A 60,948-nucleotide genomic window follows, 5' to 3' on the forward strand; every position below is an offset into this window, starting at 1 on the left:
TTTACCTCCAAATGCACTTGATTTTCCTAAACAAGGAACATGCATTAGGAACCAGTCCAAAGGAGAACAGTCAAGATTTATGATGCTGTGTTGAAAAAGACAATAATAGGAAGAAAAAAACATTTTTAAAGTGACTCAATCTGCAGTCAGCCTGGCCAAAGAGCAAGACATCAGCATCTTACTGCTGCTGGTCAGCCTCTTTAGCCAGGCTTTGCTAACCTCTCCTGTCCCCAGGGAAAATACAACCAGTTTCAGCTGGGCAAAAGAGATGCTGCATAATCCAGTGGAGTCTTCATGGGACTGGAATTCAAGTAATCTGAGTTCTCTTCCTAGTTCTACCATTGGCTTGGGGTAAATTATCCCAATTTGTGTTGAAGCAGCACCTAAAGGCCACAGCCCCATTGTGTTAAGCACTGTACAGATAACCAAAAGACAGTCCCTGCCCCAGGAAGCTTAAATTATTCAACCGCTGTACTTCAGTTTCCCCATCTGTAAAATGGGGGGAGTTATACTTAACCAAAAGATTTCTTCAGCTCTAGTTAGGGCTTTGGATTTATGGTTTATCTGAAAACTGATATCCCCCTTGCAGCACACGGCACCAATACTGCCCTGAGGGTACATCTACACAGGGATGAAAGAGCCGTAGCACAGCCATGGCTGGCCCAGGTCAGCTGACTGGGGCTCATGGGGTTCACCTTGTGGGGCTAAAAATTTGCTGGGTAGCTGTTTGGTCTGAGGCTGGAGCCTGAGCTCTGGGACCCTCCGCCCTCGCAGGGTGCCAGCATTCGGGCTCCAGCCCAAGCCCAAATGTCTGCACAACCATTTTTCAGCCCAAGAGCCCAAGCCCAACAAGCCCGAGTCAGCTGACCCTGGCCAGCTGCGGGTTTTTTATCCCTGTGTAGACAAACCCGGAGGGAACAATGATTCCCAGGGAAGAGTGCCCATCTACTAAATCATTAAACACCTTCCTTGTTTTTTCTTGCACGGTCCCCTATCCAAGTAGTGACCTGGGCCAACCTTACCTTTCTGGAGAGATCAGATGAGAGCACAGACGAAGGTAATTGACTGCAAGCAGTTAACAGTCACATAAAATAACTGATGAAGGCTCAAGGTTCTTAAAAAATGTCTTTGAACCACACAGTTGCACCATGCAATGAAACTTTTGAGTTACTAACTTTTTATTAAAGAAATACAGAACTTTTGACAGTGCAAGCTATTTTCTTACTTAAGTATGAGAAGACAGGGTGACATAAATATACAAGATAAGGGGATACAGCACAGTTGATGAAGTAAACGCTATTGTTATTATAAATGTTATGGCTGCAAGTGTCTAAGGGGAAGTCAATGGGAATCATCTCCCATGGGCCCCTATGAAAAACTCTTTTACATCAATGATTTATTTTGTATCAGTTCATGCCACTTAGCCCATTTCTCCTCAGTCAGTTGTTAATCTCATACAGGCAGTAATTCCATTCATACCATTTCTCTTCATTCTTTCACTCTAGTCACTTGATGCAAGAGATATTTGAAGGCAACCCTGCTACTATGGTGTTAGAAAAATGTCCTGATTTTCTGAAATTAAACAATGCCACTTTTTAAAATGATTATCTGGGGAAGGAATGTCTGGAAAGAAACTTCTAGTGACCCAACAAAGAAAATATCCCAGAACAATGACCCTTTCAAAGGACAGACAGGTTCATTAAATACATATCCTGTTCATCAAAATCCATCTGCAGTGTTAATAAAATACAGGAGGCCTGTTAAAACTTACCCATTAAGAATGAGCTCTGCAAAAGGGGCTTTTGTTTAATACAATGTTGTTTTGCCTTTAACAGGTTTAGACGTGTGTGTGTGTGTGTGTGTGTGTGTGTGTGTGTGTGTGTGTGTGTGTGTGCTCCCGGGGGGAGAGGAGGGAGGGAGGTGGACAGAAAGGGAAAACACTCATTGTCTTTTTGTTTTCTTGAACTATTTTGTACAAGACCAATGTACATCAAAGGAGATAGGCCACTGTGGTATAGAAGACATTGATATTTCCCCTCAGATCTTTGAGAGCAAGAGGTGTGAAATGAGAAAGCGGGTTGGCAGTGGGAGACTGCCAAGTTCCTCTCCCTTCAATGGATATCAGCTCCGAGAGTGACAGGAACAAAACTAACTCGGATTATCCTCTGTCCTTAAGGTAAATATGTCAATGGTGATGACATTTGTTATTTACAGTAAGGAACATTTAATCAGCCCTGTGATAAAATAACTCCTGAACAAACATGCTATAATGTGGCACTAATGAAAAAAAAAAGGATATGTTCACAGTGCAGTATTTTGTGTGTTTCATTAAAAGGCAGGTTCTTGTTGGACTCCTCAGTCCAAACTCCCATTACTGTATGTTGGTGTTACCCTACGCAACATTTGCTCTTGTATAGCATTACTAGGCATTATATCCTTTGTAAGCTTCTCAGGCCCCAGAGGGTAACATGATCAATCATACACACTTTACAGAGGTCAATACAGTAACCATGCATCCGATGAAGTGAGCTGTAGCTCACGAAAGCTTATGCTCAAATAAATTTATTAGTCTCTAAGGTGCCACAAGTCCTCCTTTTCTTTTTGCGGATACAGACTAACACGGCTGCTACTCTGAAACCTGTGTAGGAATGTATTTCTTCAGTCATTTCACAAATTCTGACATCATTTTTATGGCTCTATCACTAATAATACCATCAAGGATAGAACTCAAATTAACCTGATATTTTACATAGATGTTATTCTTTTCATCAGCACCCTTAGTATTGTACTTAGATATTCGGGGCCAAATTCTTGGACCCATTTCAGTATGCTTTGTGCTGTGTTAATAGCAAGAAGTAGGCAGAAAGTTGCCCTAAAGGGACAGCAGAAGATTCCCTTGACACCCGTTCCCTACCTCTATATAAGGTGTATGTCAGGGCAGAAAGTGATCCCTTGCCAGTGCCGCAGTACCTGTGGGGCTCTTGTAGCCAGCCTAAGGGCTGTTCCCCCCCGCCCCCCCCCCGCAGCTCGCCCAGGATCAGAGGAGCAGAAAGGCTACTGTTCTCCTTTGTTGTTCTAAGTGTAAGTGTCCTCAGTTTCTAATACAATACTAAAGTTTTAATTTGGTAGCACGTTACGCCTCTTTTCCCTTTGCATATAGTGCTTGTGACAGATTGCAGATTTAAGGGATGATGGCTGGTCACTATGACACTAGATTGAGTTTCAGGAAATTTGGATTCAATTCCCAAGTTTGCCATGGGAATCTCTCCATTCCCCATCAGTAAAGTTTGGATAATAATACTTCCCTATCTAGCAGGAGTATTTTGAGGACAAATTAATTAATGACTGTGAAGATCTTAGACACCACAGTGATAAAGTCACATTAATTCATAGACAGATAAAACTCTAGAGACTGGAGAGAGCAGGTTCAAGACAAGCAACACACACTTCTTCCATCCCATCCCACTCATTAACACAGACCAGAAGACACCATTGCCAGAGACAAGAGGATAGCTCCTCTCCATGCCCATTCATTCCTTGGCCTCTGTACTGTGACTGTCAACAATGGTGCCAGTTGTGGACATGATCATTTTTGTGATGGGAAAACTTGTGCAATGTGAACAGTACTGAAGCCACCAGGACAGGCCACTGAATAGCTATCAGGTGGCAATGGTTTTTGGTCATCATCAGCCTGAGCTGGATTCACTGGGAGATTAAAAGACTCTTGTCATAGAGTAGCACGGGATTAAATCCTTGGCTGAGTCTTGCTGATCTGAGATAAGATACTGAGTGGATTCTATGATAAATAAAAGAGAGACTCTTTCCCATAACAACCAAATCTTGCATTACATATGTGAATATATATGTGTATAGGCACATAAGGATTCTCTTAAATGTGGATGGACTTGAGTAGGCATAAAAGTATTGTAGAACTGAATAGCCCAACCAGGGTTGTGTATTGACACTAGCGTCTTGGACGGGTACGTCCTCAGGGTGGCTAGCCCCTCCCGCTGCTTGCGCCACAATGGCTGCACTCTATTTTTAGCATGTTAGCTCAATCAGAGCTAGCATGGGTATGTCTCTTCGAGCTAGAATTTACACATTCCAGCTTTACTGTAGACATACCTTAAAAGAGGGACAGACTTTGTCACAGGCAACTAGGGCCCAATTCTGTCACCTCTTTTCACAATGATTACTTTACAAACAGTTCAACGGAAATCAGAGAAAACGTTCACAGAGGCACTACTCAGTATGAGTAAGCATGGCAGAACCTGGTTCTTAATTGAGTTTTTTATTAGCTTAATGACCCTTCAAGATTTACCTTTTCTGCACTGGTCAATTTAATTGACTTCTCCTTAACACTTTATTAAGGAGTCGGAGATGAAATAAAGGCTGGATTCATTTCCTTGCACTCAACTCAAAGTCATTATTTATAGCAATCAATTTTGTCCTTGTTCTTCTAGACACATGTTTCTGGTCAGGGAAGCACATATATAGTACACTGTCATGCTTTGATATTATCTCTTTTTTGCATTACACTTACCAGGTGGGCATGCTTTTCATTTTGTGTCATTAAAGCTTTTAATGGCCACAGGGCAATTTTTCTTTTCCTGCAGCTTTCCATGGCATTTTTTGTAAGACTTTAAGATTCTATTAGTGTCATTCTGTGAAAAATGTTCTACATGTTCCATTTTATTCTGCATTAGTCTATCAAATTTAGAATGGTAAGCCCTTTGTCTGCTGGTAGACTAGAACTGGCCAAGGCCAAAAGAGCAGAACTCAGTGTGGCCCAGAAGAGGTGGAGACTTCTTGTGCTCCCCTCCCTACACAGAATATGTGACTAGAGCAGGAAGAGAGCCCTATGTCCATCCTTATCTGGTGGTTGAGGAAGAGGACAGAGGTAGATGCTAAAGGTGGGGACAAATCTGACTGGGAGTTAAGGGCCCATTGAAATTGGAGTTAGGCGATGACACACCTTGAAGGATCTGGACCTAGGAGTCTAATGCTGATGTGAAGGAAGTGAAAGTAGTTGTGTGGGAACTGAAGATGGGATAGGGGATTGGACATTTGAGTAGGGAAATAGGGGGATTGTAAGGCTGGCTGGGGAGAGCAGGGTTTGTTACTGATGCTGCTAAAGGAGCTGCAATCTGCAACTGAGTGGATGGTTTGCAGCTGGTGAGGTAGAAGAGAGGTTGAGCAGGAAGGGCTGTGTATGAAGAGTGGCATCGGAAAGGTAATGGGAGGTGCGAAACCTGGGAAGCTGAGACTGTCGAAAGTGCCTGAAAGTAAAGAAGGTTGGTCAGCTGACAAGTTATTTACTCCAAGGAGGAACAAAAGTCAGTTACTCAGGCCAACATCTGCAGCAGCAACACAGCATCCTCCTCTCCAGAAGCCCATAGTGTCCATCATGCCCCCTTCACCTTAGACCAGGGGTTCTCAAACTGGGGGTCGGGACCCCTCAGGGGTCGTGAGGTTATTACGTGGGGGGTCGCGAGCTGTCAGCCTTCGCCCCAAACCCCGCTTTGCCTCCAGCATTTATAATGGTGTTAAATATATACAGTGTTTTTAATTTATAAAGGGGCGGAGGGGGTGTCACACTTAGAGGCATGCCATGTGAAAGGGTCACCAGTACAAAAGTTTGAGAACCACTGCCCTAGACCCACCCACTTTCCTCTCTCCACCCCACAAGGCAGAAGATGAGCGAAGTAGCCTTCCCTTTGTTCCTCAGTAGGAACAGCATGCTACCCAGAAGGGGGATATGCACACCATTGCTTGGAGACGTCCCACACAACAGAGCGTGCCAGAAGTATCGCCGTTGCTGTGTAAAATGTCAGCGACTATGCAAATTCCCAGCAGAGGGCCAGTGAGCATAACAGAGATGAGTTATGTGATAATACGGCGGCCTTTTTATTCAAAATATCCATTAATAATAGATTAGCAACCTGATTAGTGAAATCACTTAGGCCAAGACAACTGTGTTTGGATAAGCAGGAGTTAATAGACAGATATTCAGCGGAATGGGAAGACACAAGGAGCATTCCAAAGAAAAAGAGACTGAGATAGATGAGGAGTTGGGTAATCAGGATTCCACTGTACTAATATTTACATAGCACATGTCAACCAAATCATCCTAGGTGCTTTACAAATACAGGTTAAGTGATTTTAAACACCTGAGATTAAAGATTACCATGGGATTTCCCTGCATGTAGGATCAGGTTTGTTTTCCTTGGAGGGGTGCTAAGCCCTTTTCAAGAGAATTTTTTATTTTATTATCCTTTGTTTTAAAATAAAAATTGTATTGTACAAAAATGTGGTAAAAACCTAGGGCCAAATATCACATTCATTTACACCTTGCACAACTATATTGACTTCCATAGGTTTGCACAGAGTGGAAGCCAGTATAGAACTTTCCCCATTATATATACAACATATAGGGCCAAATTCTGGCATACTTTGCATGCTCCAGAATAGCAATGCACACAGATCTGTACTGTTGCAACAGTGCATGACAGAAGTGCCCCAAACTGCCCAGTTCTGGCTTTGCTGAAAACCTCTTGGGAGCCAGCTGTGATTGGGCATCTCCAAAATGCCAAAGGGTATGGTTTGTATATTATGGTTTGTATGCTATGCCTATGTGCATGTGCAGGTGTATATGTAGGAAGCCTAACCAAGTCACAACTCCTGCATGAAGCCTCCATGCAATTCAATGCTATTCAGAGAGTTTGAAATTCAACCCTGTGCAGAAGGCCAGCACAAGGCTTACATATCACTTAAAGCCACTTAAGCCCTCGAGGGTTTAAATGGGACTTAAGTGGTGCATAGGCCTTGAAGGCTTACATGGGATTTAAGTGGCCCACAGGCCATATGTTGGCATAAGGGTCAATTTCACATTCAGAGAACAGACTGTGTACAGGACTTTTTTTTTCAAACTCTTCACAGCTAGATAAAATACAGTTGAATATGAAGGAGCTGATTTTGCAGCTTGTAAACATGCTAGGGAAGGATGATGCCTGTTTACAGTGCTGAACAAGAATATGGCTCACAGAACAGCATCTAATACATACTATGCTAATACAACGTTAAACTACTAGATACTATAGCAGTGCCACTCAGTAGCTAAGGGCGTATCATCTTTCACACATAACCAATTCTGAAGGCTTCCTAGTCGGATTCAAAAAATCTCTAGCCTGAATTTAGCAAACAAGGTTTCAAACTAAAAGGGAATTTTTTTGTAATTTAAGAAAATATGGTTGAGATTGTGCTTTGAAGGGGCACTTTTTTTTAAAAAAAGGTCTATTTTCTAACAGAGCTCCCTTTAAATTGTTTGTTTGGTGGTGCTGGGTTTTTTTTTAATCCCTTTAAAATGCAGTGAGGGCCAGTTGAAGTTTATAGGAATTTTTGGGGGAAAGGAGAAACTAACTAATTGACTATACAGGGAAACAGTTGATTGTTTTGCAACTTGATTGTGCTGTCAGTTGCATAAAGCAAACAAACTGGAAAAATTGAGAAATAATTGTTTTGCTAACTTCTTTCAGTTCTGCATTACAAGGGACCGTCGGTGACTATAGTAGGTGCAAAATTTTCAGACAGAAATTTGATTTCCAAGTTGGCCGTGTGGATGTGTGCATTGCTCCAAATGACAGCTCTCAGTCATTGTGCAGGAGGCATCTGGAACTGTCCGAGCATGGGGAAGAAACTGTGCAATGCCATATGTAACCATATATTTGTCCTCCTCCCCTAGGATACTCTTTCTACCACAGGATTCTGCCCAAGGCCATCACTCTACTACCTTCTGCTCAAGAATGTTACTTCCATCTGGAGCTACTCATGCTGCTTGACCTGATTTCCCACTTCTATCATTGCTCAGCCCGCAACATTCATCCCAACAAACAGTTACTCAATCTATCTGCCTCAAACTCCATCTCCACCTGTTCGTCTAACTAAGCAAAACTCAGTACTGATAAGGGATTTTAGACCCAAGATGTTCTGTTTCAACACATATCTACCACAGTCACCAGCTCCTTAAGCCACGCTAATTTCCCACCTCTGTTATGTCACAGCGACTGTACTTCCCTTAATCTTTCCCCTTTGCAGGTGCACAGCAAGTATTAAATAGTAAAATGGCAGAAAGCAACCCTCCCCATGCCATTTTCAGTTCGAGCATAGTTTGTCTCTTTTTGATGTGCTGAGGCTGACGTGCTGTAGGGAAAAAAATGCCAAGGTCTTTGTGGTTCCTCAGAATGGAATCTGTGATTGTACATGGCTGGTTTATGTACATCCTACATTTGCAACATGGATTTATTTAGCAAATCCACAGGAACACATAGACTTATTTTCTTTTTATATTTCGGGGACACTCATCTGAATAAAATACTGGGATCCTAGGGAGTGTCCCTTGGAGCTGTGTGTGCAACACCCAATGTGGGCAGTGTCAATTACTCATAAACATCGGGGGGCAAAATCTGGTCTCAAGTCAACATTTTCCCCAGTATTGACATGAATTTAGAGCTCCCACAAACAGTCAGAGATAATCTTGAACCAACACCCTTTATCCAAAGACTTTTGAAAATTTGGCAAGTTTGCATCCAAATCTGGATCAGAACTTTCCAGTTCATGCCCTGTCTCTGTAATCAGTTGAACCAAAAGCCCACATCCACACAGCATCAAACCTGGCAGAAATTCTGATCTTAGCTCAGATTCAAAGTCTGGGGCTTGAGCCCATCTCTACCGATGACTGCAGCCCTGCCATTCTCTGCCTTTGTGTGTGCAGCTGGAATTTTTTCAACAGCACCAAGTACTATAAATAAAAGATAACCCACTTGCCAAGCACAGCATGTAAAAAGCATAACAAATTAATCTTTTCTTGCTTTTTACCTTGCAGCATTGACCTGAATGAAAATGTTAGCTCTTCTTTCAGTAAGAGAAGTTGTTCAAGAAGAAAAAAAGAAAAGAGCTAAGATCATTAATTATCATTAATAATTTCTACCCAGCTGATTTTTTCAAAAGGAAATAATAGACTGTGAAATAATAAGCTGCACAAATAATAATAAACTGCAGTCCAGAAATTCCGTCGTTATAAGATTTGCCTCCCAAGGGGCCTGTAAATGAATATATTACTTGCTATTTAAAGGTAGCTTTATACTTCTTGACAAAAGAATACCCCTGAAGAAAACAATTTATAGTGAAATCTGTCTGATACCACCAGCATAATACATAATACATAATACTACCAGCCTGCTAGAGGTGGTCTTAAATTTAAGGCCAAACAAAATTATACTAGAACCTTGGTGATGCTTAACAGATGGAGTTGCCTATTGGAGATGGTCAAGGGCAGGTTTTAGTTTGGTTTTAATGTTTGTATTGTATTGGGCTAATTTTCTTTTCCAATATACGTTCAAGAACCTGTATATAATTATTCATGCTAAAAATAACTCTTCGCCTCTGATTGCAGTTTTGTTTTTGAACATTATACCTTCATTACATGGAAGCACCCAGCTGTTTCCAAGTCAGTGGGTTTTAGAGACAGTTGTAAAAAGATTGTCTTCCTTATTCACCTTGTCTCTCTCTTCTGCATGAAGACACTGTTCCTTTCTTGTGGCTGAAAATGTAGGACGAGATCTCCACTCGGCAGAAAGTCATGAGAGGGTGGACAGCTATGGAAGACTTCCCAGATCTGCTGCACCTGGAAAATAAAGCACAGATGCATACGCTGAATCTCAAGAAGACTTGTAAAATTCTACTGCCCTGGTTAGGTTACTTCTTTGATGGGTGAGTAAAAGATGGGTTTATTTTTCATTATCATCATTATGGTAAAGGTTGAGCAAGTAAATGTGTTGCCTGGGCTGGAAAATTTTTATGGCAATTACTATTTATTATGTATAGGGCAGTAGTTTCCAAAGGCGTCAATCAGGATCAGGCCCTATTTTATTTGGAACTGTACAAAAATAAGGGAAGTTTACAGTTTGAGATTGCAAGTCTGAGCTAATGCGCATCCATTAAACCCTACTTGTGCCTGAAAAGGTACAACCCAAACCATTTTGAAATAGCCCCTTCCCCTAGGTTCCTCCCTGCTGTTCATGTTTCCATAAAAGTAAAACAGGGGAAAATTTGGAAGCAGAGACAAGGAGAGAGCATAAGCCAGCTGCCCTAATTGTGGTAGCTAAAACCTGGGGAAAACTATTTAATAAAGGAGGGCTGAATCAAATATGAATGGTAAAAACAGGAACTTTACATTTTGGGGGGCATTTTTTACCGGCCTGGTTGAGCCAGCTCTTGCACGTTTTTTTCCAAAGCTTCTAACTTCTAACCCTAACATTTTTAAAACACAAAACAATAATAGCCAGAGCCGTGACTTGGTATGGAAAGTTTAATAGCAAACAGGCAGCTAAGAAGATCTCTCGACTCTCAGTTGCAGTACAATTTAACTTAGGCTTATGTAACACTAACAGAGCATAATGTTTTTGTTTGGTACTACCCTGTATTCTTCCAAATATATGTTCAAATTGAGCCCTCTTGTGTTTGCTAGAGTTCATTACAACACCTTTAATGAAATTAGAAAGCCATTTTATTGACCCATAATGTAGAGTCATAGATTTTTAAGTCCAGAAGTGACCATTACGATCATCTACTCTGATCTCCTCTTCTTATGTAACACAGATCATAGATTTTCATCCAGTAATTTCTGCATCAAGCTCATAACTTCTGACTGAGTTTAGCATATCTTTCAGAAAGGTATCCAGTCTTGATCTAAATACTCAAGTGATGGAGAATCCACTATAACTAAGGCTAAGATTTAGTCTTGGGTATTTTCAGTAAAGGTCATGGGCAATAAACAAAGATTCACAGCCCATGACCTGTCCATGACTTTTACTTTAAATACCCTGACTAAATCTTAGCTGCTCCTGGGGCCCTGAAGTGCCACTGCTCTGAGGGGTCCTGGGGACCAACAGCTTTCCCCTAGTCTGGAGGCAGGGGCTGACTGCCCCTGGCTGCCCACTGCTCTGAGGCCCCTGGGGACCGCTGCTCTGGGGCAGCCCCCAGGACTGCTGCTGTTCCGGCGGCCCCTGGGGCCAGCCGCACCGGCAGCTGCAGCTGTGGAAGTCACGGAGGTCCTGGAAAGTCATGGAATCCATGACTTTCGTGATCTCTATGACAGATTCACAGCCTTAACTATAGCTCTAGGTTAGTTGTCCAAATGGTTAATTACCTTCACTGTAAAAAAATGTGTGACTTTATTTCCAGTCTGAATTTGTGTAGCTTCAACTTCCAGCCACTGGTAAGAACCATTATGCCTTTGTCTGCTAAATTAAAGGAGCCTCTAGTGTCAGAAATCTTCTCCCTGTGAAATTACTTATTCTGCGGGCTTATCAGGCACAAAGGTGCTCTAGGGCAATTATAAACTGGGCCCTATGTGCTTTCTACACTGACATTTCCATGCAATATATTTTCTTTCCTACAACCCTAAGATGGGAATTCCAAAAGTGCCGGCGTGACTTAGGAACACAAGTTCCACTGAATGCCAGTTGTGCTTCTAAATCATGTAGGTGTTTTTGAAAATCATATCCATGATGTACAGCATAATGATTTACTAAGTCATATGACTAACATGTAAGGAAATGTTTTCATTCTTAGGGGGGGATTTCATCCACACAAGTCCTCATTGACTTTGTTGGGAACTACATGGCTATATCACTGCATGCTGCTTTGACAATATGGGGGTTTTGTGACAATTCAGATATGGCATTGCCCAGACACCATGACAATCGGAGTGGCATAAGAATATACATAAATCAGTACTGGAATGGTTATCCAGCATCAGTGGCTAGTAACTCTGAGGATGTGATGCTCTGGGAACATTAACCACTAGAACACACTGATGTCACTCAGAAATCCAGGTCTCATAACATCTTCACTAACCCAAGTAATCATGTAATATAACCACAAATAAATTGTAGTGTGGAAATAAACACAATACTTGTAGTTGGAACACACAGTACGCCTGCCTGCTTTCATACAAAATGTACATGGCTACTTCGTATCACATGCCATAGAGCCTAAACACGAAGCCATGCACTAAAGATCTTAATGGGATATCCTAAACACGAAGAGGTACAATACAGAAGAGTTTGCTGCTAAAGGCTGGGCCCACTGGGGAGGTGCCATGCTAATCTTGGGGCGCATGGAGCACAGGAGAGGACTAGTGGAAGTAACTGGTGTGAACACAAATTTGCCACACCACTCAGCCCCCAGTGTCAGCCTGCTCCTGCCGTTGCAGGTAAAGCAGAGGGCATCTCCTGAAAAAAACCTATCTTTGCTCCCAGCTCCTGCTGTAGCTCCTAGTCCAACCAGCATGGGAGAAGTCCATATGTTCAGCTCTCCAGCCCATGCTTCTTCTTCTATTCCCCGTGGCTCTCGGCTCATCTGTACGAACATGTACAGATCAGCCCACTGGAGGCACCAGGCGAACCCCACCTCTTTATTCCAAGCAGGGTGTAGGAGAGCGAGAGAATGTGGGGAAGCAGACACAAACCAAGAAAAAGACCAGTACAAATAGAAAGGGGGGTGAGGGAGGAAGCAAGGAGCAGAAAAAAACAATATGAAAAGGACTGAAGAGAGAGAGAGAAATGCACAGACAAAAGGAATGATGGCAGTCCCTGTGCTTAGCCATGCTGTGAGGGGGAATGTGTGGAGGGCATTCACCGATCCATCACAAGACTCCACCCCAAAAAATGCTCTATGTTGCTTTTCCTCCTCCCTATGCACATCTGTAACTCCTGTTAACATTAATGGGAAGGATGCCCATGTATTTAGGAGAATTAGACCTGTAAGTGTAGTGATTTTCGTTGTTATTTTGGGGTGCGAAGAGGGTTGTAAATGCTTTGAACGTTAAAAGAAATAATCTAGGGGAATCAAGAGGCCATTTATTCCTGTAATATACAACATTTTAAGTGGGTGAAACTAGTGGTCTAATCACAAATCAAGAACATCCTTTTCGATGTCTCCAGGAAAGAAAGAAAATAAAATTTTGGAGAAACAACTTCAGTCCATCCAGTTTGATATTTTGCTATCAGGGCTTTCAGATCAGAGCATGAAATTAAGTGGGATGACAATGTATTTAACACAGTGCCTGTTCTTCTGATCACTGTGATCAGCTGTGATGTGCTTAAATTCAGTGCCGCAGTGCAGAGATTACCAAGTCTAACTACTTATCTGAGGTATGGATGTCCCAAAAACAGCTGAGTTGATCTGCCAGATTATTCTCACACACTATTTAACATTTTCCGTTACTGAGACACCCCACCCCCTCCTTTCCATGCAGACTTGTCATCAGTCATGTGTCCCATATACTAAACTGTACAATAGTAAAGCCAAGCAACTTATTTAATCAAAATAAGACAAACAGAAAGGAAAGGAGGATTATTTGAATATCTGTCACTGTAAATATTAGTTTTATGAGGCTCATGTAAAATATAAAACTTCCACTAAACCAAAAGAAAAAAATTGGTTAAATAGATACTATAGGAAAGGAAATGTAGCATGTTTGCTAAAGCTTTATCTGTAGTTCAAAAGGTATTCGCAGAGATGACACTACTTATTATTCTGAAAGATTCAAGCAGGTTATTCTATTTTAACTGCTGGTAATCAGGTCTAATGAGCTGCTTATGATATACTGGTAGTTTATCACTATCGTGTCAGAAAGGCTAAATTCCTGACAACCCAGCCTTCAAATTCTTGAATGTTAATAAATTCCAGCAACTTGGTAGACAAAAATGTCCTCTGTGATCAAGAATACGCTCATAAGACACAAGAGCCCAAGCTGTAAGTACTTAGTATCCACACACTTTAAATGTTCATATTGGCAGCTGGTGCAAACTCAATAAATTTCCTGGACCATCCGGGCACTCCTGAGCTAGGTCACTTAATCTTCCATTTAAAATAGTCCCCCAGTATGAAAGCCAGCAAAAGACCATGGAAATTAGCTCTGCGCCTGTTGATTCAGTAAGAAATTGGCTTGCCAATTGAAATCTTCTATTTCTTTTTCTCCTTGTTTGATCTGATGCCAAGTTGTTCCATCTTTTGGTCACAAACCTTTTGTAACAGCAGCACTATTCTGTGCCACACTCGGTAATAGGGCAGAAGCTAGGTTTTAGATGACCCAAAGAGGGTATCCCCTATTCAGTTGTCCTCAGCACTGTCAGTGGAGAGTGGCAAACTACCTCATTTGAGCAACTATTATTATTATTTATTATTTTATGTTTGTATTGTGGTAATGCCTAGAGGCCCCAGCTGAGATTGTGCTCCATTGTGCTGAGCACTGTAGAAACACAATATAAAAGACAATCCCAGCCCTGAAGAGTTTACAATCTAAATAGGCAAGATAGACAAAGGAAGTTGTATTATCCCAAATGTACAGATAGGGAACTGAGGCACAAAGCAATTCACTAATTTGACTCACATGGAAAGTCTGTGGCAAGACTTAGAATTAAACCCAGAGCTCCTGAGTCCCAGTTAGTGCTTTAATTACAAAACCACCCCCTGGGGATTCTTTTTGGAGAGGTAAGAGGATATGCCTTGGTAGGAAAGTGGCACAGAAAACCTAAGGTATCTTATCTGCCTGGATTTTTTAAAATTTTCCTCCAGATAAAGATTATTAATAAAGATCTTTTAATCTAACAATATATTAAGCTAGAGATGGGCCCAACTCAAGTGTAGTTAAAATATGAATGTCTTTATAGCAGCTATTCTTTCATATGAAGGAACCACTGTTTTCTGAGTTTTAAGAAAACATTAAACATTATAAGAAAACATTAAAAGAATAAGAAAACATTATAAGAAAACATTAAAATCATTTCAGTGGATTATGGAGGAGTGTGCTGCTCACAGGTGACTGGAAAAAATGTATTTTGTACGAGTCCTGAAACACCTTCATTGCCTTCAGTTAGATGCTTATATTTGATATGCAGACATGTACTATTGTAGAGGACAAAAGCTTCATTAATTGTGGAACCATGTTATCAAATCCTTTCCCATACTTCACTATCTTACAGTACATATGAGAGTGTGGGTCAACAAGCTATAATGCTGATGAAATCTGCAAGATCTATTTCCTTTGTCTCTGATGTTGGGACTTAGAGCAATGCAGCCCAGCCTTGAGTCAACCTCGCTGTCCACTACATTGATACTGATTTAGTCTTGCCTTGCAAAGCCTACAAAAGCATACCCACAGGGACGACCATTCCAAAATAAATGTGTTTTTTTTCCCCTGAAAGTTGTAGAAATACAGTAAATTCCGAAGACAGCTGCCACATTGTTTGTGACCATTGTAATGTGCATAATTTGAGCTGTTGTGCACACATCCTGCAACTATGCAGTAATGATGTTTTATGTATGCAGCAGCTTAGGGAATGATTGCATTAAGTCACTGAATTTTAAGCATTTTAAATCCATTGCAGTTTCTGAAGTGCCCAGTGTGCAGAGAGAAATAGGCCTGTTTGTCACTCACCTAATACAAGAGGTCATGAAGTGGAACTCATGCTGTTATGTTAAGATGCCTGACTAAAAATAAATGAGTTTTGAATTTGTATTATGCTCAGGAGTTAAATGTTCCATCTCAGTGGATTGCAGTGGAGACTGTAAATGGTACACTTGAGCAATTTGAACAGTTAACAAGTGAAATAAGCACAATGAAGTTGTTGATAAAGGCACAGATACTATAAAGCAGAAATAGTAAAACACTTTCTTCATCATCCAAAATCATGGAGTCAGACGAGGGTTTGTAGCTAGGACCTTCTTGCCTCAGAAGCAAACAGCTAAGATGAGAAAACAACTACACAGAGCCTTGTTGAACAAATTATGCTGAAGAACACCAGTGGAACCAGTGCTTACAAATTTAAAGCTAAAAACAGAATCTGTGATCATTCCTCTGACAATCTGCATATAAAGACTCTGATTGATTTTGGTGGAGTTTATATAGGCCGTTGGAGAGGAAACTTAGACTTGTTTCCTCATGGCTATGGAGCAGCCATTGGCATCTGGAAGAGCCATCATTGCCCAGTTTGCCAACCTGTGGGAACAGATAGTCCGGATTCCTAATTTGGCAAAAACTTTCTTTTTCCTGTATCTGTTCCAGGATCCACTTCAAGCACTATTCATTTTGAGGACCCTGTGACATATTGAGGATTATGTCTGTGTCAACTTGTGAATTCTATTTTGGTTTTGTGAATGCCATGTTATATTTAAACTCCATTTTCAATGTAACTTTTAGTGCGGCTTTGAGCATTGTTGTAGCAGGAACTTGACACCTAATGGAGAAACTATGTCTGGGAAGCTGTGACAGAGCCATCAAGAGCAAATGGTTCTACCCCAATGGAGAATGGGTTTGATACCAGCAGTGCCATTGACTTTGAATAATTCTCTGCTCAGAACTCCAGGGAGCAGGGGGTGATGGTACCTAGAAACTCCACAGTGGAAGCACATGGGCAGAAAAGGCAATAGAGGCAGGGGTGGCAGAAGCTTCCTAAAAACGGGGGTGGGGGGCCCACAGCGCCCGAGTTGTGGCTCTGCTCCTTTCCCCCAAGGCCCCACTCTTGCACTGTACCTTCCCCTGAAGCCCCACTCCCACGCTGCCTCTTCCCCTCAAGACCCCACCCCCTGATGTCTCCTCTTCCCCCTCCCCCGTCGCTTGTCCTTACTGCCAGTAAAAAGTTGGGGGACTATGGGCCCTCTGGTCCCTCCGTTCTGCCGCCCCGGTCAGAGGCCATTTAAAAAGAGGCACACGCTCTAAGCCGAAAGTATGTTTCACAACCTGAAATGCCACTATAAGCTCTCTATGTAGCTGCTGTAAACTTATGCTTGAGAGCTCTCCTCTTGACTTAATTAATCCACTCACGGTGAGCGGCAGCAGCTGCATCAGTGGGAGCTCTCCCACTGACATAGTGTTGTCCACACTGGTGCTTCAATTGGCATAAATTATGCCACTCAGGGAGGTGGCTAATTTACACCTCTGAGTAACATAATTTATGTCAACTTAAGTTGTAGTGTAGCCATAGCCTGAGTCAGCTGACATGGGCCAGCCACAGGTGTTTTATTGAAGTGTAGACATATGCTGAGAGACCCAGAGGTAGGAACAATGATCGGTCACTACCCAGACCTAATGGAGCTAAGGAGTACATGGTGGGATTCAGTGGTTAGATCCAATTATGATAGACTGGTGTCCAGTCAGAGAGTGGGATTCAATCAGTTTGTGACACGCATATCCAGGGGGAAAGAGAGTTAGGCAGGGAACAAGTTTTACTGGTGTACTAGCAATAACGTTCTACAACTAACAAGATCTAACAGAAGGTCTAATTGTATCTACATTAACTTAAATGGAATGTGTCAGACTATAGTTTGTTATTCCCTATACTATTACAATACATGTATATTTTCAGAGAACCTGGCCATTTTTAAGCAAGTTAATAATATACAGCTTATCATCAGAGGTTGTGAGAAGAGCATTCCCAGATGTAAAATCCATTGAAGAGCAACAGCTCCATCTCATAGCTTCTGGGTCTATACAATAAAAGTTACCCAGGAATACCCCGTTTCATTAACTACTATCCTTGGAAATCTTTAGCCTGGTCATTCCAGTAATGCATCACCACACAGTGCATATAAGTAATTTCATTTGGAATTGATCAGCTTTTTATAACCAAAGAACAGAACAGTGTTGGAAAACTAAAAAAAGTGGGGTTGGGTGCTTCACAAATATTTCGGGTTATTTTCTGCCTACAAAACAGCAGCTCTGTGATTTCTCATTTCCATTAATTCACTTCCTTACAAACACAAACATTTGTTGAAAGGCACAGTAACTAGCAGTAATTAGGATAGGTCATACTGTAAGGACCAAATTCTGTCCTGACTGCCACAGACAGGGAAAGGAGACATTTCTTGGGTCATTCTCTGCTACAGGAATCTTGCCATCCAGAACCCACTATACGCCTAGATGCTACCAGCTTATGCTTGTAAGAAGCTCCTAACCTTTGAGGATGTTGTGTGCAGGATGACCCACTAGCTTACAACCCTTAATATAACAACCATCACTACTGTCAGTGGATTCTGACTCTTATAATACTTCTGGGTATTAACTGACCCTTATCATGTGATGGGACATTTTGAATCCTGACCTACTCTTTGTTTTGTTTCTATATAGTTTTCTCTCCTGTTTTCCTCTAGGCTCCAGAGACAGCAATGATCCAGGTGCAGGTCTGGAGAGTGCCATCTCTCTGGGCCTTTAATCGTGGCTCCATCCATTTTATTTACTTTACTCTGGCATGTGTCTGACTTAGGGGAAAGAGTTGGGGTAGGGGAAGGGTGGAGAAGAATAAAGGGGGATGAGTATCTGTGGAGCACTGTCAAGAAGTAAATACTTTATTGGGGCCTAGATGGACAGCAGGTAGCCTTGCTATATATCTGCTAACTTATTTTAGATTTTCAGAGCTGAGGAGGACATGGTCAGGCAACATCTGGCTTGCTAAGGTCACCCCAGTGCAGCAAGGACACTGTGGGGCAGTGTGCGTGAGAAAGAGACATGGCCACTGACTCCCAACTACATTGTTTGGGGGTTTGATTGGGTTTTTTTGGTCTTGTTTTCCAGGCAAAAGCCCTGTGGAAATTAAACACACAATAAGGAAGGGGGAAAAGTTATGTTTTATAAATGACAACAGGATAGGTTTTGACATTAGTTTTGTGTCCTTCTCTGCTACGCAAGGCTTCTGGGGAAGGGGTAGGTACCACCCTGGCAGCTGAGCTCCTCTGCCTGCCCTGAAAGGGAAGATGAGGGGCCAAGCAGAGCCAGCACAAACCAAGACTCCTCTTGGATTCCCTGTAGTTGGCTTTTCCAGCATCAGCTGTTCCTTAGACTGGTCAGAGGTTATCCTGCAGTGCAGCCAGGAGCACCCTGGGAGGCCCCCGGGCAGAAGTGGGACATGAGAGGGGCTGGCCAAAGGAAACGGAGTGCCACTTACCCAGCAGGTCTGGGAGCCCTGCCTGGGTGACAACAGCTGTGGAAGAGGGAGCCAAGGGCGGGATGAGGCCAGCCACGGTGGAGGCCATAAGAGACAAGGGGGGTATGGGGAGAGCTGTGAAGCCCCAGGTGAGTTGGGCAGACCAGAGAGCCACAGCACTAGCACTGCCCCTGAAGCCCCTGCCGCAGGCCCAGCTAGCAGCGACCAGGCAAAGGGCCCCCTGACTCTGCCCGCGGGGCGACGAGGAGGTCTCGACACAGCCTCGCAGGGCCCTTGCGGCACCACGTGAGCCGCGCGCCCTCACGCCTGTGTGCCGAGACTGCGCACGCGCTTAATCTCCTGTTCTGACCCGGCGCGGCGGCCGGGCGTCCGCCCCAAACCAGTAGCCCCTCCCCTAATGGTAGACTCCGTCTACTCCCCGCGCAGGCGCGTGGCATCAGGCCCCGCCCCCTATGTCTACTAATGAGCCCTACGGCTTTCCGTAGCTCGTCTCTGCTTCCCTGACGGAGGTGGTGGTTTCTGTCGGGTGCAGACGGGCCCGGCCCGGCGAGATGGCGGCGCAGAAGATCAACGAGGCGCTGGAGCACATCGCCAAGGCGGAGAAATAGTGAGCGCGGCGCGGGAGGCCGGGCTGTCCCTGCCCGGGGTCCCGAGCAGGCCGCGGGCCGGGCTGGAGAGTGGCTGCGCCGCTCGCTACTGGGAGAGGGGTCGTGGGGGGCCGGGTCTCGGGCGTTCGCGGAGCAGCCGCTTCCGCCGGGTTCCCCGTGGCTCCAGCCCGTCATCGGCCCCAGCCTCCCCCCACCCACCCCGCGGCCGCGCGCCTTGGGAGCTCGGCCCCGCGCACCTTCGCGGAGAGAACTACAGCTCCCAGAGTGCCGTGCGCGGGTCGGGAGCCGCGGGGCGGCGGTTAGAGGGACTGGGGGGGGGGGGCTCCAACGCGAGGAGGGCTGGAGGCCACGTCTCCCCCCTTACCCCCCGCGGGCCTGCCCCCGGGAGCCTGGCGGCGCGCGGGGTGGCCCGCCGGGAAGGTGCGGCGCGGGCACTCGCCTGGGGCCTGCTCGTCCACCACTAACTCCCCGTGCGACCTTGCTCAAGTCGCTTGGCTTCTCTGTGCCTTAGCTCCCCGCCCGTAACACGGGGTGCTGTGAGAAAGCCCCATTAACAGTGGGGCGTGTGGTCACAGAAATACCTTGCGTGGATAGCGGGGCCCTGAGCTCTCAGAGCCCCCCTAATCCTATATGGGGGCAGTGACAGGCTCCTCTGCTAGAATGACTGGGGGTTGGTCCTTCCCCACTCTGAACTCTAGGGCACAGATGTGGGGACCCGCATGAAAGACCCCCTAAGCTTATTTCTACCAGTGTAGGTTAAAAACTCCCCAGGCACACATTCTCCCTTGTTCCTTGGGTTTAACTAACGCTGCCACCACCAAATGATTGAACAAAGAACCAGGGAAAACGACCACTTGGAGTTCCTCTTCCCCCAGCAATCCCTCCCCACCCCAGCCCTTACACCCACTTTCCTGAGGAGGCTTGAGAATAATATCCTAACCATTTGGTTACAAAGTGATCAAAGATCCAAACCCCTGGGTCTTTGAACAATGGAAAAAATCAGTCAGGTTCTTAAAAGAAGGATTTTATTTAAAGGAAAGGTAAAAGAATCACCTCTGTAAAATCAGGATGGTAAATACTTTACAGGGTATTCAGATTCAAAACACAGAGGATTCCCCTCTGGGCAAAACCTTAAATTTACAGAAAACGGGAATAAACCTCCCTCTTAGCACAGGGAAAATTCACAAGCAAAACAAAAGAGAAACTAATCTGCCTTGCGTGGCTTACCTGGTTGCAGTATTGGAGACTTGGATTAGGATGGGTTGGAGAAGATGGATTTCTGTCTGGCCCCTCTCAGTCCCAAGAGAGAACACCCACACAAAGAACACGAAAAAAACCTTTCCCCCGACCAGATTTGAAAGTATCTTCTTTCCCCATTGGTCCTGTTGATCAGGTACTAACCCGGCTATCTGAGCTTCTTAACCCCTTACAGGTAAGGAGGAATTCTAGGCTACCCTTCGCTGTATGTTTGACAGGGGCAGTGACAGGCCCCTCAGCTAGAATGATTGGGAGTAGGGGAAGCCTCTTCCACTCCTCTAGAGTCTGAGACAGATACTAGGAGGCTGATGGAGAGAAAAGGGAAGTGGAGTGGTGCTTCGGAGGCAGGTGAATGGGAGAACTATGATGAAGAAGAAATGCAACAGAAATAAAAACTGAAAAGAGATGAGGTGGGAAACTTGTGACTGGCTTTTGTTCAAGCAACTTCACTGAAGCTGTGCTCACACCAAACTTATTTTGAAAGCAAAGCATTTACATATAGCTACTTTTGTTCTTTGTTGAAAGAGGACGATGGCACCAGAAGGCTACCACCCAAGATTGGTACTGTTGTGTTGAGGACAGTATAAATGCATTAGATGTAATCATTGCTCCAAAGAGGTTATGATTTAAGTAGCCAAGAGAGACAAACACTGTAGACCCATAGTTTTCAACTTGTGGTCTCTGGACCTCTTGGCGGGTGGGGGGGTCTGCAGACTGTGTCTAAGATTTCCAAAGGGCTCCGAACCTCCATTTGAAACTTCTTAGGGGTATGCAAACGAAAAAGGGTTGAAAATCACTGCTATAGACAGACAATATAAACTGCCAGAAATACAACACATGATAGTTAACTTTTAATTCCAAAACCTTCATCCTGAAACAAGTTGTTCCACTATTGCTTAAAAAAAAAAGTACTTTCCTTCCAAATCCCCCTCTCAGCAGAAATAATTTGAGGCTTATCCTGAAAAGAGAGGGAGAAATTACAGAACTCCAAAGGGGCCAAACATCTGTTCCTGGTCTGATCCGGATGGAGCAGTGAGGCCCAAATTGTTGGTCCTTACTTACCATAGTTTCTGGCAGTTCTTTGCCATTTCTCTGTATCTCACATGGATGGGTGAGGGTGATTTTAGTGAAGTCTCGAAGGGGGTAGGAGGCAGTGGCCCCTTGCTAGCCTGCCCCCTCTTCCTCCCGCATTGCCGCCACTTGAAACAAAACCATATATGTTGACAGCGGGAAGAAGAGTTTCTCGTTTCAACCATTTATTCATTATTGATGGACTTTTGATTTTTGCATTTCAGCCTGAAAACTGGATTCTTAAAGTGGAAACCAGACTATGATAGTGCAGCTACTGAATATGGAAAGGCAGGTATGTATGACTCTATGTGGGAATGCATTTTATAGGTTTAAATAATCCAGTAATTTAATCTTAGATAATATTTTGGATGTCATCATTTTAAGATGTCTGTAAATCTGTAGATGGTTGTGAGGGCAGGGAGTAAAATAAAGAACCAAATCTTCTAATTTTACTATGAAATACATTGCTCTTATGTGTTTCGAATATTTATTTGAAATGATTAGAACTAATAATATGTAAACTGAATCTCAGTGCAAATCACAATTTTAAATATCTTGCTTGCAAAATATGGTTGAACACAGAGTTAAGTGGACTTTTGGATAAAATAGTTAGGCATAGTTAGATTCCTTTCTTTTTCTTTTCTTTTTTTTTTTTCTGTTTGTAAATAGGGGCTTGACGTGTGTGTGTGTGCGCGCGCGTGCGAGCATGTCCACTCTGCATGGGAATCCCTGTTGTCTTCAGTGGGAGCTCCATGCAAGGAGTGGTAAAAGAATTGGACTTGAGTGAGGAAGGGAAACTCCTAATGCTGTATAGAGGCAAATAGTGGAAACCTCTGCAGAACCCTAATTTGTTTGACAGACTTGACAGAGAGAGAACGTGTGTATGCAAAGTTTGTCTGTTGGATACTTTGAAGGTGCATGCTATTTAAAGGGCAAATATTTCTCTCTCTCTTCCTGCTTAGTTGAGGTTGATGAGGATGAGGGGAAAAATCTATCAGATTCCTCAAGGTTAATGCTTTGCTGTTGGCTCTCTGATGTACCCTGCTCTATTTCTTAAAAATCTTTTGGAATCCTTGGACACAGATGGTGCTCTTAGAATCCAGTTGTGTTTATATGGTGTAACTTTCCATTGGTATGCATGCAGGTGATACTCAAATCTGTCTTGGCCTTCCTATTGCAGTGCCATCCTGGGTTTGCCTGATTGCTGTCTTGGATACCACTGAACTTTGTCAAATTAAATCTCTTTTTGCACTATTCCTCCTTCTCCCCTGTCCCTCCTGCCTTCTCTCTCTCTCTGACTTTCCCCCCACCCCCACTTCTCTTCCCTTGAGCTCTTTGGGGACTCTTGTCAGTGGTCTTATAACACCATCTTCAAATAACATTTTGGTGCTCACCAATGCTTCAGATTTATTTTTGACAGCTATCTCATAGAATCATAGAATATCAGGGTTGGAAGGGACCTCAGGAGGTCATCTAGTCCAACCCCCTGCTCAAAGCAGGGTCAATCCCCAATTGCCCCAGATCCCTAAATGGCCCCCTCCAAGGATTGAACTCGCAACCCTGGGTTTAGCAGGCCAGTGCTCAAACCATTGAGCTATCCTTCCCCCCGCCTCAGTGTTCTGTCTTGAGTTTTGTTTTGTTGAATTTAAATCTCTCAATATTGAGACTCTTTTTTTCAGTAAGATACTGAGCAGAAATTCTACTGAATGCTTTTGACATCTTAGTCTTGAGGATTTCTGCTCCTTATTTGCAAGTATCCCGGAAAGTGTCTCGCTAATATGAAATGTAGCAGCCCAATTCTGTTTGATTCATTTTTGTCTAATCACGTTATCCGCCTTCCAAAATCTATTTCTTCCACTAATAGCATCTGCAGCATATCTTTCTAGCCTATTACACTTTATATTCCCAGTCACTCACCAGATATTAAATTCTTGGTTTTGTTTTGGTAAGTCATCAATAGCAACTGCGGGGGAAAAAAAGATGTGTGTGCATGCGCTCTCCAGTAGTGGAGTTGAGCTGAGTCTGCTTTGATTTTTTTTAAAATCCTGATTAAATAAGTACACATTTGCTGGTTAGTTAAGTTTCTTTATATTGTAATGTGCCCAGAACTAATTATGAAGGCTGGTATTTATTGCAGGTACACTTTGTTGTTGACAGGGATCTTGATTTAGAAGGAAAACTGCAACTAGGCATCACTTCTAATGTGTTAGAACCTTAAAATAAAGTTATTTGGCATCATTTCTGGTTAGTGAATGGAAAGGATACTGAAGTACGGATATTCAGCTGAGAAGAGAGGCTGACTATAGTGAAAATCCAATTAGCTTACATTGTATAGAGGAAGAAAATACTAATAATTTAAGAATGATTCTTATGAGCCTTGATATAAGGTATAATAATAAATTGAGAAAGAATGTAAATACTTTCATTATGGGGCATATTTTTAAAGCTATGGGGCATAAAGGTGTAGATAGGCGCGTAGTTGGATTTTTCAGAAGTATCTAGGCAGCTGACTCCCGTTTGAAAATCCCACTACATGCCCATCTGTATTTTTAGGTGTCTAAATATCTTTTAAAAATCTGGCTTTGTGTGTCTTGAACAATAGATGAAAGAAGGAAAATGGCAAAACATAAACACTTTTTTTTTTCTTCAATTCTTCTTTGTAGGTGTTGCTTTTAAGAATGCCAAACAGTTTGAGCAGGCAAAGGACGCCTATTTGAGGGAAGCTGAAGCACATGCAAATAATAGAGCGTATCTTTTCACTGATGGTTAGTTCAGTATTCAAGGAATCGAATACCTGTTTAGCAATCAGAACTGGACTGAGGGGAGGGGGTAGTGTGGAAAGATGTAAGAGACAAAAACAGACTAAATATTAAAAGGTTTCTTAGCTAACTTCCAAAATTCATTTTAAAGAATGTTTCCTTGAGGGCTTGAATTCTATCTGGTGAATGAAAAATAAGAAGCCCTATGGAGCAGGAACGGTCGTCTTATTTTGTTCGGCCAGTCCCTAGCACAGTGGGACCCTGGTCTATGATTGAGGTGCCCAGGTACCACTCAGCACATATTATTATTATTATTATTATTATTAACAGATTCTAGCGTTTGCTTTCTGTTCCTGGATTTAGCGTTTGCTTTCTGTTCCTTAGATTTCCTTGAGATTTTTACTTTTTGAGGGGGTTTTTTGTTTGATGGTGGGTTTTTTAAAAAATTATTTATTTATTTTGCTGCAAGTAGGTGACTTAAATGGGATCTCCTTGTTTGTAACATGGCTTTTAAATTGAAGACATTTCCCTTAGGGAATGTGTGCTAGTTTTTTTTTTTTTTTTAGTTAATCGTTTGCATGGTTTTTGCCATGTGGTGCCTAGAAATGAATGGTACACATTAAACATACTGCTAAAAGATTAGCTAACATTACACTATCTAACACAATGTAGTAACCAAAGCTCTTTTTAAATAAATGTATGTAATCTAGTTTCGTCAGCTCTTTCATAGTTGGATATGTTGAATTTTATTTTGCCCTAATGTTTATTTAAAACAAAAAACAAAAAAACTAGCATGCACACGTATCAGATTAGTTTTGCCTCCATATAAATGTTATCTTTGGTACTAGTATTTGGATAAAAGTTCAGTTTGCTTAATCCTTCAGTAAATTATTTTTGATATATAATTACCTGTCAGGTTTTATGGCTTGTATCCTTAACTTTGGCTCTGTTACATCCAGTCTCTTCCATGCTGCCAAGTAAGTTTAAATTCCTCAGTTAATTTGATGCATTTCCCAATATGCTATGTGTATCTAAAGATGGGACTATTTAAAAAATGCATACATTGGGGCTAAGTCTGCTTTCATTTAATGGCAAAGTTTCCATTATTTTCACTGGTTCATGATCAGACTTCTTAGTGGCTTCATCCTGGAAAGCTTTTGAGACTCTGCAAATCCCATTGAAGTAAATGGATATTAAGACTTTTTAGCACCTATCAGGATTAGTTCCAATATCTCTTGGATTGTTCATCAATAGGATATTACTCAGGATCTGCTTATTTCATTTGAGTTTTTGCTTACTGCATGTATGATTAAGGTAATAAATAATTTTTCTCTTCACATACTTGAAATTTCTTCAATGTCTCTAATCACCAGAATGGTGCTCTATAATATTAGCTGTTCTTAATTCTATTAGTAGAGGTTTTTTGTTTTTTTTTTTAAGTTTTTCATGCCACTGTGGTCTAGTCTGTGTAGTGGAAACACAATCAGACCTTTCCTACCCTCCCATTCCTCCAACTCATGGCAAATAGTGAAAAGATTGTCTGATTAGTTTGAAGCACTGGTGCAAAATTTGCCACACACAGTACATGCTATAGAAGCAGGAAGGTATCTTTGGTCTGGGCTGGGAAACATTATGCTTTTTCAGGGCTCCAAATATGGTCAAAAGCACTTGATCCATAGAAGACAACACTGTCACGGTCTCAGGGATACTGTTTATCCCCTCTTTGTGGTTCGCTCCAGACTCTGGTAGGCCATCATTCTTCCAACCCTTCAGCAGGATTGGAGCCCCATTGGATAAAAGCGTGTCTATTTGCTAGATCAAAAGAAAGTCCTGATATAAACACAGCTATTTATTTGTTTCTCAGTGTCTGGAAAACCCAGTTTGAATCAGTATATGCAAACTACCACTGAGGGTGGTATGTCTTTAGAGTTACTTACAGTATTAGCAACTGGCCTTAATCATTGTCCACTGTTTTTAGTTCGTGAAGTGTTACGACAGCTGCTCCTCCATGGAGTTGAATACAATCATACGTACTTTATTCATGAACGTAATAAAGTGGTCCCCAAAGATGCAGCATGAGGTTGCAATATCTGTCACTAGCGCACAAGTTAGAAACTGTCTTTGTAAATAAAAGCCACGTACAGTGTTTGAAATGTATGTGTCGTTATGATTCACCATTAGCTGATGTATAGTAGCTCTTGCTACACAGCAAGACATGTCATTTCAACTCACTGAAATAACACTGTGAGTAAACCTAACTTTTTTCTTTGCAGAGCTTATGAACAAGCTGGCATGATGTTAAAGGTATTTACTGGTCACTTTATTTATGTGTTTGTTTCAAAACAATAAGAAGTCTCCCCTGGACAGTTGTATTTTAAAATATATGCAGTTTTCAGCTTGCAGCATTAGCGTTAAAGTGGTGCTAGCACTTCCAGTGTTGACCTTTTATTTTTTTCCCCCCCAATAATTTTAAATGATGCAACCTTCTTTCCTGGTTGAAACTTGATAAATCAAAATCGGGAGATGGGAGATTGAGTTTAGTATGTATGTAATTACATTTCTCTTTTCTTAATAATCTAATGTACTTCATAGTCGCAGCTTATTTTTGGGGTTCAGGTAAATAATAGTGTGTCCTGTTGTCACTTACCGGAGATACTCCCTCAAAGGGACAGGAAATTAGATTTGAACTTGAGATTTCTTCCTTCTGCTCTTATGAGAGGGGAAGGGGAGTTCACCTGTGTAGAATAATCAGGGGACACTACTGTCTCCTTCCAATGCTCCACAGAATCAGAGGGCTATCCATGTGTAGATCCTGTACTTCTGTATTGGCTCTGTGTGCCTCTAGAGTTGTTCTTCTATGAAATTTTCCCAATAGAAAAATGGCTAATGATGACAAGGTCTTTGTTCACTTCTGAATTCCTGGGAGTTGGCAGGTTGATGATGTTGCAAAGAGCAACCAGTCACATGTTCTCTCGTTGTGGCATCTGACTTCTGCAGAGGTAGTTCTACTAAGTTGAGGGGGAGGGAGGAGTCGTTACCTATTTTATAGTTCTGCTCCAGCTCCACAGACTTTCTACGCTGTATACAACAGGCCAAAAATATGAGAAATCAAAGAGTTCTTGTAAATGTTTGAGAGTTTTTCCTGTAGGAGGCATAGGCATGTGTTTGGATTAATATATTATTTCTGTAAGAAGCAGCAAAATAGCATTTCAGCACCGGACCCAGAAGTGCCTGGAAGCTATGGTGTAACAAGACAACTTCACACTCCATCTATCAAATGCTCATTTCAAGGCAGATGCAATAAAGAACATACATCAATAAAAATCTCTTTACGTAGGCCAAACTCATTAGCTTTTGCTAGCTTTGGTATGGGACAGCCTATATGGTACATAATATTTTACTTCATGCCATTTGGGAATTGCCATAAGGTAGAATTACTTTGCAGTAAACACACTAAGGCGGCATTAACTTCTTTGGCTATCCCTCAATGCGAGGATATCTGCCAAGGGGGTTCATTGGTGGGTTTTTAAGTGGCTGAAGAGCCCAATTTGTGCCCTGCAGATTTTCCCACAGAAGTGACAGGTGTAATCTTGGAGAAGACATAGTTGTTGGCTGGACTGTTGTGCCCTTTCTTTCCTCCTTTGTCACATCTCTGTCTCATGAGCATGTCTGCTCTCCTCAAAGTGAGCTCTGGCTTGGTGTATGGTGTGGCGCCATGTGTTCTGTTCCGTGCCAAATCCTCCCAGTTTGTTGGATTGATGCCTCCCTTTTTAAGGTGTACTTTCAGGATGTCTTTGAGGACACTTTCGCTGTCCTCCGCGAGCCCTTCTTCCCTGCCTTAACTGAGAGAAGAGTACAGTACTTGCTTCAGGAGGCAAGAGTCAGGCATACTTATACAGTGGCCAGCCCAGCAGATTTGGTGTTTCATGACCTGCCCTTCTATACAGCTCATGTTGGCTGCAGAGAGAATGCTGATGTTAGTGCGTCCATTTTCCCAGCTGATCATGAGAATCCTCCTGAGGCAGTGCTGCTGGAACCACTCCAGCCACTTGAAATGTTGTCTATAGGTTACCCAGGTCTCACACCCATAGAGAAAGGTGAGGATGAAAACTGCCTTGTAAACCAAGATCTTGGTGCCTGTTTGTGGATCTCTATAATTGAAGACTCATTTGAGTAGTCTTCCAAAGGATGTGCTGGCACAGCGGATCCTGTGTTCAGTTTGTGTCAATGCTGGCTGTTTGGGAGAGGTGGTTGCCAAGGTATGGAAAATGGTCCACATTTTCCAGGGGTTCTCCACTGATGGTGATTTGTGGAGTACAAAGAGTAGTTTGTGCAGGTAAGGGCTGGTAAAGTACCTTGGTTTTCCCGATGTTGAGAGAGAGAGAGACACACCGACCTAGGCTGTGAGAGGCATCTGCAAAAAGATTTAGGGTACTTTGCAGGTCGGCCTGTGTGTGCAAGAAAGACACAGTCATCTGCATAGTGAAGGTCAGTGATGCCAATTCTCAATCTCGGACGTCTCCAAACAAAATCTAAGATCAGGAGGAGTTAACCATCCATATGATACTCAATCCCGATTCGATCAGGAAGGCGGTCACGGATGAGAATCAGGATCACGGCAAGGTAAATGGTTAAGTGTGTTTGGAGCAGTGACACAGCCCTGCTTGACACCAGTGCGAATGCTGAATGGTTCGGTCTCTGAGCCGTTGCACAGAATGGTGGCAGTCATTCCATCGTGATGATGGCAATGAATTTCTGTGGACAGCCAAACCTACACAGCACCTTCCATAGGGCATCACGATTGATAGAGTCAGAGGCCTTGGTTAGATCGATGAATGCCATGAACAATTCCTGGTGGTGTTCTCTTTACTTTTCCTGAATATGTTGTGCCACGAAGATCATGTCAGTTGTGCCTCTGGATGGCCTGAAGCCACACTGTGATTTGGGAAGGAGTTCCTTGGCAAGGGAGCAAAGGTGTTTTAGTAGCATCAGGGCAAGGATCTTCCCTGCGATGGAGAGGAGGGCAATACCTCTGTAGTTCTTCTGCAAAGATTTATCCCCTTTCTTGAATATTGTAACAATGTTGGCATTCTTAAAGTCAGGTGGAATTTCTTCGCAGGTCCAGATTTTGTTGAGGAGTTGGCAAAGTTTGTGCTGGAGCATTGTTCCACCAGTTTTAAAAGCCTCCGCTGGGATACCGTCTGGGCCTGGTGCCTTGTGATTTTTTTGGCTGGGTGATGGCACGCTGGACTTCCTCAGAAGTCGGGGGATCACCAAGGTGTGCCATTGCTGAGCGTTGTGGAATAGACTCGATGGTGTCTTCAGAGACTCTGGATTCGTGGTTTAGTAGGCTATCCAAGTGCTCCTTCCAGCATTGTTTAATGGCTGCATTGGCTCCACCCTCAAGGACAATCTTGGAACGTAAGGGGGTTGGACGTTTGGAGCTTGACCCATATGTAGCTTTTGTTGCTTGAAAGAAGCTTCTTGTGTCATCTTGACCTATGAAACCCTGGATCTCAGAGGCCTTCTCTTGCCACCACTTATTTTTGATGTCACACAGTCTCCTTTGGACTTCGGCCTTGAGCAGATGGTAAGCCTCATGTTTTCGTTGGCTAGAAGAATCATTTTGCCGGTGACAGAACGCAGTTCTTTTCTGGTGAATTAATGCTAGGATTTCCTTGTTGTTTTTCATCAAACCAGTCTTGGTGCTGATGAGTGGAATATCCTATAGTTTCATCACATGCACTGTGATTCGTATTTTTAACATACAAAGACATTGTTAACAGACCACCATCATATAACTCGTGATCCTTCAGTAAGCTGACGTATTATAGTTCTTGGTGACAACTCCCATACCTTAGCCCTTCTGTTTTAGCTCAACATAAATCTTGTAGTCAACAGGAATTAGTTTTCTAATCACATTTGCCACAATCCTGTTAGTGATTTTGCATGCAATAATGACTTGATAGCTTTGCATTTTATTGAATGGGTTTAACCAACAGTTGAAAACATCATTTAGGGGATAGAAAATCAATTTATAGTAAAATAAGCTAATTAACCACCATAAGCCAGTTTTTAGGGAACTGAAAGCGAACTTGTAATCCAGATGTTGATCAGTTAAACAGACTTTCAGAGAATCATTATTTCAGGGTTCAAATCAAGTACAATTTGTTTGGAGGGCACATCATCGGAAGTGGACATATATACAGACTTTTTGTAGTAAAGTTTGGCTACCAGGGAACTGATTTATTTATTCCAAAATTGAAACGTGACAAAGGGAAACAGGACTGGCTGCTTTGGTTTTGTAGCTCCACTGCGTGAGTGCTCATTCAGTGTATTCCATCATGTGGCTAATGCAAAGAACAAAATCAGCCAACTTTTCTGATTTATCAGAGGCAGGTGGAGGGAAAAGTAGGATGAGATGCTTGTTTGCGCTGTGGATGTTGTAGTTTACGTTGTAGGGAGCTGAACTCTACAAATGTAATGCTATGCAATACAGAATACTTCCATTTGGTCTGTTGTATATTAGCATAGTTCCTGACACTGTTGTTCTCCCCAACTTTTTCTTACAGGAGATGCAAAAACTTCCTGAAGCAGTTCAGCTAATTGAGAAGGCCAGTACGATGTACCTGGAGAATGGAACACCTGACACAGCAGCTATTGCACTGGAACGGGCTGGAAAGTAAGCCTGCAGTATTGGTAGCTAGGACAAGTCCCAAAACATTGGTGCCGCCTTTTTATAGACTGTTGTGTGAATCCTGTACTAGGAGAAAACTTTACTATCTGAGCTGAATAATAATAATTCTGGCTTGTATTTATTTCAGGCTAATAGAAAGTATGAACCCAGAAAAGGCTGTACAACTCTATCAGCAGACAGCATCAGTGTTCGAAGTAAGTACTACCATTTTAATTTGAACAGCAAAGGAAATAAAGGCTGGTAAGGAAATAAAGATTGAGTACAAGGAAGACGTGTTCAAGGTCAGTCAGCCTAAAATAGCTCTGCACACAGATAGCTGTAATGTGAGGTTGAGTTTTGAGCTCTGTCTTGTTCTTTATCACAGCAGTGAGTGAATAATGTTGCACAGGAAGTCACTCAGCTCCTATTGGGATATTTAATGTAAAGGTGCAGAGTCCAGCATTGCTCCTTCCCTACCAATACTCCATCCCCCACTGTATAGGATCTGAATTTAATCTCCTATACAGCTTCCTCCCACTTCTTGGGCAGTCCAGCGGGAGGGAGCTCTGCAGCAGTTCTGTGACATTGGAAAGATGTTACACAGCAGAATGCTGATTAAAAGTAGTAAGGCCATGGGAGAACCCCACACTGACCTGAGCTCATACCTTATGTTTGTGTTTCATTTACAAAAAGGAGAGAAGTTACACAGAATTAAAGCCACAAATGTGTAAAACATTTTGTTTTTGTTCTGCACCTTTAGAATGAAGAACGTTTACGGCAGGCTGTAGAATTGCTAGGGAAGGCCTCAAGACTTTTAGTCAGAGGACGCAGGTATAACTTTTTATGTTCTGAATCTATGTTTTCCTCTAAATATAATTGAAATCTTTACTGCTGAGTTTCACTGAATTTACATACTGCCTCTTCAAAAGTCACTATCTGGAAACAGAAGATTATGTTGGTGCCTGTCAGACTAAGATCCAGTTTAAGTTTCTCTGGCTATACCTGAGTGCAGAAAAACTCATCTGTTTTTTTCTTGTTTTTGTTTTTTGGCGCTATAAAATGTTTAGTATTCCTCTAATAATTCAGTGAAGACGAATTACGAATGATTGAGAACCTGGTGTGGCTCATCTCTAAAGTTCTTCATCAGTGTGAATTATTCCCCACAACACTGGGTAGTAAGCACTTTAGATTTCTTCATGTGTAAATTGTGTAGAATATTAAGTAGGGGAATTAAGTGACTTATCCAACCAAAGCAACCCATATGCGGGTGTCTGATCCTGAATCAAGGGGGAAGCATTTGACTTTGAATCCTCAGGCTGACCTGTTTTTCTAATTCTGTTGGTTAGTAGTACCAAATTGTACCGTGATTTAGCATAAACATACATAACTACAACCAACAGCTTACTATAAGGCTGTCTTTGAGTCTGTGTTCCTAATTAAATTTTGTCAAGCCTTGAGTGTGTGCTGTAATTGTGAGCAACAATGATAATATAAAAGGAAAACCCTTTTATTACATGGGTGGAAGGACTGTCAGCTGAGATGTGTACACTAATGTTTTTGAGATAGCTTGATTGTCATACTGATTTATAGAGGCCACATTGTGTCTGATGTCACTTGGGGTTTGGAACATCAAGTAACTTGCATATAATTAAACAGAAAATCAGTTTGTTGTGTTTTCATCATCAATCACAATAGCAGACTTAAACATAATTTGTGTGAGCAGATCAGGGAGGTCCTACTGTACTTCTGTGGATGTCATTGATGATTCTGCGTCAGAAGAGTAGTAGTCTAAAATATCCATATTCTTTGACTGTTTTGTGAGTTTCAGTGAAAGAAAATCTTTGGTAGGGAAATGGAATTATGATTGCCAAGAATTGTGAGATATATTGAATCAGTTAGCTGCCATGTGAAGTCCTTAGTAGTTATAGTAACTAGAAACTTTCATCCAAAATAGCTTGATTAATTCGAGTATGAAGTTGATTTATAGCTGACAAATGTAATCTGAACCTCTATTAGAGAGGCTAATGAAATTTTAAATCCTGTGCTTCTTGATTACATGCCTTTTCCAAAACCAAGCAATTCTTTTATGCTTAAAAATGTAAAATAGTAGACCATGAAGGTGGAGTTCCTAAGTTCTCTTAAATGGCATGGTTTTTACATCCATGTTATAAAACACTAGCAAGTACTCTGATAAATTTTAAATGTATGCAAAACTTTAAAAATGCCTCTCCAGGGTACTAGGCAGGGTTATTGTCCTTTTTTTGCAACCTGAAATCACCTTCTTTTTTTGTCTGAAAAGACCCACTTTTGTACTTTATTAAAAACATTTGTGTTCACATTGCAAGTATATTTATTTCTCAGGCATAAAAAGGATGGAAAACTTAGACAGTCCTGCTAACGTTTGAGTTTCACTCATTTTATATGTAGATTATGATGGGCGTGTATGTACGTGTGGTTTAAAATCTGTACTGCAGGTATGGGGGGAGAGTCTTTTAAAAAAAAAAAAAAAAATAGTGCCAAACCTTCTCACATAAATTGATGTTTCAGTAGCTGACATTTTGTCCCTTCCAGTGCCAAACCAGTGCTCCAGCTTGATGCTGATACTGTGCTGCTAAAGGTGTCACCTTTTGGATGAGGTGTATCATGAAGGTCCTGACCATGTTTGTCCTCCTTAAATATCCAGTGTGAACTCTTGGGTCATTAGCTTTGATGTACTTCCTACCTAAACTGACTCTGCAGTTTCAGTTGGATACAGTGTTTACTTCCTGTACAAACGCTATAGTGTTGTGACTTGTAAAATAGTTGCTGTATTTCAACACTATGTGTATGTACGACTGCTTGGCTGGAAATATTAGCTCTCTGTGGACTTCCACTGCCTGAAATGATCCTTGCTCAACATAACTGATCACCAAGATATTTGCAAGTAAATATTCCATTTCCTTTCTGTTTTGCATTATTTGGATTTACACCTGTAGGGTGCTGAACATCCTAGTGGGATCCAGCAAGAATTTAAACACCAGTTTAGACCAGAGCTCAGCTCTGTACAGGAATGAGCCCTGTCTGCGTTTCTTATGCAGTTTTGGGTACTCACAATTCATCACCATGAGTGTTTTTATTTAAAAAAGTAATGTGCACTGGATTGTGACTTCCTTCCGTGAGTTGGGTTGACTTCAAAGATTACAGCTTTTGTTTTCACATAGGTCTGGGACCTGGCAATGACAGGGACAGAAATGCTAGAAAAGTATAGGACGTACATGTGTCGGTGCTCTGATTAGCATAAAATTAAACTTTACTGGCATGTGGCATGGATTGCTTTCAAACTGAAGCACTGATTTCTGGATTTCACTTTAGTATTTTTATCTGGTAACTCAAAAATAACAGGATTTCTGAAAGATGTGTATTTTTTTTAACCTTTGCAATGTTACACTGATTCCATCAAGATTGAAGACCAAATGAAAACTTTAAGACTCGATAGTTTTTAGTGTTTAGATTACTTTGATTCTTCATGCCAGTGGATTTAAACAAACAGTGTTTTGGGTTTTTTTGTTCAGTCTGGAGGGAAAAAAAATTGATTAGACACAAATATGAATTCTTTTAATAGGCTTCATGTGGACTACTGAAATGTCTTTACAGCTCCTGTGCCGCCTTTACCACCTACAGACATTAAAATGTGCACATCATAAGGCTCTAATCACTGGTTTCTCACAGTTCCTTCTATGTTTGTTCTTGTTTCTAGATTAGATGAGGCTGCATTGTCTATTCAGAAGGAAAAAAATATTTATAAAGAAGTTGAAAATTATCCAACATGTTATAAGGTAAAAGACCTGAGTGAATGTTTCTTTCCTGTTTATAAAATAGAAATGCGCAAAGGGAAATTGATAGGCTTGTGTGTCTGCAGCACCTCTAACTGAATGGCACTGTATGCCTTGCAATCCAGGATAAACTTCTTCTTACTGGATGAGCACCTCCTGGATGGCTAGCCCCTCCTTTCACCCACCTCCTTAACTATCTTGTATCAGCATAATAGTCTTGAAAATGTTGCAAATAGTTGTTGCGGATCATCAGAATGGTTTTTATAGCTTTCTGATCTCCTTGAAAATGCTAAAAGATAAAATATCTGTGTAGGTGAACCTGCAAATACAGTTAAATTAAATAATTCTTTGGGCTATGTGGAATGGGAGATATGTTAATTTATTTTCTAAATGTGTGCTGATGGCGGGAAGTGGGGCTAGATATTTTGAATGCATTAACTTTTTGGGCAAATGATAAGCATATCTAGTCAGAAAATCCTAACATAAGCAAAAAATTGGTTTGTGGTTTCAAAATTCTTGTTAGAATAATTTTGTCTTTCAGTTCTAAATTTGTAAACCTAGGTTCAGATAATCTAAGGTTACAACAGAATTGGTCCACTTTGATCTCTTCCTCGACACTACTTTTAAAAAAGATGGGACAGATCCACAGCCGGTGTAGATCAGTATTTTCAGAGCCCATCACTTTTTTCATTTGTGAATGTGGAGCAGGGAACGGTGTAGAGCAATTGTGCCATTGGTTGTAGTGTTCTTTTTACCTATCCTGAGCAAGCAACAGGACTTTTGATATTGAATTCATAATAGAAGTTAAATATCTTGCATTTGGTTACTAAAGAGTGATCAGTCATTTCATTTATTTTAGAAAACTATTGCTCAAGTCTTAGTTCATCTTCATAGACATGACTATGTTGCTGCAGAAAGATGTGTCAGGGAAAGTTACAGGTAAGGCATATATTTGCCTCATTGTTTTCAAACTTAAATTTTGGTTATGTTGAAGATAGATATGAATTCATCTTTATTAAAGAGCCATGTGGCAAGTCTGTATTTCCACAGGTTTGAATCCTGTACTCTGTTGGTTTGGTTTATGGTACAACAGTGTCTTTTGGAAGACTACCATTTGAAAAACATTTGTTGTTTTCAAATGGTCAGTTGTAGTTATTAATATACTATTAGTTTAATAGTAAGACATACATACCTTAAAATAAACAATGAAAATATTTATATTGATTTTACTTTTTGCTTAAAAATTAAACAGCTAGAAGAATTTTGTTCAGTTCACTACTCTCCCCTTTTCTGTTCCTTCTTCCCAGATTATCTGTTTGCTTAGCTTTAATAAAAGCTGAATAAACAATACAGGGTTGTTGCTCTTGGCGTTCTTTCACTAAAAATATTTAATCGTTTTAAGTGCTGCCTCATTTTAGTATCTGTCTCTTTCATACACTGAACAGAGATGGATTAGCTCTTGTAACTATGTTCAGTACTGATAAGGGACTTTTTGATTGTTGCCAATTGAATTTACTGCTTTTATTTTGTGTTACCATTTTCTTGCCACTTTGTAGCTTAAGACCAGATATCGTACATTTTTTTTTTAAATTCTAAAGATAATTAAAAATGGATCATTTTAACCTAAGTCTTTACCTTGCCTAGTCTCAAACACTTATGATTCCATACATGCACTGTAAAAGGAAAATATTATGACTAGTTAACAGAAACTCATGAGATTTAAGGCACTTCTGTCATCTGGGACCATGCAGACAACTAGTCCCAAGCAGAGAACTAAACATTTTTTAAAAAATTGATGATCTGTTTATAATTTGCATGGTTAGATGATCATATAGTAAAAAATACATTTTCACGCCATTAGGCATTTTTGTTCAGCCTGGGTTTTGAGACTTATTTAAGCAATACCATAAATTTTTATAAACACAAGCCTTACAGCTGCCTGTCCCTCTGCTCTTACTCAGTAACATGTAAACATAAACAAATTGTTGAGTGCTATGAGTGGACAAGTTTTAAATGTTTTAAATAAACTTTTTGTTTCCTTTAGTATACCGGGATTCAATGGAAGTGAAGACTGTGCAGCACTAGAACAGCTTCTAGAAGGCTATGACAACCAGGACCAGGATCAAGTTTCTAATGTCTGTAACTCACCACTCTTCAAGTACATGGACAATGACGTAAGTTAGCATTTCATGTGGGTTTTCATAAACCTTTTTTCCTGGTAAGAAAGAGAACTGGTTTGGAGTTACCGTGTGTTTTGTCCTGGATTTGCTCTCCCCACCCTCCAGCTTCTCATATTTTCCACTTTACTGCTCACCACTTGTAAATTTCCGCATTCCTCTGATCTTCCCTTTTATCTGGAAGGGTCAGATGAATGAGCAACTTACGGCATTCGTAAGTCTGTCTGAAAAATTGGCTGGAATATTGTTGAATAGCATCTGAGTTCAGTTCCCTTCTGTCCCCAACATGGGCTGAAAACTCTGCAGTCAGTGCTTCAGCTCAGAAATACAGTACTGTTTGTACAAGTCCATTTTAGCTAGAAATCCATGCTAAGCACCTTCAGCTTTTATTGATATCAAGAGGAGTTGCAAGCACTGCTCAGTTCTCAAGAGTGGTCCTGTAATTTTACAGCGACTTACCATGGTCATTTGCTATTTTAAAGAAAGATGTCTTTTTTTCCTTTCAAGAAAATACTTGCTATTTTAAAAAAAAAACCACCTGCATATTTGCAAATTGTAAAAAGACAGGCAGTAATAGAAACTTCTGATCATCCTAGTTTAGGTTTTCTAACAATATTTATTTTTCACCTAATATAACTTTAAAATCTGAAAAGATGATGCCATCTTGATTGAAAAAGCTTCTGTAAAAGACCACTTATGTGGTGGTGGTTAGATAAAATATGCAGTGCTGCACATTTAAAAAACTGCATTGATGAGACTTGCTTATCTTAAACTTCTAGTCAATTGTACTGTGCAACATGGCAATGATTATTCTATAAAGGAGCAGAATTCATAGTACGTGTTTAATCACTTTAACACAGAGAATAGTGCGTGCATTAGGTCTCTCTTTTTTTATGCTATTGGAACAGAATGTTACAAAATAATGGATTGTTGCCATTTTGAGTGCAGTCAATAGACTGAGGCAAATCGTGCTCACCTTATTTAGGCATGTAGTCCCATTTACTTCATTGTGATTCTTTCTAGAGAAAGGCAAGTAGGATTTAGCCCTATGACAATGTTGACACTAAACCTGTCATCATCTTGTTGTTTGTTGTTGTCAGTATGCCAAGCTAGCTCTTAGTTTGGCGGTCCCAGGAGGAGGAACTAAGAAGAAATCACCAGTTACTACACTGGACAAAGCAGGAGGACCGGCCGCAGTTGGCTCCCATGCTGAGGAGGAAGATGATGAATATTCTGGTGGACTATGCTAGTTGTAAACATGTTTAATGTTAAATATCAGAAATATTGCTGTTTGTGGATGTTGAGCATATCCAAAGGTACCAGAATTACCAGCGCTTCATTGCACTCATGATATCGGAATGCTAATATTGACTTGACAGCTTTTGGGTACTATTACAAAAAAGCATGATAACCCACCACTTGTTGAAGCATTTCTGGATTCCATTGCGTACATGGTAGGAACTTCCTGAGTCACTGCCTTCCTCTGATTGAAATATCTGAATAATATTGTGTCTTCTCTAAAGCACATAGGTTAAAAGAAACTAAATCAGATTGGGGAGAAGTATTGAAACAACTAGAGTTTCAAATCATTGGATTCTGGAATATTTTGACTGGCTCTTCTGGTTCTCTGTAACATGTTTGTAATTTCTTTCCACTTTGGCAGTTTTAAAGGTTATTCATCTTGGTGTAGTTTTTTGCACATTGAGTATCTGAATAAAGAAGACAAACTCCAGATATTTATACAAGTTTAAGCCTGTGGGGTGTGGACCATTCCATTTATTCTGAAAACATTTTTCTACATTTTTCTGTAGAGGGATTTGTTTTAAATGCCTTATTTTTATAAGCATTATCCAGGAGTGTAAAAGGGTGTGGAAAATAACTAGGACAACTGATATGAAGCCATCTTGCAAGTTTCTTCAGATACCTATGGGAAAATAATGGGGCTCTCTTTCACCTAAAGAAACAATATTCTCAGGAGATCTTTGGTGATACGTTTGCATGCAGATTGAGATGCTGTTTGTAATGTATATATTGCAAAGGAGAAAGGAGCCAACAATAATCAATTGAAAAGACTGCAGATAGATGTATTGTTTGCCGAATATAAAACCCTTGCAGAAAAAGAAATCAGCAAAAATCTAAGTGAAATGTAACATCTTGGAAATAGGTCAAAACACAGTTCTTCAAAAATTTGAGTTAATTTAAATTTGGAATCAGCAGTACTCTTCTACAATTACTTAAAGCATAATGTAGCCAGTAAGTGGTCTGTTTAGCATTTTGTAGCTTTGGCCCAAAGTTCCCATTAATAACCCATCAAAGTTATTTGAAAAACTTAAGTGTAAATCATCACAAAAATCTAGTGCATATTCTTCAGGATCAAACTAAATTTGACTACTCCAGTTTGACTATTCCATGCCTAATAGGTGACCATAGACTTCAATTCTGCAGAAATTTCTACGGAAGAACCCATGAAGGACTACTATAGGATGAAGTCATTCAGAATCTGACGGGGGTAGGGGGAGGATTCATGATATACATGATGCACCATGACTCCTAAATTGCAGTGAGCATTAGACCAGAAGCAAGGTATAAATGCTAATACTGTGGCTTCTACCATGTTAAGGCATCAAATCATTTCAGAAATTTTGAGAATTCTTGAAACAATTCTGTTAAATGTACAAGTGTGAAAAAGCTCTTTTGAGTCGATGATATCTGATTTAGGAATGTTGTGAAAGAATGTGCAAACTTTGAATATGTACCACATTGGTCAGGCAAGGCTAGTATGACATACACTGTTGATAGAAGCTCCCATTGTTGAGTCTTTTATTCTATGTTATGCTAGGATAGATGTTTTAAAAACTGGTTCTGTGTGCCCAAATTGTGTAGTAATGGACTGAAGCTTGGATCTGAAATGCGAAGTTGTTTGAAAATACCCTTTTAGTGCTGAGCTTTCCTCGTGTGTGTGGTTTTCTTTTTGTTTTGTTTTGTTTTTTAAATTGTCACGTTATACTAGGGACATGGATGTTGGAAGTTTGCTTGCACACCTTGACTTCTATAAAATTTGGCAAGTGTGAGTGTTTTACTTTTCTATCAAGACTGGTGAGAAGGCTTTGAAGATCTGTGACTTGTCCTTTGAACGGTACTAACCAATATAACTCTTGGAATAGCTTACTCTAATGAACTCAATAACTTCTGACTCCTTGAGTGCTCATGGACATACATTATGCTCTAAAAGAGGGGCTCTTGTAGGATATGATTGATGTTTCCAGTACTTTTGTGTGAGGAGATCTTTAGTGACTACACTGGGAATTTAAGACTACCTGTTACACACAACCTGGGATATCTGAGGAAAGGGAGTGTGACATGCATAAGTGAAGAAAATTAGTGTACTTGTATATGTTAGTAAGACGAAAGTAGTGCAGTTTTTGTTTAAACTACCCCAGTGATAAAACACTAACATGTTGTGTAAGATAAGGCTACAAGTCTATGCATTCACTTCTGAAACAAAGCACTTTTGTAGCATCTGTTTTTTGTGTTGTCCAAAACAATTTTAGACACTAACCACTGATTTTTTCAAAGTATTATGGTGAGGTTTTAGCTTGACAATTCCTTCCATGTTGATAGAGGTTTCCCAATTAAAATTCATGTACTGATTAAGGAAAGTTAAGGGCAAAAATTCATTGTACTATGCTAGCAAAGCTCATTAAAATGAAAGGGACTTGTATGCATCAAAGAGAATAAAAATTTAATATTTGATTGCAATGTTGCTTTCAAGACTGAAATATGAAAAGATGTCTATGGTTGAAAACTAGATAGGGGAGAATAGATTATATAAAATAGACTATTTTTAGGTAAAAGTGTAATAGGAATGTTACTGCCTTTAGTAAATGTGTAATTGTAAACAGATGTGTCTATATTACATATTTAATGTTTGTTTCTACTTTCCAAAACAATTGGTACTTTTTTGTAACTTATCACTTAAATAATAAGTTAAAGTGAAAATATACTGTTTTGCAGTAAGAGAAATTATTTCCAAAAATGATGCCAACTATTTAAAAACAAAAGTAAGTTTGTATGAAGATGTTGAAATATTATCCATTGTATGTGAAGTCAGATAATATATAAATTACCTTTTAATATGACTGAATTTGTATGCCCAAATACAGTGTAAAGTGTTCATATAATGTGAAACTGTGCTTTATCCATACCTTTTCCAAACCTGTGAGGTGTATTAGAGTATGAAGCGTATTTGTAACAGCTCTGCAGATGCTGCCTCTTTCAGAAGAGGTTCTATGTTTCACCAATATAAAAATAAAACTTGAAATTACAAACTTATGCTAGCTTTTCCTCTGGTGGTGATCAGCTGGACTTCCAATTTCAGCATGAATTCCTTTGTTGGATAATCGCAAGAATCCATTTCTTCTAAATAATACACAATTGCGGCAAGTGTCATAATGCTGCATGAAAGATGGTAGAAGAACTAGAGCACATTAAATACTGTACATAAATCATTTAGAATATCTGAATCCACAAGTAGAGTTTACAAATTAATATTCTGTTGACTTCATTTGCCAGATCTGTATTGGACATCGATAGTTCTGTCATTCTACAAAATTACATTTCATTTGTGTTCTAAAAATGTGAAGGAGGATTTTTTTTATAGCTTTTAAAATAATGCTCTTGGAAAAAATACACTGTTTTAGCCTAGGGGAAGAATCGATTTTTAAAAAGTATTTTGTACTGTATTAGTAAAAACCAAATCCAGTTATTCTTCACATGATTGAGTATGGCTAATTTTTTTAGATACATCTGGCCAATGCTTTCTTTGCTATCCCTTTACATCAGGACAAAAATTACATATTTGCTTTTACCTTTCAGATACAACTCTGCATTAAATAATTAAGATGAGTTTCATTTTAATTCCTGCCTCTCTGCCTGCTCTCCCTTCGGGTGGCTGTCCTTCATATCTTGCTTCCCTTTCTCAAGAGCCCCTCAGTGCTGTGTTTTTAGTTCCCTTCTACCTCTACATTTTATCCTTGTGTGATTCCATCTGCTCCCATGAATTTAAGCTATCTTTTCCACACTGACTCATAGATTCCAAAGCCAGAAGAGACCATTGTGATATATAGGTTGAAGTAGAGAAGTGTATCTCCATCTCTCACTGTCTCAATCTAGATGGCTCACTGTCCTAGAAGTTGTGGAGGCCTCTGCTCAGAAAACCAACTTTTGATGCTGGCAGTCTTAATTATAGATCTGTTTTTTAGCCTCCTGCTTTTATTTAATTTTGAAAGATTATTGAAAAGGTAGTGGCTTGGCAACTCTTGCCATTTTTTAAGTCTTCAGGCATCCTTAATCCTGGTCACCCCGGTTATAGGCATGGCTATGGGGTAAAAACTGCACTGGTATAATTGCTGTCATCCTGGCAATGGACAGACTCTTCTGAATGAAATTCTGGCCCCCTTGAAGACATGGAATTTTGCTCTTGACTTCAGTGGGGCAAGGAATTCACCCTTAGTTCTTTCAGATCTGTCAGCAGCCTTTGATACCACTGCATGAGGCTCTGACCCACCTGCACATCCTAGCAAGGGTGGATAGCAGTCAACTTTCTATGAAGCCATGTAGGGCAATTGTGAGTAATTGCTTCTCTGTCTGAAGAGTTTTCTTGGCGCAGGGTACCACAGGGTCTGTCTTGGTGTTTTTTGTTATACATACATTGATCACAGGGCTAATGGCTCTGGGAGTGTTCGTGAGGAAGCACGGGCTCTGATGTAGTCTCTGCTGCTGATAACCTGTTCAACTATGGTAATGTTGTTGGCAAACTTTCATCTGCGAGAGATGGTGGGAATTGCAGCCTATGATGTAGACGGTTTGCAGTGTCTCATGACTGAATAGGCCAATCTGAGATTTGCATGATCTTTGCTAATTATTGCAAATTTATGTATCTTGGTTGGGAGCTGCTTGCTTCCTTTTCTTTTCAAGCTGTAGGAGTCCACTCCTGTCATGGACTTTGATCCCTGATGGAGACGATGGCACCACTTGTTACGATCACTTGCCAAGATTTCCCATTAGTCAGGATCAACTCCAAATTCCTTCATATCTCACTTGTGTGTCTTTATAGCAAAGCTTGGGACGTCCTGATGTTCTTGTTAACCGGGGAGCTATCAGAGGGAACATATCCTTGGGTATGCATCTGTCTTCCAACCCACTCAGATGGCCCAGCCAGCGCAGTCGTCTTTGCTTGAGCAGGGTTGTCACACTTGGTAAATTTTCCCTTTGAAGAACCTCTACGTTGATGACGTCATCTTGCCATTTGGTGTTTAGTATGCGTCGTAAACAACGTAGGTGGAAACTGTTCAACTTTTTCTCATGATGAGCATAAGTTGTCCATGTTTCCCCACCATACATGAGAATTCTGAGGACGCAAGCTTGGGTACACTAGCATTTTGGTCTTGATGGTAAGCTTTGAGTTGTTTCATGCTCTTTTAGTTAGTCTGCTAAAGGTGGTGGCAACCTCTCCAATGTGAACATTTAGCTCTTCATCCAGTGAGAGGTTGGTGGTCACTGTAGAACCTAAATAGCTGAACTTTTGGACTACTAGCTGGTTTGCTTTTGAGGTAATTGAAGGATCTTGTGGAATCCCCGTCCTAATACAGCCGTTTTCTCTTGATGCTGATGGTGAGAGCAAATGCCTGACAGGTACTTGAAAGGCGGTCCATGAGTTCTTGTAATAGATCTTCATTGTGGGCTATAAGGGCAGCATCATCAGTGAATAGAAGTTCCCTGATTAGCACCTTTTTGGCTTTTGGTCTTTCACTTAAGTCAGGACAGATTGAAGAGTTTTCACATCTGATTTTGTGTGGAGATACACTCCATCTTTCATGTCCTTAATCGCACAGTCCAAGAGTATGAGAAGAAGATTCCAGAGAGTGTAGGGGCAAGAACACATCCTTGCGTCACTCCACTTTTCATCTCAAAGCTGTCTGAAGTGGACCTGTCAACCTGGACAGTTGCTCTCATGTTGTTGTGGAATTAACATATAAGACTAACAGGTTTGGTGGACATGCTATCTTTTCTAGTATTGCAAATAGACCTGCTCTGCTGACTGTGTCGAATGCTTTGGTTAGGTCCACAAAGGTGATGTAGAATGGTCAGTATTGCTCTCTGCATTTTTCTTGGAGTGGACACAGAGGAAAATATGTCTACAGTTGATCTTCTAGCCCTGAATCCACACTGTGATTCAGGGTAGACATGATTCGCCAGCTGTTGTAGGCGCACTAAGATGACTTTTGCGAAAGCTTTTCGCGCTACGCTTAGTAGCAAGATACCCCTGTAGTTGTTGCAGTTGCCTTTTCGCCTTTATTTTTATACAAAGTGATGTTTGCACCATGCATCTCTTGTGGTACCTCCCCCTGGCTTCCAGCATTTAAGTAGCAGCTGAGGAAGATATGGTAACAGGCTGTCTTTCTTGCATTTGAGGATTTCCGCTGGGATGCCATCTTTTCCAGGAGCCTTGCCATTTGTTAGCAAATCAATGGCCTTGCTTAGCTCTTCTACAGTGGGCTCCACATCTAGCTCTGGCATGACCTATAGAGTTGGTATTTGGTCCAGTGATTCGTTGGTGGTGGTTCTTTCTTGTGCATATAGCTCTGAATAGTGTTCAACCCAAGAAGACAACTGCCTGCTTTTATCTGTAATGATTTCACCGCTGTGTGATTTTGAGAGGGGTAACTTTGTTGGCCGTGGGACCTAGAGCTTTCGTCAGGCTGTCATAAGTGACTGAGGTTTCCTGTGTCTGAAGCTCTCTCTATCTCTTCACAGAGCTTGATCCAGTAATGATTTGCACAGCGTGTGCTTGCTCACTGTATCTTGGGGTTTTTTTGCATGCCGAAGTCTCACTTTGGTGCTCTCTGTTGGCTTCTTGTGTTCCAGATAGGCTGTGTTCTTAATGTTGATGAACCGGAACGATTACTTCTCGTTTTCTTCAAACCAGTCCTCTGCTGCTGATAACCTGCTCAACTGTGGTAATGAGGACTGTGTAAGTATCTAGATAGAGGTATAGCTCACCTGGCTGGAGCAGTGGAAAGAATAAGCTAGTGTCTAGACAGACTTGTGTTGCAAGGGCTAGTTGGATGTGCCTTAGTCCCAGTGGGACTGAGAACGTTGGTGTCTTGGGAGAACGAACCTGAACAGTTGAAGATGTCCACTGTTGTAACACAGGTACGCGCTCCTATCTGCTTTGGAGGTTTGAAGGATGTGTCCATGGTTAAAAAGGAACTGAGGGCAATTGTGTGGGAGGCTCTGGTACTCATGCACACGCTCCTCTATAGGCGAATTGCTTTGAAATAGTTTCTTGTTGCTATGTGTGGCACAGGGTACACTGTTTTAGTGTGGATCTGTGGAGGCAACATATTCAACGAATAAAACTTACTTTGGTAAATAACCATTTCTAATTTAGTCAGCCTAACTGCTTTAAATCCCTGAATATGTATTTGTCCTTCTGTAACTATCTGACAAAGCGGAACAGGCTAATTTTTTTAAGATAAAATCTAACAGTAATACTTAGTAATCTTAAGAATTACAAGTAAGCACTACAAGTAAGAATATTCAAAGCGGTATGCAGAAAAGTGTCTTGGTCTCATTCCAACGTGGCTTACTAATGTAAGGTCGGAGCCTCAAATCTAGAGGTGAGCTTAAACAACCGTATGTGCTGCATTGATTGGAACAAATGGGCAGTCGGGTTGAATTTCTTTTTTCTTAGTGTCAAAATGATTTTGCAGCTTTTTCTATGAACAAGGGACTCACTAGACATTCTGACTTCAGTGTGAATGGGAGTGCACACTGCTATTTAGGTTCCTTCTTATTTGTATTTTTTATTTAGTAAATCAGCACTCACTGGACCCTATTAAAACATTCAGCAGTGATTTATTCACTCAGGAGCTAGTTATCCCTATAAACTTTACATGCACAAATCAGATATGAGTTTCACCTTTTTAGAAGATTCTGCATTTGGCTCTTAACCTTTTTTTTTTTTTCCTGCTAGCAAATGGTGCTGATTTTCATCCTCCTGAAATGCATACAATTCCTGTTTAATTTTCCAGTAAAAAAGATAATATATTAATCATGTGTCAGTTGGTTTTGTTTCTAACTTTAATTATATTGCATGATCTCCTAACTAACTATATGGATTCTACCGTGGCTGATTAAGAATGAGATAAAACAAATAAAAATACATGGCAAATTTTAACTAGTCAGCTACAAAAACCTTTCCTGCCCAGTGTTCTTGACTACAGAAGCAAAGGTGCCCTTAAAAGTCTTCAAGGGTACTTTGAATTCAGTATCATGAGGCTAAGCAACCATGGTGGGGACTATACTGTACTATTGTGTCTGGGAAAGACATGGGTCAGTCTGTGGATTTTTCCATTTGTTCACAAATAGTTGAAATTGGGTAGGTGGATATAGACAAATCAGGTAGCAATGTGTTTGTTTCTCTCCTCCCCCGCCCAACTAATGCAGACTTAATTACTTAATGACCAAGAGGTATCCCTAGCTCTAATAACATAAGTTGGCAATAAATTATTTAAATTAAAATCGTATTTGCATTGTCAGTGCAGTGACTGTATTTCAGCAAAATATGAATGAATACTCCATATACACTGACACTTTTGCATGGCTATGTGCAAAATCCATACTTCGCAGTGTTCTTTGTGCATAAAAACCATTTCTCTGTTGGAATATGCTGTTTAATGCTTAAGGTCAAATTCACTTAGTTGTAATAACACAAGGCAACATCCAGTTATGATGACTTTATACCAGAGGTTGAGGGGTATAAAGCCGCTGTCACAACAGCTACTCTGAGACCTCTATAGTCAGGGTCTGTCTGGGTTGAACATTTGCAGTTTCCACAAATACTACTTGTCTTCTGTCAAATTAACTCCTTGTGATAAAAGGATGGCAACTGCACCCAGCTGCCCTGTTTAATTACTCAGTGTGAAGCATTGGTACCTTCCCTACATGACTACTGAAGAGGAGGCTATGTTTCTACCAGAACTGTAACACTGCCATGCGAATTTATGGTGGAATTTTCTTCCTGAGCCCTCTTTCATATGGAATGCGAACAAAGGTCTTTTCATAGCACAGTTCACATCTTAAAAGCCTGTAAGGTGCATAATATAACTGCTAGAAAACTTATAGATCTTATAGAAAACTCAACTTTGTGATGGTTTAAAAAACTAACCTTTGCTGGCACAGAAAGGATTGAAGAACTCTGATGCTGAACGTTCTATGTAGCACAGTGTTAATCATCCTTCTAGTGCTGTGAATGAGCACTAGCACAGAGTAAAAGCAAAGCTTTTTCAAAAATATTAGAGGTTTAAACTGTAATAACGACTTTTTTTGGTGTCCTGGGCGTCAGGTCATGAGCAAGGATATTGGAAAAGTGCAGAAAAACATGGTAAAAAATGTTAGCAGTTGTCCAGAAGAACTTGACTTTGAGGCCAGAAGGGATAAATTATGATTATCTAGTTGGGCCTCCTAAATAATGGAGTCCACAGAATGTCCCCCAGTAATTCCTGCAGGAGAGGGAATTCTTATTCCCAGCTACATAGATGAGAACTATTTAAACTAGAAAATGTGAGGCATAATTTTCAGAAAGACAATGACTTGCTTTACATGTAAAGAAGCTGGATCTAATAGCCACACCAATCTACTTTATACCTGACCTGAATTTCAGTTGGTTTTAAAAAAATAAAAAGACTACAGGTGGGTAGGGGAATTATGGATTTACATCCATAGCAAATTGGGATAGTAAAACTACAGCTAAGATTTTGGTTTGAAGATTAGAAGTTATTTATACACCTGAACCAGATGGGCTTTGTTCAAAGATCACAATCTGCATTCGTTTGTAGGCACGTGGGGGTTTGGGGATCTGTTGGCTATTACTTCTTTTCTGGACCCTAAATAAATCTGGCTTTGACTTCTTAGATTAGATTAGATTGGTCCTGGCTTCTTAAATTGTTTAGTTCAGATGCAAAAGCCTCTAATAACTAATGAATTTATTTCCTCATTCTGAGTTAGGTTGAGGGTAGACCTCTGTTTTCTTGGTTATTTGATGTCTCTTCTGAAATTCTGACCAATGCTATCTCAGAACATTCTCATGTCTGGATTAAGAATAGGTCAATAAGAATACAAGGCCATATTTTATGCCAATGACCCTTTTTAATACTAAAGCATGCAATCCTGTGGTGGCAACACGTAATCTATTGCTTATCCTCTTGTCAGGTTATAAAATTAACTATAATAAATCAGAAACAGAAGTAACTTGGAGCCTATTTTAGTTATTTCAAGTGATTGCCAAAAAAAAAAGTGACGCTCTACTTTTCCTCTAGGGTAAGATTAATATAAACATAAACATTACTCCATGTGAATTTTGTATATTCCTAGTTTCCTATGTTATAGCAATCCAACCCCTTTAAACATAATTTTTTTAAAAATAGAGATTTGGTTTTACATACTGTGCCAAAATATTAGCTAACCTGTATGTCTAGTGACAAATGCGTTTCTAATTTTCTGCATATTAAAGTGTACTATAATTCATTCTCCCACTGCTATCAGGACATCACGAATGAGTTCCCAGTGTGGATTCATCTCAAGGAGGAGTTTCCCTTCTTCTCTTCTGTAGTCTAAAAATCTACTTGTTACAGATTTTCAAAAGCTGCTTTAGATTTCTTGCTATCTGTGTTACCAGGATGGTGTGGCTGAATCTGTCAGCTTGGTTTAAATTCCAACCCGCACTTCAGAGATGTAGTGTTACTTGTGCACTCCTGATCTGAGGGATAGCCAATACTGTAATAAGACTGGATAAACCAGAGGTTTCGCACTTTCTCTCAGCTATTACATGATTGTTTAGAACGGATTAATGTGTTTGACTGAGGAAAAAATAACATGTATAGCAATTATTGCAAATGAAGCATCTTCTGGAACCTTGTTTTGTCCCCAGTGCTTTAGTTGCCTTGAATTGCAATATCTTCAATTTAGCTGAAGCATATGCTGTCCTACAGAAGACAAGCAGCTGTGTGTTTTGGGAAGCTAAACCTTCTCTACCTCCTCTCTTCCCTCTTATCTCCTATCTATGATGCCGTCTACTGCTCTGCCTTGGTATCAGCTAATGCATTTGGTTGGTTGTTCGGGTACCCCCTGACTAGTGAGCCTGAATGTCAACAATCTAAGGGTGAACTGACCCATTAACACCCTTGTGGTTATTAATCCCATGATTTCTCACTCAGGGATGTGCAAAAACACACCCCTGAGCACCATAAGTTTCGGTCCTGTAAAGTGCCAGTGTAGACAGTGCACCAGCGCTTTAACGTGGCTGTGTAGTCATGGCAGAGCTGTTTTAAAAAAAAAAAAAAAAAAGAAAAAAAAAAAAAGCACCCCTCCATGAGGGGAGTGTGGCTACCAGCGCTGGGGCACTGTCTATACTGGCACGTTACAGCGCTGAAACTTGCAGTGCTAAAGGGGGGTGGGGGGTGTTTTTTCACACCTCTGAGCAAGAAAGTTGCAGTACTGTAATGTGCCAGTGTAGACAAGCTCTTAGCGTCTAGCAACGTTATGAATTTATCCTTTTTTTCTCTCCTATGATTACAAGGATGTTAATGGGCCACTTCACCTTGAATATGTCCCTTTGAATATGTACTAACTACTTTTATGCTAAACTAGCTGTTCAATCTTGTATTTAGCTGTGACACTGAGTGCCTTTCCCAGACCTGAGGAAGAGCTCTGTGTGGCTCGAAAGCCATCACTTACTGTATGTGAATTTAGTGAGTGTTTTTAAATTGTTTTGCTTGCACTTAGTTTTTTGTCTTGTTTTAATTGTACGTGTCACACTAATCAAGCCTAAGCATTGTATTTTGCACGGAAGCACTACTATTTTATGATCACTAGGTGGTGGTGCAGAGTTTGGAATCGGTGTCAACTTTATATAGTGAAGTGTGTAAGTGTTGAAAGAGACCCTTGCTTTCCAGCTGGGATATAGCTCACTTTTTAATTTCCTATGGTGGAGTATTAATTTGTCAAAAAAGATATGCAGGGGGGACCTGATGTGGACATCAAGTGCTGCATCCCTGGACAGATCAATGGTTCTCTACACTTTGTTGTTGTTCTGTGGATGGTGTAGTCAGAGAGAGATTCCCCTGTGCGTCTTGTCGTCTGCACTGCGTCCCCGCTTCCTATCTTCAAGTGGTTTTATATGTTTGTTATATCAATTTGATTACTACACAACTGAATCAAGATATCTCATTGTTAACTGTACAATAGTCACTGTAGCTGGATTTTAATGTTACTACAGATATTCCCATTGAGCCTTAGGGATTCTCTACCCTTATGACTCGAATTTTATAGTTTAGAAATACCTAATTTGTATGTTTATGTATGAGACTCAATGCAGATAAAGGGCCAGATCCTTAGTCACAGTTGTGCTGTGCTTTGGCAGAGGCCCCAGGAGTGGAGGGAGGAGATAGTGGCTGCAAGCTATCTTTTCTTCTTGCCTAATCCTGAACCTGGCTATTGGCTGAAATGGCCCCTTGTGCAATTTAGAATGTCCAAAGGGCTACTTTAAATTACAGTATCTAAAACGTTTCTCTAGTGATCACTCTGCCCACTGGTGACTTCCAGAGTTCATTGCACTCCAGCTATGCCCTAACATGACCCCTATGCCTAAGCAGGTACTATGAGGTTGGCTACTCCAGCTTTACGCCACTGGTAATTCTTCCCCTACTGGCAGGGGAGTACCAGACTGATTCCTTAGGGTAGTTCTCCATTTCCACTACATCACTGGAGCAATACCAAGCAGGAGATGAGGTTTGTAGGCAAGGGGGAGTTGTCTGCTAATCTTCCTATTTAAACTCTCTATTATTATGAATCTGATCACAAGAGAAAAGACCCAGCCTATGACATTTTTCTGGGACAATGATGAGAAGAATCTACACTCTGATATCTCCTCTTCCAGCCCAGGAAGGCTATACTAGTGGTGGGAAACTGAGGTAGCTGCCATGTCTACACAACAGAGAGGTATGTTGCTATTATATGCATGTTACGTGCACACAGCTCCACAAACAAGAAATTCCAGGCTGTGGCATCTCAAGAATTGTCACTCTTCTGTCGCCAACACACTACAATTCAGGAATTAAAGATGAAAACCCTACAGCAGGATTCAGGGATATTTTTGTGTGCAGCTGACCACTTTCTAACCAGGGATTTCTTTGCTGCATTTCTCAACATCTGTCCCAGAGTAATTTTGTTAGTAATAGTCTAGCAAAGAACTCATAAAGTGTAAAGGTGGACAGTGCTCCATATGTCCTGTACATGCCACGTGTCTTATTTTACTGACAAAAACTGTCCAGTATTTCTCTGGCACCAGTCTTCTGACAGGAAATGAGTTTCCAAGTTGAACAGCTAGAAAGAATGAATTATGGTTCTCTCATGCTACACCGGAGCCCAGAGCACACATTTTGGCATGTAAGGATAGAGTGGTTAGCCTGTGTGGACTTTTGAAGGTGCATTCTTAAGGCAGATGTGCAGCAATAGTAAGGCAGCGCAGAATATTTTAAGGCCTTGATAATGGAGATACTTGGTATCTAAAACCTCAGCGCATAGAGTGTGGTACTCTGCTTATACTCTGGTAATCTTAGTATTTCTATGTCCAGACTGGTCTTAAATTTATAATTCTCTTTCTAGGTAAGGTCCAAAGAACTTCATTGAGGGTAATCGCCCATCTGTAGCTGTAGTGGGCAGAATCGGATTCAAAGCTGATTGGATGGCTGTTGCAGGGCTAGTCCCCACCTTGTGAAGACCTACTCAGTTTTGTCCCGCCTCCAATAGCTACTGGCAGGTCAGTGGAACCCAGGACCTACTGCAAGAGAGAGAAGGAAAGAAAAAGCTTGAAGAGTCAGTTTGTTTTTTGCCTGGAGTTGCCACAACATCCGCCCCCCAACCCAACTGCTAGGAGGATGGCAGAGAAGGACCCAAAGAAGAGAAGTCCAAGGCTGTGCTGCGCCTGCTCTGTATCCCCTACGAAAGGGTGCAAAAGGAAAGGTTTGTGCCTTGTGCACTCCAGCTTCCTTTCAGCCTCAGGGACTGGAAAGGATTCGCTTCGCTCCCCCTACCTTCCCCAGGAGTTCCCCACAGATGGAGCAAGGAGCAGCAGCTCAGACCATTTCGGGTATGCACCCCCGAACCTCAGGTCGTCTCATCCAACCCCCCTTTTCTCATTGGGCAGTTTGGTCTCAAGCCCCTAGACCCTGGAGAAGTTGGGAATTGTGCAGAGAGGGGAGAAGAAGAGAATCTCCCCCTAAAGAAAAAAATTTCCTCTAGGGCTAGGGATCTCCTGAGTTTGGTGCGAAAAGCACTTTCTCCTCAGAGGCTGATGTCTTGTGAGGCACAGGCAGCAATGGTCATGTCCTCTTACACTGAGGGAGGCCACTTGTCCAGTATTAAACTGGGTGGTCCTCTTTCTGAAAGGTTGGTCCCCCATCCAGTACTGGTACTCAACCAGATGTGGTTTTGTCCAGTATCAGACGTGAAATGCCCCTCTGCCCCTTCTCTCTCTTAAAAATGGCGCCCTCCACGTGGCGTGATCTCATACTCATTGCATATATGAGGTCATGTGGGAGGGGCAGTGTGGCATGCTCTTATGGGGGGGGGAATGCCACCTTTTTTGCATGATGTCACACACACCGTCATGTCAGCGAAGGTGGGCCAACATCACTCCTGGAAGCATAAGCGCCGACTCCATGGGTGCTCTGGGGCTGGAGCACCCATGGGGGGGGGGGGGAAGTAGTGGCCCTGAGCATCAGCTCCTCCCCCTCCTACCAGCAGCCCCACCACTCCGTTCCTCCCCCTCCCACCCGCCACGAGCAGCAGTTCAGCAGTGTGCAGGAAGCACTGGGGGGGAAGGGAGCAGCATGAGGGTGGGGCACGCTCCAGGGAGGGCACAGAATGGGTTGGGAAGAGGTGGGGTGGGGCCTGTGGTGGAGCAGGAGTGAAGCACTCCCCAGGAACCGAGGAAGCTGGCACCTAAGCCAGTACTGGAATGTCAGGTATTTTGGGAACCTTTGATTGACCACCTTACTTACAGCCTTTCTATCCACTCTCAAAAGGGCAAGGTTAAAAAATGTCAGTTAGCAGAAGTTCACAGAATTACTCATCTGATTCTGGTTCCCAATTCTACCCCCCACCCCCCATTAGCTGCAACAGGGCTATAGTCCTGTAACTCAGTAACAGTCTATAGACCTCCTGCTCAGAGCAATGAGAGAACCAACCAAACAACCTTTCAGGATTCTATGCCTTACTGAGCTGCTATTTGCTGGGGGTGGGATGGGAGTTCTGCAGCAAGATTACTGAAAACCCCTTCTGCTCCTAGGTTACTGGCTGCAGCGGCTTCCAGTGTAACATGTCTGGGCAGGCTTCTCTGGCAGAACATCTCACAGAAAATCAGAGGAATAGAAAAGTTGACAGAAAATGACTCAGAAATGTCTGGGCTAACTCAGACCCCACTTATGCTGTGGTCAGCCATGCCGCCACTGCCAGGTTAACAGAACACAGCTTGTGCTGCAGGTTGGCCAGTACTGAGAGAACACACTGAGGAGCTGTGGACCTCGCCCTGAGAAAGAATGGCAGAATTTGTGGCTGTTTACCTGAGAAAGTCCCTCTTTCAAAGGGCTAGGTAAACTATCTGTCCCTCTCTGACAATCCATTAAGAGAGATGTGTTTAACTCATGGTTAAAGTGATCTGCAATAGTTAAAATTTCTTGTTGTTTGTTGCCGAGGTGTTTTTGTTTTTGTTTGCAAGGTGCTGATGCAAGACGAGTTTTGGTTTTTGTTTCACAGTCCAGATTCCAGAGGGGGTAGGGGCTAGATTTAGAAGCACCTCAAAACTAAGTTGGGGGGGGAGGGTGTCTCAGAAGGCGGGGGGCTAGTCCCTCGTCAGCCATTCAATCAGCCTTGATTCTGCCGTCTACAGGTACAGCTCCATACTGAGGATCTGTGGACCTATTCTTTTGAAGAAGAGAAACATTTTCACAAGTAATTACATAAAAAGCAGAGCGGGAGAATTTATCATCTGCCATTCAGTAGCCATACATCTTTTTTGTAAGAGAGACTTGACCTTCAGGTCAAAGTTGGACAGAAAAATTAGAGGGGCTGTGATGCTGTATGACTGAAATATGAACAGGTATAACATTGTTGCTACCACTGTTACACAACTGCAACAAATCTTACACAAAGTTTGTCATGTAAAGTATTTAATGGAAAAGTTACAATCTATCAAATATGATTATCCTGTTTATATGCATATATCATTTTTGTATCTAAAGTTATGAATATTGATTATGTAGCAGTATTTCAAATGTGTCTGTTCCTGGGGTAACAACAAATAACATCTACATTGAAGCCAGACAGCTTTGTGTTGATGGCCCATCAGAGACAATTAACTCTCATAATGGGCCACAGAAGAAACTCATTCCACCCCATGGCTCTTCATGCAGATGCCTTCACCTCCAAGTAGCCAATGGCTTGCCCCTGTGAGTCAGCAAGCCCTGTAAGGGCGAGTGATCCTGGACTCCATCTTGTGCCTGTACTTTTCCACAAGCTGTTCTGTGGGCTTTGTTTGGGACAGTAAAATTCCCTCTGCCATATGGATGGTATAAAAGACTCTGGAAACATCTCCACTTTGTTTTCATTTCTTTGGACTGGATTTCTAACGAGGAAGCACTAAATAAGGACTGATGACCCCCAAGCTATTTGGGTAATTTCCAGAGAGACTTTTGCAAACTAGCAGTTTTATTCTTTTGCTGCTTCAAACCTGATATAAGAACTTTTTCAGTCGCTTGTAAGTATATGATTTCCTTAACCATTTCAACTTTTTTTCTTTTCTCTTGTAAACAAATAGCATGATTATTGGGTAAGATCTGAATTATATATTGACCTGGCTATAAAGCTATCTCTTGGGATCAAAAGAACTCTTTTTGATTAAATTGGTTTTCAATAACCACTCTTCATAAAGCTTAGAGTCTGGGTGGTGAAATAAGTGCTGGAATGCCAAAGGAGACTGCATTTTTGACTTCTTGTCTCACCTCACTGGTTAACAAGCTTATTTTTATTATTGGTTTGGTATATCTTCTGATGACTAACCACCAGTTTGGGATGAGTGTGCCCCATTTCTCAGCAGTTTGTCCTGAATCTGGTATTCTCAGCTGTGACCGCCTGCCAGTTTGGGGGCATTATAATAATTTGCTTAATATGCTACACTTTGTCGTCTCACAATGAATGGACTATCAGACTTGCTCAAGTGTGTGCGATTATTCTGCAGCTTATTGAGGATGTGTTGCAACTGGGTTATTGTTGAATACTGAAGAAACCCACAACACAATGTTAATGCTCCATAGTTAAATCAGTAAATGCAGAAGTTAGGTTTTGTATTCTAATCTCTTACTATTATGACTTACGATAGTCTGCATTATCATGCCGTTAGATAACCCTAGATATATAAAATTATACTGTATTACTTCAGAAGCAGTGTGAGCACTTAATTCAAGATTGTGTTGAAATGTATATGTAGCAGAGACACAGTTAAGGTTGTCCTTTCTATCTTTAACTTTCAAGTTTCCTGACTTTTCAGTCCTTAACTGTGTAACCTTAACATGGGAAGGGTGTGGAAGGAAAAATAGCCTACTGCCATTCTTTTCTTTAGGATTTTTTTGGGAGGGAGGGGATAATGTAGAATTTCTTTGACTAAGTGATTGATAAAGATTTGAGTTGATTATGTGAATGCACTGACAGTTTTTGTTCAGTTGCAGAATCTGGTAGTGCTGCTCTAATAAAATGGCTGCCAGTATTCCCATGATGAATTCAATTTTTCAGGATCTTTCAGGACCATTTGAATATAATATGCAGATTGTCAAGAAGCTTTTTGTTTTTTTCTGAACAATTTGATTTTTTGAAAAGAAAATATCACAAACAGCTTCTTGTAATATTTTTCAGTGGAACTGTGGATGCTTATCAGGGGCAGAATTTCACCTTTTCTTATTAGGTGTAACATGCAGAGTCCACAAAATCCCATTGATTGCAGCAGGATCTTGTATAGCAAGGCTTCCATTGTGAATAGTTCTACTGACAATTGCATGCAGCTGAATAGCTTGTCAAAATTGTCTTGTATGGTTGAAACTGAGAGTACTGGCCCCTTTAAGAGCAAATGCTGCTTGCCTGCCTGCCTATTACTGGGGCTCACCCCTCTATGGCCTGGCAAATAGGAGCGTATCATGAAGACAGCCATATAACTGGAGTGGCAGGACCATACAAAGAGCAGATTGTGGCTGGGAGAGCCCAGAGCGGTTGTGGGGGTCTCATTAAAGAGAACTGGGCAAACCTCAAACAAGTGGGGCTGTGGGAAAGGCTTGTTAATGAAGAGGCAAGAACTTGTGCTGGGGAGGGGTTAATTAGGGGACAGATGAGGGCTGGGTTGAAACAGTAGTGGTGTGGAATGAGACAGAGTTGGCACCTGTGTGTTTTGTTTACAGAATTCAGCCTTGGGATTGCAGTGAGGGAATCCTTCCTTTCTCCTTCTGCATTAACAGGGGAGGGGACTGTTTATCCTTGAGAGAGGGTACTGGGACTATTATGCTGTGTATCTTTTGGACTAGTTTTGTTTGCCCTGAAAGGGGAGGGCTTTGTAGTTTGGCTGAAGGGGGAACTGATCTACCACAAAAAAAATTGAAGCATGGATGCAATTTGATAGAGGAAAGGTAAGAGATCTGAAATGGGGCATAGTATTGTTTCAGACAAATCCTATGATGCATTTTAATCTCTGATAACATCAGGTGTTATCCTTGTCAGATGGAAAGCTTCAAGAGTTACTGACACTTGTGGTGACTTACATGTGAAAGCTATATTTATTGCAAAATATATTATGCAAAACTACATCTTCTTTCACTATGCTTATTCTGTGTTCAGCAGAATCTATTTGTTTTGTCCAATCTAGAATTATCTAAAGTGCAGATATATTAAAGTTGGACAGCAAGTGAAATTACCCCCAAAAGGCTCTGTTTTGTTCCTGAGCTCTTGTTGTTGTTGGCATGTGTGTTTTGTTTTTAACACTTAACTTTATTCTCTCTCTCCTAGCAGTATTTCTTCTTGCTGCAGCAAAAAGGATATTTACTACTTATAGTGGTTTTGTTTAAGGAATCTGTGGGTTCTTTGTTGTAGTTTGTTTTACAGTGGGATCCATTTTTGCATTCTCCCATTAGGGGAAACCAAACCCTAGTTCTATTGGGGGGGGGGGGAGGGGAACCTCCCATCTCTTCATGTATTTATACCTGCTCCTGTATTTTCCACTCTATGCATCTGATGAAGTGGGTTCTAGCCCACAAAAGCTTATGTCCAAATAAATTTGTTAGTCTCTAAGGTGCCACAAGAACTTCTCGTTGTTTTTGGATCAAAACAAATGACAATACCTCCTTTAAAAATGCTAATAATCCTGTAACAGGAGATACCTCTGGGATTTAAATAGAGACTTCTGATCAGGGAATTGGAAAACGTCTGCCACTGCAGAGTTACCACTGATTAGAAACACCACTGAGAAAAGAAGGCAAGCATGGGAGGTGTGCACCAGAATCACACTTGAGCCAAAGGATTGGGAGACTGGAAAACCTCTGCAGTTTGGCAGGAGAGGTTATAGCAATATAGAAGCCAGCATGCAGACCTGTTGGTAAGCCAGTGCCTGTGTCTGACAGGTTTTCAAACCTGTGCATTCACGGTGGAGAAGGGAGGAAAACATCAACTGTTAAACATAGATGTGTAGATTCCAAGGCCAAAAGAGGCCATTGTGATCATCTAAACCAGGGGTGGGCAAACTATGGCCCACGGGCCGCATCTGGCCCGCCAGCTGTTTTAATCTGGCCCTTGACCTCCTGCTGGGGAGCGGGGTCTGGCACTTGACCCTCTCCTGTGCTCCAGCTGGGGAGCAGGGTCAGGGGCCGCTCCACGTGGCTCCCAGAAGCAGCGGCATGGCCTCTGGTTCCTATGCATAGGGGCAGCCAGGGAGCTCCACTCTGCATGCTGCCCCTGCCCCAAGTGCTGCCCCCACAGCTCCCATTGGCCGGGAACCCTAGCCAATGGGAGCTGCAGGGGCGGTGCCTGTGGATAGGGCAGCATGCAGAGCTGCCTGGTTGCGCCTCTGCATAGGAGCCAGAGCAGGGACCTGCTGCTGCTGCTTCCGGGAGCCACTTGAGGTAAGCACTGCTCGGAGCCTGCACCCCCTAAGCCTCTCCCCATGCCCCAACCCCCTGCCCCAGCCTGGAGCACCCTCCTACACCCCAAACTCCTCATCCCCAGCCCCACCCGAGAGACCACACCCCCAGCCGGAACCCCCTCCCGCACCCCAAACTCCTTATTTCTGGCCTCACCCCACAGCCCATACCCCCAATGAGAGCTGTCTTCCCCCACCCACACCCCAAACCCCATTTTGTGAGCATTCATGGCCTGCCATATAATTTTTACTCCTTGATGTGGCCCTTGGGCCAAAAAGTTTACCCACCCTGATCTAAACTGACCTCCAGTATAACACAGCCCATAGAAATTTCCTGAAATAATTCTTAGAGCTCATCTTTCAGAAAACATCTAATCTTGATTTTAAAATTGTTAATTACAATTTGTCTGTTCTTCCAAAGGTGAAGAATTCCAGCCGCAGTGTTGGTTGTAATTGTGGATGTTTCCATCCCTATCTTTAACTAATTGCATTTCAACTATGGAAACAAGTAGTTCCATAACTCAGTCAGAAATTCAACTTCCCCAGCATTCAAGATAGGAGATAGATCACTGGATTCCGGCCTGGAGCATGCACATGTCAAGGTAAAACAATCTTAACAAACTGCATTTGCTCAGTTTGACATACTGGGGTACAATTCAGATTAGTGGGGGGCTTTGTCATGCCTGCCCTGCAACCTTGGGTCCTTTACAATGCCTTGTGGCTGTAGCTCCCACCTGTGTCATTCACAGCCTTCCTGCATGCAAGCCACACCCTGAGTATGTGTGTGTAACTGGAGCCTGCCACCTACACCCTAGTAACAGTTCTTACCAGCCTTGGTTATACTGCTGGGTGATCCCAGTACAACCCCAGTTCCAGATCTTCCCCCAGAAATGTATGTCCTGTACTGCCCAGCCCTCTCCTGGACAGTACAAATATACTGAATCCATTATAATGCCAGTTTATTACCTTCAATAGTTACTCGGACACTTCAACGTAAACACATTGGTTTAGATAAAACAATAAAACAAGTTTATTAACTACAAAGAGAGATTTTAAGTGAGTATAAGTGATATCCCTGGCGGGTTGTGGGACCAAGGTGGAACACAGACTGATCCACCAGGGCTCCTCACCTTCCACAGGTGGTAAAAAGTCCCACCACTTGGTGTCAGGGTGCAACACGGTGAGGAAATGGAATGTGGGTGAGGAAATGGAAATGGAATGTGTGGGACACGAGTGCGTATGGCTGTTCCCTAGGTGTGGTTCAAAAACAAACTCACTGCAAGTTGTGCAGCCAGCTTGGTTTACAGAGGGGAGGAGGTCTGAGGGGGAGGAAGACTTTTGCGGTGTAGGGGCCAGATAAGGCCTGGAGAGCCAGGGGTGAGGGATGGGCAGGAAACACCCTCCCACAGGACTGCTTAAGAAAAACCCCAGAGGAAGGCGGTAAGGCTGCTCTCACCTCCTGGAGTACAAAGGGTGGAGAGTCCCATGTGCTGGCTGAGCACCAGGGGATTCTCCTAGTCGTAGTCCAGGAGGTCTCCAATTCTGGTGGTATCTGCCAGGACCAACCTCTGGCACACCAAGGGGGCCTCTACCACCTGCACAGAATAAAAAGCAGGTGAGCAGATTATGTGCACTGGCTGGGCCAAGGAACTCAAAGTACTCTCCCTGTATAGCTTAAGAAGTTTAGGGCTCACTCCACTCTCATGGAAATACAGCCACTTCCAGTACAAAGAGCATTGGTGGTTTTAACAGTATCCAGCAACACAACAAAGTAGTTCAGGAAATAATGTGAAAAATATCTCTACAACTGACTCTTCAGGGGGGACTTGAGGGAGGAATTTGATACTATTTAGATTAATTGCTAGACTGATCAATCTGTAATGCTCACTCACAGCTGAGAGAAGCTTGGCTCTGCTCTGATTCCACTCAGCAAGAGATGGCTTTCTTTCAGTTGTCTTGTGATGTGCTTGTCAGACGGTAGATGTATGGGTCCCTGTGTCGGTGGTAATGGTTTGCAAAGATTGCTTGGTGGGATGGTGGCTTTACAAATTTGGGTAATTCTTTTTGGGGTGTTTAATGTACGGTCACTGAGTGCTGCTATAATAGCATTGATCCCATCCAGTATTGTTTTGTGCACGTACGCTGGAAGGGCTATTATGTGCAGTATAGGCAGACAGGAATAAATCCACTAGATGGCAGTATTTCTGGAGTTCTACAATGTTTGTAAGTAGAGAAGACAAAGTAAATTAGTTTTCAGAGTAGCAGCTGTGTTAGTCTGTATTCGCAAAAAGA

General features: G+C 41.6%; 1 protein-coding gene across 2 annotated transcripts; it reads left to right on the forward strand.

Moving 5' to 3' along the window:
• The first annotated feature begins 19,434 nt into the window (after window positions 1-19,434).
• On the forward strand, window positions 19,435-39,484 carry NAPG (NSF attachment protein gamma). Of its 2 annotated transcripts, none has more exons than XM_037892874.2 (12): window positions 19,435-19,611; window positions 22,165-22,232; window positions 24,604-24,705; window positions 25,616-25,676; window positions 26,973-27,003; window positions 31,272-31,381; window positions 31,524-31,590; window positions 32,136-32,206; window positions 35,112-35,190; window positions 36,047-36,126; window positions 37,232-37,361; window positions 38,465-39,484. In XM_037892874.2, exons 1-12 carry the CDS (start codon window positions 19,556-19,558, stop codon window positions 38,612-38,614), a joined length of 1,005 nt encoding a protein of 334 aa, XP_037748802.1. In that variant the 5' UTR covers window positions 19,435-19,555; the 3' UTR covers window positions 38,615-39,484. The 2 variants fall into 2 exon arrangements, with proteins under 2 accessions (XP_037748802.1, XP_007062395.1); XM_007062333.4 differs by having other exon boundaries at window positions 19,437-19,611; window positions 24,604-24,688; window positions 25,659-25,676.
• Window positions 39,485-60,948: the final 21,464 nt, after the last annotated feature.

This window comes from Chelonia mydas, chromosome 2 (genome assembly GCF_015237465.2).
Source record: "Chelonia mydas isolate rCheMyd1 chromosome 2, rCheMyd1.pri.v2, whole genome shotgun sequence".
Taxonomy (NCBI): Eukaryota; Metazoa; Chordata; order Testudines; family Cheloniidae; genus Chelonia; species Chelonia mydas.

Excerpts from the sequence above, each read along its gene's own strand:
- NAPG (XM_037892874.2), top strand. The coding sequence starts at position 19,556 with ATGGCGGCGCAGAAGATCAACGAGGCGCTGGAGCACATCGCCAAGGCG. Across the intron at positions 19,612-22,164 it reads ATCGCCAAGGCGGAGAAATA|CCTGAAAACTGGATTCTTAA; the intron begins GTGAGCGCGGCG and ends TTTGCATTTCAG. Across the intron at positions 35,191-36,046 it reads ATTATCCAACATGTTATAAG|AAAACTATTGCTCAAGTCTT; the intron begins GTAAAAGACCTG and ends CATTTATTTTAG.